The sequence below is a fragment of the Lycorma delicatula genome, chromosome 10 (assembly GCF_047948215.1).
Source record: "Lycorma delicatula isolate Av1 chromosome 10, ASM4794821v1, whole genome shotgun sequence".
Classification (NCBI taxonomy): domain Eukaryota; kingdom Metazoa; phylum Arthropoda; class Insecta; order Hemiptera; family Fulgoridae; genus Lycorma; species Lycorma delicatula.
The window spans coordinates 40932627-40993574 of record NC_134464.1 but is presented as its reverse complement, the minus strand read 5'-3'; the positions used below and the strand labels follow the sequence as shown (position 1 = coordinate 40993574).

The 60948-nt window shown below is 30.7% G+C and overlaps 1 protein-coding gene across 1 annotated transcript; it reads right to left on the bottom strand.

Moving 5' to 3' along the window:
- Nucleotides 1–23811: 23811 nt before the first annotated feature.
- Nucleotides 23812–30240, bottom strand: LOC142330834 (cilia- and flagella-associated protein 144-like). Its single transcript, XM_075376291.1, has 3 exons — nt 30115–30240; nt 26856–26997; nt 23812–23996 (listed from the first exon to the last, which is right to left on the bottom strand). Exons 1-3 carry the CDS (start codon nt 30212–30214, stop codon nt 23870–23872), a joined length of 369 nt encoding a protein of 122 aa, XP_075232406.1. The 5' UTR covers nt 30215–30240; the 3' UTR covers nt 23812–23869.
- Nucleotides 30241–60948: the final 30708 nt, after the last annotated feature.

Below are 60948 nucleotides of genomic sequence, written 5' to 3'. Positions count from 1 at the left end.
ATTTTTCTACAAGCAAGTATAAAAGAAATATGATACATGATAGAATATTCTACAGAAATAAAATTGACGTAAGGTCAGGTAGTGATCAAGATTTTTATTTTCTAAAAAAGAAATATAAACGCTGTTTTGGTCTTAGATGTCGGAAACATGAAATAGAGAGACATAGTGAAAAGGAAGCATAGCAGTGAAAGGGACAGGCAAGGCAAAAGCTCAGAATAAGGGACCTCATCTATCAAACTGTTAATCCACGCAAAGGCAACCGACCTCTGCTTAGCTTATCCATGCTGCCAACGTTCAACGTAGATTCTACCGTATCAATTTTATCGTTAATTTTATCACATCAGTCACATAAATAAGAAAAATCTCTTCTTTTCATTCCACTTAAATAAAGAAAACGTTTTTAATAAATATTGTTATATTAGAAAACAATAAAAAAATAATATTGAAAAAAATTAAAAAAAAATATTATCGAAAGTCAAAGCTATATTTTATAATATTATTCAGAAGGGCTTTTAAATTATAAATAATTCATAAGACACAATCAATAAATATATTTAGTGGAAAATACATCAGTGAAAGAATAGTTTGTATTTTAATTTATAAATTTTCTGATTTAAATATGCCTTGCAACTTATTTCTTTATGTGTTAAAACGTTTTTGGAAAACGATTCCTCATTATCAACTGGGAATATGTTAATCCATCCGTGTACTTTATGGTGATAAAGTACAATAAAAAATAAAGGAACTGTATGGTTCAGTATATTTTACGTATATAATATGTAAATCTGATTAATTCCAATTTATTTTTTTCAATAAATTTTTTCACCATGCTAAGTAGGTCCGTGCTAAGTATATTCACCCGGTTAATTGCTACAGTAATTTATATAATAATTTTCTTGGTTTAATTCACTGAATGACTTCTTATATATCTTTGTGTAAAGTTTAAAATAAGTATGGCTGGAGATGCGGGAGAGAAATAAAAGAACAAACATTGCTGGGGCACGTATTGTTAAAATTACTCGTACAAGAACAAAACTAGTTCAAATACAGAACAAACTTAAACTCGTTAAGGTTTAAAAAAAGAATCTAAATAGCACCCGTATTTATACAGACTTCTTTTTACAGGAATAAAACGCAATGAATATTATTAAATTATGGGTAACAATTACTGTTATTCAAGGGAAATTAGATTGTAAAATCTAAACTTTATTACTTTTAATTACAAAGAAATTAAAAGTAAAATAATAAAATAAATAAATATATATATATATATATATATATATATAAAATAACACATCCTGAGTGATTCATCAACGCTCAGTAAAAACGACTGAAGATAAATTGATGAAAATTTGTATACAAGTTCTTCTTACGGTGTAAGTGCACAATAAGAAGGAATTTTTCAAATTCCGAGTTTAAAGGATTATGGAGTAAAAATGAATATTTCTATTTTTTGAATTTCTCGGCAACAAATCAATATATCAACTTGATTTTTTGTGTAAGTAATCTTCATGTTAATATCTCAAAACCAATTTCTATTTGTTTTTTTTTAATTCGACCTTGAAAAGGGTAAAGAAAGGTGAAATATTTCGAACAGTGATTGCAAATTTTGTCCAGATTATGCTAAACGAGATGTTTACTCAATTTGGACTTTGAAATACTTTTCAGATGAAAATTTAAAAACAATTTTTGGGCTTTTTTGAATTACGATTTTTTAAGGGGTGCGATGGTGCACGGCGTTACGGTTCAACAAACATAGGTACTGCCACTGTTAACGTTTTTGAAATGCGCCTGGTTACATCTGCCATCGTTTCTTTGCATAAAAAAAAAAAATTAACTGTGCTAACTCAAGTAACTATCTATCAGGGCGAAACCGCGACTGGAATCCTAATACACACACACACACACACACACACACACACACACACACACACACACACACACACACACACACACACACACACACACACACACACACACACACACACACACACAAACACACACACACACACACACACACACACACACACACACACACACACACACACATATATATATATATATATATATATATATATATATATATATATATATATATATATATACATGTGTCCCACGAGGTACCCAACATAATCCACTGGTGTATTCCTCTCATCAAAATAATTTTTAAAAAATCATATAAACATAGGATGAAAATGCTTCATTAGTGAGTTAGGGCTAGCGAAAGATTTCGCCTAGAATTCAGCTCTCCCGGTGAAATGAGGTCGAACTGAAATTTTGATATGCTAACTGAGGGGCAAAATTAATGGTTTCCTATGGAAACCATTAATTTTCACCTGAAACATTGAGTAAAACAGATTTTAGATTTGTATCTCCACTAGTTTTTATGATATTCGAAGTAAAACTGAAACATTCGTTCTCTGAAAACCGTTTTTAATTCCTTGTACAAAGCAAAGAAAGTGTTGTGATCGTGAAAAAATTTCGGTTTTCAGATTTCAACGGAAATATCCATTTTGTCCATCCCTGAATCTATTTTGACTAGTTTTGGCGTGACGTCTGTACGTACGTATGTATCTCGCATAACTCAAAAACGATTAGCCGTAGAATGTTGAAATTTTGGATTTAGAACTGTTGTAACATCTGGTTGTGCACCTCCCCTTTTTGATTGCAATCGACTGGATCAAAAGTGTCCAAAAATGCCCAAAATTTAAAACATTTGAATTCTGGACTTTTTCTTAACTGCAATAATAAGCCCTCATTGAGAGCTTTTGAGCCTCATTGAGACGATATATCATAAGTGGTACTTATTTTCATTGGTTCCAAAATTATAGCCCAAATAGAAGTTTAATTAATGAAATATTTGGATCTTACAAGGGGAAGGCACATCTTTTCGAATCTGACTTCATTTCCTTTTTTTTAATTTAAATATATTGATTTATTAATAATTATTAACCTCTGATTATAAAAGAAAAATTACAGTAAACAATAATTCAATAAAAACAATATAAAAAAGATATTAATAAAATAAAATTTTATGTACTTTTTATTAAAAAAAAAAAAAATGTATTTGTAATTTAATAAGCATACAAGGAAGTCATTTTTGTACACATCAGATTTTTTAGGTTTGCAATACAATAACTTTGTTAAATGACTAATAAATGCGTAAAATTTATTGATAACACTAGTAGAGAATTTAATTCTAAAAATATTGATGTAAATAAGTCCAATAAAAATCAAATAAACATTTGAACGGACTGATATAAACATAGAACGAACATGGTTATTATTTAATTATAAAAAATAAAAAAAATAAAAATAATATTTTTTGGACATACGTGATTAAACGAACACTGTTAATATTCGTAATAAATAGTTGACAGCATTCATTCATTTATTTTTATAAAATTATTGTTCTCACTAATCAAATATATTGAACAAACAAACACGACAGTTCAACTCAGCTCGTCATTTATTATTATATAATTACTCAGAAAGCTGTTCGTTATATGGAAAGTTGTTAACCAAAGCTACGCATGCCTATTAAAAATAATACAGATTAATTCCCTATCAAAAGGAACGACAATAAGTTTCTAAATTATTGCAACAGCCATTTTTACTTTATCGGCTGTTAAACATGCATAAACTAGCTGGTCAAAATATTAACCAGATACTCGTATTTTTATTTCTCGATCTGTTTATATTTTGTGGGACATAATTGTTAAATCTGTTTTGTAAAAATGTTCATGTTGATTTTTTAAATCATTGTAGTAGTAGTTTATTATACAATCCTGAAATTTGGTATGGAACTTTTGAATACTAAAGGAAATATATTTTTATTTTTTTAAAATAATCAGGATATATAGTGAGAGGGTTCTGTTCCTTGAAAATTTTTAATCTTATACAAATTTTTATACGTAAGTGGATTTTAGTAAATTAAAGATTATCATTAGAAATCAAAATATTTACTATCAGATAATAGTTCTTATATGCATTGCAATTCAATCCTAATATTTATCGAAAAACTGATTATCCCTTGTATGATGATTTAAAATGATGATGATGAAAAATGATTGTAAATATGATTGATGTAAAATGATTGCATGTGAAAAGATTTTCACATATTTAGTATACAAGCAATCAAAAATTGTCTCAGACAAAAGTTTTAGGTGATGTTTAGAGAAATAACGACCACTTTATACCGATTCGATACTGTGCCTATTAAGGGAGGTATGATCTTTTTTGTCTTCGAAACCCCATTTTTTCCACCCCCTGGGTCAACAGTTGGTGACATCAAAAAATTTACTTAGATAAGTTTTAGCCGCTTATCAAAAGAATACTAGGAACTTTGAACTTTAAAGGAATTCAATATTTTATTTAATAGGAAAGTTAATATTTTGTTTTTTCGAAAGAAAATGACCTTCAACTACCACTCGCATGGTCCGATTTTTACCAATTAACGAAGTCGACCAAGACTTTGGGTCGTTATATTTTATGTATAACTTTGAAAGTGATTGGCGGAAAATTCCGGCAATTATCGTGTTACAAAATAGTGAAATATATTTACACTTTCGAACTGAGGATGATTTTGGGGCCTGAGGGATGTGAAACGTGAAGATATGTCGAAATTTTCTGGACGTCGAAATCATGGTACCAATTTCTGATGAAATTTACCTAAAAATCAAGTTGTAAGTTTATTGAAAGTAATAAAAGTAGTACATTCTTCAAAAACCTTACATTGCATTCCATTCTACATTTTCAATGAATTCAAATGTTATGATAATGGAATCATTTTTTAAAAAGTAAAATGCATTCTGAAACCAATGCACATGAAATCAACGTTTTTAAAAAGCCAAGCAAAATTCTATACAACATTATATAACGTAAAGACAAACCTCCTGACCTCTGTGACCTCTACTTTGTTATGCCCTTCTAATTTTTTAACGTTAATATTCCTTGTGACCAGTTGTTTTAGAATTAGGTTCTCACGTATTCTTAATATATGGAAAAAATGGGAAATCCTTCGTTTTTTTTCATTGAGAATCGGGTCGACTTGTTTGTAGACTGTTTCATTTGTGGCAATTCGCCAGACTTTTGATAACTTTTATTTAAATAAGTTGTGATACTTTCCGTTTCTGTTTTCAGTAATTGGTCCGTTTTATTTTCATTCTTAAACAAAAAGAACTTTAGTTTATACAATATAATTAATAAATTAAATTTTTTTTTCATCAACTTGGGACTAAGTTATTTTAAAATATTTTAATAAATAAACATTATTCTGAAAGTAAGGGATGCATGTATACCATAATAATAAAAAAATTCCCTTAGCGTGTAATAAAAAAGAACATATACTTTGTTTATTTCCTTTTCAATGTACGTATTTTCAACAAGTTCTGCTTTGTAAGCTGATCGTTTTATTTTTTTATTTTGTTTTATATATATATATATATATATATATATAGAAGAAAGGGTAAGTTCTTTTAAAGAAAAATATTTGCTGTTGGCGTGTTTCAATTCAATTTTTATGTAATCTGTTCGGAAATGAAAGAGGGCATAGAACATCTTGTTGGTTTATTTTAACAATAGGTTTTCATCTGTACGTAGCTTTCTACATATTTCAAATTTCTATACGCAATCCTAAATTTTTTTATTTAAGGTGTACTACAAAATTAATAAACAGAATTCTAAAAAAAATCTTAAACTTGAAGTGGGCATATTGTAAATAATATTATAAGCGGAAAGGTAACGTGCTGCATATTAAATGTATGAAATTTTACTGGGGCTCTGAATTTACAAAACAAACAATGTTTTTTTTTTTTTTTTTAAATGAAATATTATACTTCAATATTTTAAAATATGTAATAAACTATAAATAAATTACATTTTTAAAATACTTATTGAAATCTAAAGCTTATAAATTTAAAATCATTCCTTACTGCTTGTATTCATAATTATAAACCAATGATAATTCACCATATCTCGAAAGTTGTGCTTGGGAATGTGGAATGAGCAAGTTATATCGAATAAAAAAGAACTCTCCTGAGCTTTGGAAAATACTTAATACGACTAGAAAATATTGTAGTAGTTTTTGTAGACTTCAAAAAAGAACAATACTCAATATATATACTTTACACATTTTAACATCGTTACAAAATTTGGAATTGACAAAAACGTAAGATCTCGTAAGGTGAGCACACTGCAGGATTTCCTCGACATATTGAAGAAAATGCTAAAAAACGGGCCTGCAAATATCTTCCAAAAAACAGAATTCATAACGAACAGAAAAAATGCACTCGACACAATTTAGATACGGGAAAATCAAGAGAGCTGACAGCTTCAAGCACCTGGGAGAAGTAATACAGCCCAATTGGCTAGACATTGAAGCCTATAAAACCTGAATCACAAAATTTTACAAAGGTTTATGAAATGATTAAGAACATATATAACAAGAAACGAATCTTAAGAATGGCGAAACTGAGACCTTACAACAATAGTAGGATCCAAGGTATTTTATTCAGCCGGATCCATGATCTTAGACTAGGGAGAAATAAAAAAAATGAAAATATACAAAAGAAAATACTAAAAGACATTTGGAAATTACAAAAAAACAGTGAACTTTACCAGAAGGTAGATAGACTATCAGATGCGATTAGGAAGTGCGATTTTCCTTCGCGGATGGTTGATGAGAATAGATGAAAACAGACTAAGCAAGAAAATAACAAAAAGGTAATTAACAGTTGGTTCAAATACGTTAATGAAGATTTAAAAGAAAAAAGAGAAGCACAGGAATAATCATAGACACAGACACGTTCAGACAAAATTACAAAACATGGGAAGGATTCCATAAAAACATAAGAACACTAAGGATTCAGCAAAGGAAAGAAGACTCACGATAAGTGAAAAAAGATACTAAGAAAAAAGGAAAGAGATACTAATAAGTGAAATCATTCTAATAGGTGGTCTCTATAAAGACTGATGTCAAGTCAAAAAAAAAAATAACGGAAAATTTTATTTTTTAGTTAATATTAATTTAATATGAAAAAAATAATGAAATAAATATAAAGAAAATAAATAAAAATAAAGAATAATGAAGAATATAAATATAAAGAATGAGGAAAAAATATTCATATGAAGGATTATAATACACAAAGATGGAATTTATTTAGTAGTAAAATTATAGAAGAAGAATGAAGTAAAGTAGAGATCGAAAGGATACTGAAACAACCAAGGAAATCTTTCATATAGAAAAGAAATCTGCTTGCATCAAAATAAAATATAGGAATTAGAAGAAATATAATCTTCAAAATAAATTATTTGGAGTTTAATATTTTATATAATGAAACATGAAAGATACTAAAACCAGAAATGAAAAGAATAGAAGAAATTGAAATGATAGTATTAGAAAATGTTGAAAATTGTATCGGTTGATAAAATACGAAATGAATAGTTTAAGTTGAGTAGATGAAGAGAGGAAGAACTTTGAGACAATTTTTTTTTGTTTTTTTTTTAATTTTATGTTTAGTCAAGCAACCAGAGACAGGTGCAGCTATTACATCACACACACAGATAACAGAGGATGTGTTAGTTAAGCTGCCACGGCGAACACCGTTGCACCTTTAAAGCTAATTTAATCGATAACCGAAAGAGATATTGAAAAAGAAAACCTTCTTTTTTAGAAAATTTAATTTAAATTACGGATAGGGGCTTCAAAATTTGATTTAACAAACACTTTTACCATAGTAACACTGAACATCGGTGAGGAACATAATCAGTTTTTTACTGCAAGCAATTAAAACACCCCGCTCTTGAACCGGAGAAACAATTAGTAACGGTAATAATTTTATCTTCTTTCCAAGTATAAAAACTACGTTAATATAAAATTAGAGTTTAATCAGTTGAATAGTATTTCGTGAAAGAGTAAAAGATTCACAGAAACCACTGGATTATTACATGTACGGTTATTAGATCAGATTTTTGTAAATTAACTAGCCGGTCAGGGGGCCATAACCATCTAGCTAGAGGGTTCCACCCCCAGACCCCTGCAGTGTTCGTTACTCTCATGTTGTTTGAGAGAAAAATACTGATAAATAGCTTTGAAATATTCAGGCTTTATAGAAACCTGAAAATGAAATTAATTTACAAAAGACAAGTTACAGTAGTAACTTTTATTTCCGGTAGGAGGAGGAAAAAATTTGAGACCAGACGCCTAGTAGCCCGCGTTACTGGTTGTGTGGGATTTCCCGCATAATGCGGGGACCCACTAAAAAAGAACATCCCCTTTTGGGATGGGTTAGGGAGTCCTGGGCATCTCAAAAACAATGACAACCTCGTTGGAGCCCCAACCGCCTCCTTTCCCAAGCTGTCCCCTCCCCATCCATTTTTATTGCGACTATCCTATATGTTGTTTCTCCGCCATCTTTTTTTTAAAGTACGTTGTCTGCCAAGATGGCAAGCGCTCTCCATGATTTCTCGTTGGCCAGCATCTTCTCCAGTAGACTATCTGCATCCAGCTCACCAACGGCTGCAAAACATTGCCCTCTTTCTGCTGTCCACCTTCCGCACTCAAAGAAGATATGTCCTGCTGTGTCTTCACCCTGACAACAGGAACACATAGGTGTTTCTCATCTTCATTTTAAACAGATAACTGTTAAACGCACCGTGGCCCGTCAGGAGCTGAGTTAACCAGAAGTTAATCTCCCCATACTTCCGACTGACCCACTTTCTGATGGGTAGAACGCGTAAGCTCCACCTATCTACTCCTGATAGCTCACATCTCTCTTGCCACCTTGATAAGTAATCTGGCGCAGGTATCCTCTTTGCTGTCTCCATTTGCTCTTTCTACCCTTTCAGCGACCCTGAGTTCTATGGGCGGCACTCCTGCAATAACGAAGGGTGCCTAGGAGGAAACCATCAAGTAGGCAGATGTAACCCTTAGGGCCAAATAAATAATAATAACTAATAGTAGTAACTATAGATAGTAGAATAGTAGTAACTATGGTAACTAAAGTACACAAATCTTTGACGATGAAAAATTCATCACTTATTTCTGTTGCCATGGAGACAGACATGTAATAATAAAGTAAAAGAAATAATTTTTTTCCTTAATGAATATCTTTAATTCACAAATTCACCCCCAAGAGGGCTAGGGCTTTGGTCTATGGATTGGTCTATAGGCCTTAATAACACAAATATATCCTGAACATTTGAAATTAATCGGTCAGTTGGTTCTCGGTAATGAGAAACAAACAGACAACCTTAAGCTTTATGTATGTTACTGTGAAATGTCATATTGTCCGGTGAATGTCGACATTTACCAAATAAGTCGGTGAAAGACAGAAACATCTGTTTATTCGGACCTTCGCCGGTATATGTCGACAAACACAGATAAGCTCTGGTTGGGGTCGAAATGATAATTAGAAATTAAAACAAAAAATCACCCAATACCAACTTCTAAGATAAATTTAGACTTCCTTTTTTTTACTAGGGTTTCTCGTAATATATTTTTTAAGCCAAACATAATCTACGCTCGTTAACCTCGTCTAATTAACGTTAAATAAAAATTATATATGTTATTCTCCAACAATGGAGGCGATTAATCAAATTCACCGCTTTTATAAAAAGATTTAATAGAATTTTCAGCATTTTATAAATTGAAAGGACCAATCAAGATATACAGAATATATTACCTGCACGGATGAACGATAACGATATAAATAAATGGTCAGATGATTTTTCCCTTTGTTCAATATTTTTATTCAACTTTCACTATTAGTGCATGGTAATTGTCAACATATACCTATGAAGGTCCGAATAAGCAGATATTTCTGTCTTTCACCGACGTATTTGGTTATGTGTTGACATTCACCGGAGAATGTAGAAATTTGCCAGATATCGATCTTTCACGGTGACATATATATATAAGATATTTTATATATACTTTAACTATTATACTTTGCTTTCATAATTGGTAGTTATATATCTTGTAAATCTACTTTGGTGTAAAATTGTATTAATTTCCCATGATTCCTCCATGTAAATTCTGCGTAGTTATTTTTTTTTTCGTTGTGTTATAAACTAACTATTCATTATATGATGGTTTAAGTAATGCATTATTATGCAACGATTAGTATAATATATTTATTTCTTTAAAAGATAGACTGTCAAGAACAGTGCTTTAAATGCAGGTGAATGGATGATAAAAAAGAAAAACTTTTAAAGAAAAACATGAAACCAGATCTGATTCCCGGTGTGAAATAAGAAGATAAAATTTAATTAAATAATAAAATAAAACTTTATCTTATTTTTCACATGTTTAATTTGAAACCGTGTACACAAGCATTGTTTTTTTTTTTTTTAAAGTTGCGTTGTTTACGTAAAATTTACTATTTTAATAAATGTTGAAAAAAACTCTACAAAGAACAACGTTATAAGTAGAGGAAATGATACCTCGTTAATTTTAATTTAATATTTATTTATTTTATAATTTTATTGATAAAAGCACGATTGGCTAGTCTAATTAGATTATTTTTACAGTTGAATAATTCAAACTTTATAATAATATAAAAAACATGTTTAGAATTTCCCAGAATGATTTATCGGTAATTATAATATATTTCGTAGTTTTAATAGTAAACTTAGGGATTATTATACTGTGCTTTAATTTTAGTCAAATTAAATAAGTTATATTAGAACAGCTACTATTTGATTTTTAGTTAATCAATCCCATTAAAAACAAGAGTTAATAAAAATTTTACTTAACAACAAACCTCTCTGTTTTTAAATCCAAGCTATTATTCATTAATCCAATATTAACTCTATCTATTATTGATTATAAAAAAAAAATCAATAAATAATAATAATAATTCAATAATAATAAAAAAAATGAACTCTATTATTTAAAACATTACTTAATCTATTTTATAAAACTAACTTTATTATAAAATTTTCTATTAAATATATAATTAAACAGAATAACCAATTATTTTTGCTTTATTGGATTGTTAATTGCTGAATAACCATTGTTATATTTATCTTGTGCATATTTTTCCAAAAAAGGATATACAGGAAAAATTAATTAAAATTTTCATAATTGATTTTTTACTTCCTTCTACAAAGTAAAGGAAGTATTGTGATCGCGAAACATTTCGGTTTTCATATTTCCACGGAAATATCCATTTTTACAATCCCTGAATCCATTTTGACCAGTTTCAGGGTGTCGTCTGTATGTACGTATCACGCACAACTCAAAAACGATTAGCCGTAGGATATTGAAATTTTGGATTTAGCACTGTTGTAACATCTAGTTGTGCATCACCATTTTTGATTGGAATTGAAGTTAAAATTAATATTGCAATTAATGAAATATTTAAATCTTAAAGAGAAAGCACATCGGTTCGATCAGACTTTATCTACTATTGTGTTTTTAAAAAAAATTTTAACTTTTTTTTTTAATTTAAATATATTGATTTAATAACTAATAACCCGTGATTGTAAAAAAAAAACAATTAATAATAATAATTCAATGATAAAAAAAAAATAAATAATAATAATAATAATTAGGGAATTAAATTTTTATGTAGCCTAGTTTTAAAAATGTGTAAATGTAATTTAATACGCATTACGCATGTGTATATGTAATATATTTGATGAAACATCTGATTATTTAATTAATATTAATTAAAATATATAATTTAGAATTGTATTATTTTTGAATTTCTTAGCGACTTATAAAAATTGTATATTTATTTTAAAAAAAAATCATTTTACTTAATTATTTGGCAGAAAAAATAAAATACATTTTTGAATTGTATTCAATTTAAAAAGATAGCTGAATTTTTTTTTAGTGCGTAATTTGTACAAGATTTCTGGTTATTTCTAGAAATAACTATTTATTAGTAATTTCCAGTTTATAAGTTATATATAAATATTTCAGAACTCTTAAATATGCCAGATTTCTGTTGTGTCGTATAAATAAAAGTTAATAATAATTAAAGAATAATTCCGTTTAGTGAACTCCTGTATTTTGGTTACAAATATTAATTTTGACCTTACGAGACTGTAGAATAATCAGTTTTTATCATTAGTTTGTTTGGTGAACAATTTATTTAAAGAGTAATCAAGGGACTTTTACTCTAACCTAATATTTCAGGTAAGATTGTTGAATAAATAATTGTAATATTTGAAGATAATAAAAACTAATATTTTAGCAATTGCGTAAATGTCAACTTTTATTAAATAATTAAAGGATCGTATCTCACTTTTAAATGAAGTGCAGCAAAAATGTGGATATGTAATTTAATAGACGTATAAGAAAGTCATGTAGTGTCCACATCAGATTTTTTAATTTTATAATGTATGGTAAATAGCAATTTTTTTTTCCTTTCAAATTAATAAAATAAGTACGGGAAAAAGTTATAAAAAAATTGAGAAGTATTACATACTGAAAAACCGTTTACAACAATGATTTCTAAAATGTAAATCTAGATTTCAATTTTGATAAATAAAAAATCATAAGCAGTTGACACTAAACGAAAACTTTTTTAATTTTACTGAACCAATCACTCATGTAAAGAGTGATTCGCGAAAAATGTAACAAAGTTTCCGCAAATGTTTTACTGGGGAAAATAAAGAAGAAAGTTCATATAATATATATTTGAAAACGCTTCGTTAGCAATCGTTATAAACGTAAGGATTTCGAAGTTTATTAATAACAACCTGTTAAAATACGGAAAGCCATCAAAAATTGTTTGTCGGGCAGAGTGCTGTATCATTGAGGTGGAAGACATATTCAGGAGTTTATTTAATTATTTGTAAGTTGGTTTTATTGTTTGTATTTGCATTTGTTATTTTTTTTAAAATATTTAATATTTTTTTGTAATATTAAAAATTGTTTCATTTATACGTAATTAAAATCTGCCACATTTTTATGTGTGTGTGCGTGCGCGCGCTGTCGTGTGTATGAATTTATTTTCATTACTTTCATTTGAATCAATTTTTTCTAATTAAATTTTCTACAAATTTTATATTGACAATTTAATAACTGTTTTTTAATATAATTCGAAACTCTTAAATTTGTTTTTAGGCTCTGTAGACCTTATTCATACTACATTACTCAGAATATCAAATACACTACTTTTTTTTTAAACTTTTATGAGCTAATTACCCATATAACAAAATTATTTTACGCCCAACATAAAATAGTGTGTTTGTTGATACCACCTTATTCGAAAACTACTAAAAATACAGTCCTGTGATATTTTTTTAATTTTTAAGGTCCGATTTCATATAAACTCACAAAATTTATTTTTTAATTTGGATCCCAAGAATTAAAATTTAACGTAATTTTACCAAAGGCGCAGTAATCAGGGCAAAATCATTTACCAGCTAATGAAGCGTTTCCAAACTTATGTTAACATGAGCTCTCTTCATTATTTCTACAGTAGAACATATCCTAAAGGTATTCACAAAGTGCTTCGTGAATCACTTTTTATATAGAAGACCAAAGACTACAGCTGTACTTAAGTACGGGCTGTAATGATTCACAATATTAGTTTATATAAATGATGGACACCAATATCTCCCAACTGATTTTACATCAAAATATTTCCTTTGGGATCGGTTGTATCCAATCAATGATATTCAGATTGTATAATATGCTATTTTGAAAATTTATTAATGTAATTTAAAATTTTTTCAAATTTAAATATTATCCTATTTTATGTGTTTTGATAAGTATTTAATTTAGACTATTTTTGAGCGTAATGAACTTTTTTTTTGTTTTTGAAACTTTAACTTTCTGCAGATACGCACAGACGTGCGTGTAGGTATGTGCAAGAGTGCTTATTTGTTTTTTATTAAATTCGTTTGCATCAGTTTTCTGAGAATTAAATTCTTTAAAAATTTTCAAGAACAATTTAAAATTAAGTCTTAAAGAATATTTTATTGATAACAATTTTCTTCGAAACTATTATAGACACAATTCTGAGATCTGTTTTCTTTAATTTATCATAAATAATTTCGGTATAGCTCCGTTTTAGCCTTGGAATAATAATAATCTTGATATAATAATAATAGCTTTATCATGAAAACAATAATTTTCGGAGGTATATTTAGAAGAATTTTTTTGTTTATTTAGGGCCCAAACTAGCATCTAAAATACTGCCATACAATTTTAATCTCCTGTATATATGTGTGTGTTTTTTTTCTCTCCTCCTTTAAAGTCGTTATCAAAGGCAGGTCAATGTGAGAGAATCTCAATTATGAACTTGCAATGGAAACAGTTTTAAAACTCAGTATTTTAGTTTTTATTTTAAATGATTTTATTGATGAATTGCGATTCATATCCAGGGGCAGTTACCGATGTGGACATTATTCAATAACAATTATTATTTTATTCAATGCAGGAAGGTGAAAAAAACAATTTTATTATTATTTCCATTATTTTCTTCTCTTGTTTATCGTTTTTTTTTGTTCTTTATTTATCATATATAGTGTTTAATTTTGTTTGTATTTTTATTAAATAAACTAAAATAGATTCATTTGCTTTAATTCAAGTAAATCATTTTCCGCGATGAATACTGTAATAAAATATTCTACAAAGTTTTGAAATCCAGCAAGCTTAAAGAATGAAAATAAAAAACAAAAATCGCATAAAATAACTGTAAATAGGAAAATCAACATTAATGTAATATTAGTAAAAACAAAATGCTGCTCTAAAATAACGATCGTAACTGTACAACCGATAGTTCCAAATTTACGTGTGCGTAATATTGTATGTTTGCGTGTTTACAGTGTAAACATAAATATTGTTTTATATTGCTAATGAGATGTAAGCCATAATTACGTTATCGTATTCTAAACAGAGAATATTACACAGATTATGACTTCGTATAAACCATTGATCGCTTCTATAAATAAAAAAATAAAAATTTTTGAGCAGAACTACGCAAAAAGAATAACTTCTCGTTATTTTATTTTATACAATATTTTTTGTATAATTCTTTGCACAAGAAATATATAAAACATAAATTTAATGCGAAAACTGAGAGGTATAATATTTTATTTATTTAATATTAAAATATATTTTCTATTTATAAGGAAATTACATTATTATAACCATAGTTTGTGAAATAAAAAAAAAACGAGAAACCCAAACACACAAGCATAAAGTTTAAACTCGCGACCTATGTGACACTGTATAAGTGCATTAGAAAAATACAACACCAAACAGTCAACATAACCTTAAATTAAGGTTACATTGTCTGTTGTCTACCTTTAATTGAGAGCCCTCCGGGCTGGTTTAGTGGTTAACTGGTCATAGCAAATCAGCTGATTTCGAAGTCAAGAGATCTAAGTTTAAAATCCTTGTAAAGGCAGTTACTTTTATACGGATTTGAATAATAAATCGTAGATACAGGTGGTGTTTTTCCTGTTTTTTTTTTTTCGGTAGGAGGAAAAGTTCTGCCAGCCGCCTCCAGGCCTGCTCTGACGGAAAGTGCGGAGCTCTCACCCGCTAAAAAACCTCCCCCTCTAGTTAGGCAGGGAACAGACCTAATCCACATGGTATGTACACAGCCCCTGCGCAACCACCCGAGCGCTTTTGTCACCGAATTAGAATAGCCAGAGCGACGTCCCCAGGGGATCATCGGCGAACGACAACTCCCCGCCACCCACCCACTAGGGCTCGCCGCCCACAGCCGTCCGGCATCGGTCTCTCCGCCTATGCAAAGGTTTGGCAAAGTGATAATTCTGCTTATGGGGGTATATGCGACAATATAGCGATGTGACAGAGGTTAAACCGTTTTTCATTATTTCACTAAATAGAAATAATAGAAATAGAATAAATAAAATAAGGCATAGAAATGTGCGAATATTACAATCTGTGAAGATACATGACACAAATTTTAAATTATGCACTACAAAAGAATTGAAAACAGTATAAATATAAAATAATATCGTAAATTAATATCTCATATTCTGAAAATATTATAATATCGCATGATATTGTAACTTCATACAACATATTTTCATGGACAAGCCTTAAGGGTTGGTTCCTTTGATAAAGCACTCACTATTAAATAAAATTATAAATAATAATAATTTAAAATTATTTTCGAATAAATAAATATTAAACCTAGTATAAAAACCATATTACAATAATAGTATATGATTAAGTTAAACTTAAATCAAGTTTAACAAAAATAAACTTTTGCTTAGATCAATATTACTCAACGTATGATAAGCACAGCTTGTAGGAGGGTGGATTAATAATGGTTTCTTCTTTAAGCGGCATTATCATCGGAAATATTTTTACAACAAAGGGAATACGTACAAATTGTTTTTATTTTAAGAAAAAATAAAATTTCATATAAAATATAGGTTTTGTAATAATCTATAATTAAAATTAAAAAAAGAAATATTTCAATTAAACACCAAAAACTTTTAATTAAAATATAAAATACGGATTTAGAAAAAAATAAAATTAAAATGTAAATATTTTAGACATAAAATTAATAATTAAAAATATAAGCTAACCTAAAAGTTTGTAGAAAATTATTATTGTTAATAAAGAGAAAAGACAGTAAATCGACATCAAAAATTGTCAATTGATAGCAGTATGAATAATTAATTAACAAACCGTTATACTATATTGATGACAAAAAATAAATTTACGAATTTAATCAACTAAAATACTTTCTTTTTTTGTTTTGTTTAACCTCCGGGACCACCGTCATGTATAAATAGAATTTTATAGTTTCTGTTACTCTTTCACGCAAAAACTACTAGACCGATTGAACTGGTATTTTACATACACACAGATTTTATACTTGAAAAAAAATTACGGCTGGTGCCATTACGAAATGTTTCACCGTTTAAACGTGGTGGCCGTTTTAATGACTTGCCATAACAACCGGATTATTTACCTTGCCGATATTCAGCTTTACTATGATCAAATTATTGATTAGGAAATCGATCACTTGTAATATTTCAAATTAAATTTTGTATAAAAAAGGCTTGTTTATATTTTTCTATATATATTTTTTTGGTTATCGAAAAAAGTAGCTTTAGATTAAATTTACTAAGAATTTGGCACCAACGGTGCCAAATTCGAAAGTATAAAATAAAGTTCCACTTCCAAAAATTTTACAAGTATATAAAGTACTTGTTATTCCATCATCAGGGATTTTCCAAAAGATGCTAATTCAAATTTAGATGTAAAATTTTATTTAAATTAAAACTGTTACGTTCATAATAGACGATCGACTATTATGAACGTAACAATTTTAATTTAAATACAATTATACATTTGAATTAATATCTTTTGGGAAATCTCTGATGATGTAGTAACGGCTCAGAAGGTACTCGGATATATACTTTTAAAAATTTTGGTAAGTGGAACTTTATTTTATACAAAAGTAGCTTTAGAAGTACGACGGTTTACAGCGAACAGATGTACATTCCTTTAGACTTGCCCTTAACTTTCAAATGCATCAGTTTCCACTTAAAGTTACATTTTCAATGATAATAAGTAAGTCACAAGGACAGACACTTGCATTGACTGGTCTCCGTTAGAAGAGTCGATGCTTTTCGCATGGGCAATTTTATGGGCTTTACTCTAAAGCCTCCTTTGAGAACAATCTATTTATTTATATATGTATGTATATATATATATATACGCTCCAGAAAGAAAAGCTGTTAATATTGTATACAAGTCGATACTTTAGATTTTGTTGTTCACAAACTGTTACACAAAAAAAAAAGTTAAAAACATAAAATAAAAAAGAACTGTGAAAAGAGTAAATACATACAAAAGAATTGAGAAGTACGGTCACCTCTTTGTAGTCTGGTAACGCTAACAACCGTGAAAAATACATTTTTATCCTTAAAAAGGACGTGTAACCAGCTAAAATTTTGGAGGTGTGGCCGACTATTTTGAAACCCGTATATTTCAGAAAATTTCATGTTTTTTGCCGACTTGACTGTTGCTCTTTAGAAAGAGTTTTTATAAATTAAATATATATTTAATTATTAGTTAGTATTATTCCGGTAAGTTTGAGGATAATGAATAAAGTGGGACCTAGGGGATGAAGAGCCCCGGGTTAAAAGGGAAACGGAAGTGAAGCGAGTCCTGACCGGTTAATATTATATATATATATATATATATATATATATATATTATATGTAAATTTATATAAAACCGGTTATCATAGAATGTAAAACAAAATAAAACAGAAAATAAATAAATTATTAAAAAATAAATTAACTTAAAAATTAAATCTAATTTTAAGTTAATTTATTGCTTAATAAAATTACTTAAGTATTCATAAATTTAACCGTTTTAAAAATTTACAAATTTCATACTTACAAATATTTAATATTTTACAATTTTCATTCTGGCAGCAGAATATAATTATTAAATTATAACCACTTCTACATTTTCTTAATATTTTACCCCTTTTTTTTTTAATCACAATTCATAATTTCTCAGAAATCGAAACAACAGTAAACAGGTAATTTCTATCTAGGCGGAGTTTTCAATTTTTTGTTTACAATTATAAAAATGTTAATTTTTTTATTTTAATATCAGTGACCGAGATAATAAACTGGATTATTAAAAATTATATTTTTAATTAAATTATATAAAATAGAAAACTAAATTCAGATAAATATTATGATCTCCGCTAATGTACTAAACGTTGAGGGGGAAATAAAAATGTAATAAATAAAAAAAGATTAATTAATAACAAAGGAAGAATTAAATTTTTTTTTATAAATAACATCTGAAAAACAAAATTGTAAAAAATATATAACATCGATAGAAGTTAAAAACCCGTTATTAGGAATATTTACAAACATAACTACACCAAATTAGCTTTATTAAAAGATAAATATTTTCTTCCTGTATTTTAAAATTTTTGATTTTTTTTTTTTTAATAAATTAAATGATGAAGTAGCAATCACTACAAAAACACTCATAAATATATTTAAAAAAACCAGGAAAAGAGTTACAAAAGTTACCCGGCTTTATCCTTCACAAACCTTTACTTCAAATAAACCATTGGATTTTTAAATGTCACTGACTTCATTATTTTAACTTAAAATCGATCAAATAAATTATGAATTATAAATAGAAAACGATTTTAGATAAAAAAATCTAATATATAATAATTTTGTTAAGCAGGGCCCGTTGGTATACGAATATAATTAAAGTTAATATATCAAAACCCGCTTACCAACAATTGAACTCGAAGCGTTCAAGCGCTTTCGGAATTAAACTCCATCTTCAGGAACTCTCCTAATTGTCCTATTTGTAATAATAATTAAATGGGCATATGTAAATTATAAAAAATCGCGATATTGTTTAAAACATAACAGTTGGTCGTCATACGTTATAAAATTACACCAACTTAAACGTCCTGTCAATTTAGTGGTCTAAAACTGTTGTAAATAATATAAATATAATTTACATATGAAGTTTTAATTAATATTACAAACAGGACGAATATGAAGGTTTCCGAAGATGGAAATTAATTTCGAAAACGCTTCAATGCTTCGAATTCAGTTGTTGCTAAGCGGTTTTTTGTATATTAACTATAATTTAATTTTAGAATGTACCTAGAGATTCTGACGATATTTCACTATCTGGGAAAGAACTCGATGATTAATTTTGGTCTGATGAGGCATAACTCCACCTTGATGGATACGTGAATGCAAAGAATTCACCCAGTTGGTTTACGGAAATCGACATCAGCTGCACAAGTCTTCTCTACACGGACAGAAAGCGGGTGTTTGGTGTACAATGTCACGTAGGCGAATTTTCATGGCATTCTTTCATAGCACGGTGAACGCTACATATAGATGGTGCAATAATTTGTAAAAACTACATCTGTAGACCGGCTAGACTACATATGATTCAACAGGACAGTGCTTTGGTTCATACAACCAACAACACTATGACTTTTTTGGATCAGTGTTTTCATGGGAAAGTCATTTCGAAGGGGTTGTGGCCCCTTCCATAAATCTCCTGACTTTTTCTTGTGGGGATACCTTAAAGATTCTGCTTACAAAACTCATCCTCACAACATTGCTAAATTTAAAATTAAAACTGAACAATGTGTCGTTGCAATTCCTTAACATAAGTTATAAACAAATGTTTGAATATATAACGTCGTATTCAATTAAGTGAATCGCATATTGTAGGCCACTTTCAACAACTATTGCAACTTTTTGAACGCTCTGTACAACAATGTTAACTTAAAAAGAACTTAAACTTTGAACAGAATGCTGTCGGAGAAGAATTCTTCAATAAACTTTCTTTAAAATCAGTTATAGAGAGATAGAATCCTGCTCTATCTCTCTATAACTGATTGAAATCTGGCAAAAAATGATGTCATATATTTTATCTCATAAGTTTGTGATTTGTTAACATATTTTCAAAACTAAGTTACCATTTTGTTCACAGTAAAATACTTAACATTTTTGCAGAATGTAATATGATAAAACTAAGGAGTACAGAGATAAAAAGAACTAAAAAAATTGATCCCCGGCTTTTTGAAATTGATGAAACAAGTTTACACTGTATTTTTTTATTTACTCAACAACGTTGGTAAACGTGTGTATAAAATAATATTGTGATTCCTCAATCCGATTTTGATATATATATTTTTTATTAATTAATACAATATTGCAAACAGAAGGAAAAAGGAGAATCGACATTTTTACAGAATCTTTTTTTGTTTGTTTTGCCACGTAGAATCTTAATTACTTTCCCCTACAACTTTTTATTTAATTCATTATTATCTTTACTCTAGTATTTCCTTATTTTTATCTTAAAATTATTTCTTTTCCTTAAAGTAAAACCAAATAATTCAATATTCGAAATAAATAAAATAATAAAATCATTAAGTCTAAAAAATATCCAATTTAAGCCCAGAGTAACCCAAAAAAGAATTAAACTTGATTTAACAATACGGAATCGTTTTTCTTTGAAGAAAATGGTATGTGGTTAAAGTATGAGTGCAAAGTATGGATGCAGATTTCAGTTTTTTAACTTTTGACTGTATAAATGCCGTGAAGTTGTATAGCAAAACTTTTCATATTTGTTTACAAGTATTTGTCTGTATAATAATGTGGTAAATAAAGTTGGAGAAATAATAATAACACTTAGTTTAATGTTGAAAATTCTAGAAACAGGATACATTAGTTGTTGCATGCAATATGAAAAAGAAACTAGGCTGTGGTTACACCATACAATGATGTTGGCGCATTAGTGCAAGGCATAACGCAGCGGGCGTACTAGATTTATTGAAGAAGTGGTTTTGTACTTAAATGTTCAGTAAGTGAACACCATTTGAGACTTGAACACCTCTAAACTGTGGCAATAAAAACTTCCGACTCTTGACTACTGTACCGGCAGTTTAAAAGGAGAGAAAAGGGAAGGCGAAAGGAGTAAGGTAAAGCTGTGAAACTGCATAAAGAGGTCGATAGAGTAAAGTAGGTTAGTTCTATAGCTCTAGACTCAGACAGTGTTATACTTCTCGGCAATTGTAACGAGTTAAGTACCAACCCCCGTTTCCAACTTTACTATTCACCTCTCCTTAAAGCTTGAGTACCCTCCCCCGTCATTATTACTACACCCCTTTCCTATAACTGATTGTTACCACTACGCACACTTAATATAGGCCCAGTTTGTCTTCTACAAACAATTGACTTTAGTAACTGAATTTCAAAAGCAATATTCCATTAGCCAACTCCATTCTGAGTCGTCGTTAAATTTCTATTACCAAGCGAAAGAGAACATACATTTGTATTTTATTATGATATACGTACGTACGATACTTTTAATTTTTATAAGTTTCATAATTTTTTTTATAAATTTTTTGTTAGTTTTTCTAGATTTAGTTTGTACTACTAAGTAAAAATCTGCTAAAACATTTTTACAAAAGTATATCATTTATCGTAGGAAGTAAAACCGTCCTGTGAGAGTTATAACCCATATTCTAATACGATATACCTTCTTCTATCTTCTTTCCTGTTTCGCCTCCGGGAATTACCGTAATCAGAGAATCAATGAGGATGATATACTTAAGCGTAAATCAAGTGTAGTCTTGTATGATTTCAGTTCCACAATTCCTGAGATTTGCAGTTAACTGAAACCCAACCACCAAAGAACACCAGTAACCACGATCTAGTATTCAAATCTGTATAAAAGTAACTGTCTTTTCTGAGAGCTTTTGACTTCGAAATCAGCTGATTTGGGAAGACGCATTTACCACTAGACCAACCTGACGGGTTAACACCATATACCTGTGGGAGTTATACGTTACACAGGCAGGCTTCATTTAAAAAAAAGGATCAATCAACTTCATATTTCTTCTAAAAACACTAATTTTTATAACAGATTTTCAAGATCAATTTTATCTACATTAATAATATTTAATATGCTGATGATAATACAATATAAACGATAGACGATATAGAATAAGAACTCCAAAAACCTCTTATTAAATATACCTATATGTTTATCTGTAATGGTTATAAAGATTGTGACAGGAAAAAATCACTCTTCTACCAAAAGAAATCTGATGTAGACACCACGTGACTTTCTTTTACCCCTTTTAAATTAATTTACACATTTTTTAAAATGAAAAGTACATAAAATTTTATTTCGTTAATAATTTCTCATATTTTTCATATTTTTACTTTCTTGAAGGAAGTAAAGGAAGTATTGTGATCCCGAAAAATTTCGGTTTTCAGATTTCAACCGAAATATCCATTTTGACTAGTTTCGGCATGATGTCTTTCTTTCTTTCTTTTTCCTGTTTAGCCTCCGGTAACTACCGTTTTAGATAATAATTCAGAGGATGCACGAGGATGATATGTATGAGTGTGAATGAAGTGTAGTCTTGTACATTCTCAGTTCGACTATACCTGAGATGTGTGGTTAATTGAAACCCAACCACCAAAGAACACCGGTATCCACGATCTAGTATTCAAGTCCGTGTAAAAATAGGTGGCTTTACTAGGCCTTGAACGCTGGAACTCTCGACTTCCAAATCAGCTGATTTGGGAAGACGCGTTCACCACTAGACCAACCCGGTGGGTTTCCGGCATGATGTCTGTATGTATCTTGCATAACTCAAAAAGGATTAGTTGTAGAATGTTGAAATTTTGGATTTAAGATTGGTGTAACATCTAGTTGTCCACCTCCCCTTTTGATTGCAATCGACTCGACCAAAGATTTCCAAAAACAAGTCCAAAATCCAAAATATTTGAATTTTGAACTTTTTCATAATTACGGTAATAAGCCCTTATTGACAGCTTACAATCTCTGATTGTAACAAAAATTATGATAATAATTCAATAACATTAAAAAAAAAAATATATACTAGTTATTAATGAAATAAAATTTTATGTATTTTTAGTTTAAAAAAGAATGTGTATATGCAGTTTAGTATGTACGAGGAACAAGGAAGTCATATGGTGTTCACTTCAGATTTTGTGTGACTAGGTACCGATTAATTCTATAAACATCGCGAATGGTATTGAAATGTACTACTAATTATACAAGTAACGTATATTGTTTTCATGGAAAAACTCTGAAGATGTATTATTTGATATAATTATTAATCTCTTTAATTAGAAATAATAACCATTAAAATACCAAGTTTTCATGTTAACACTGATTTATTAAAAAAAAAGAAAAAAGTTCTTCAATAAGTAATTATTATAAATTTTATATACAGGTTTAATCTAATATTTACATCAGGTAAATCATTTACAACGTTAGTTCAATGATTTTATGCACGTATTTCTTTGCAGAAATTAAAAAAATAATAAAATACCCTTTGATTATATTCCTTATTTATTTCATTTATCTTTTTGTAACACACATTTTAATAATAGTTTCTGTTTGTGTATGAGGATGTATTTTACGACCATGTTGCATTCTTCTATCAGAATAATCCTTATCCATTAGAGGATCTGTGTACCAACCATATCTGAAATAGTAATAAATATCTTAAAATTATAATTAATAAAAGTGAAAAAGAAAAAATTACATAACATACAAAGTGATATGAAATAAACAGCTTCATATATCAATACCGAGCGATAATAGACGGCAGAAACAAATCAGGATCTACATACATAATTACTGCCTTATGGTTGATTTCAAAAAGTTTCCTTAAAATCTTGAAACAATCATATTTAATAATTTTTTTTTAATTTAAATATTATAGGAAGTTGGAAGATACATGATTTTTAACGACAAAATGTACGAAAAGCGAAAGCTCTTTTTCCAGTTTTCAAATTTGATTGCTTATAACATTAAAAAAAAGGCATTTATAAAGAAACTGTTTTCACCATCGTTTTTCTCGTAAAATTTTACATTAAAATCATGTATTAAATGTTCATCTTCCTATTTAAACAAAAAGTACATTCAATATGGCGGATCATAGATACAATTTTTTCCCCCTAATATGTACATTACAATCTGTTCGTAGTGAATGAGAAGTAACCCCCCCCTCGCCCTAATGAAATAAAGATGATACGTATGACATGAAAATGAGGTATAATCTTGTACAGTCTCAGGCTGACCATTACTGAGACGTGTGGTTAATTGAACCCTAATCACAAAAGTTCTTCCCAAATCAACTGATTTGGGGTTTCGAGAGTTCCAGCGTTCAAGTCCTAGTAATGTCAGTTATTTTTACAGGAATTTGAATACTAGATCGTAGATACCGGTGTTCTTTTGTAGTTGAGTTTCAATTAACCACACATCTCAGTAATGATCAACCTGAGACTGTACAAGACAACACTTCATTTACACTCATACATATCATCCTCATTCATCCTCTGAAGTATTACCTGAAAGGTAATTACCGGAGGCTAAACAGGACTGTTTCTACTTCCTAGTATCTGATTGTTTTGAAATATGAAGCCGTTTCCACATTTTAATATCATCTTATACATACGAAATCTTTACAACAATTTTTATTTCAAATATTTTTCATAACTTTCACAGGATATTTTAAAGTTTTGAAAATGTTTTTCACAATATTTTGTACACGTGACAATCAATTTACTCGTTAATAGAGTATATAAAAGTAATATTTTAATTATTTTTTTTTTAAAACGAAGTATTTTTTCGTGATTTATATAGGTAAATATATATATATATATATAAATTAATTATATTTTATAGAACATTACGTATAAATCTATTATACAAAATTTAAATTTTATGAAAAGTATTAGTCAAAATTATAGCATGTGAAGTTTTTTTAATTGAATTCATTTTTTTTTTCAAATGATTTTTACAAATGTTAAATGTGAACATTAGCCTTACAAAAACCAAATAGAATTTATTGTAGAAAATGCATTTTTTTGTTGAGATTAAATGGTACACTATCTCAAAATCAATAAAACAAATTAATTTTGTATGTTTAGTATTTAGAGGAGAGTTATTTTGTAACATGTTTTCGAACATAAGTTATTTTAATTTTTGCTGTATTTAACGAAAAAAGTTTGTTAAAACTATTATTTAAGAAAACAAATTCATGTTTTATACAAAAATCTGTCATCAAACAATTTTTTTTAGATTTGATTTACTAAGCATTTGGCACGGTTCGTGTTAATAGAATTGTATAAGTTAAATTTCCACTTTCCAACAAAGTGTAAATCCTAGTACTTTCAGAGTTGTTACTCCATCGTCAGGGAATTTCTAAAAGATGTTAATTTAAATTCAAATGAATAGTCGTTTTTAAATTAAACTGTTATGTTCATAATAGTCGGTCGTCAATAATAAAATTAATTGCTACATCAATAAGATAGTAATGTCATGCATATAAGATGTTTGCGACTCCTACTTAAAATAGATAATATTGCATAATCTAATAGATAATAGACGCAAACATCTTACAAACATGACGTTACTGTGTTATTGACATACGAATTAATCGTTTTTAAATTAAACTAACATCTTTTAGAAAATCCCTTAAGATGGAAAAACAGCTTCGAAAGTACTAGGATTTACATTTTTTAAATGTTGGTAAGTGAAAATTTAATTTACACAAATAATATTGTTCTTACAAAGAATTAAAAAAAGAACTTTCATAAATTATACGAACGGAGGTAATAAATTTTCGAATGATTTTTTCTTTTATTACTTTGTACAAGGAAGTACTGTAATTGCGAAAAATTTCGGTTTTCAGGTTCTGAAAACATTCTGGTCATCACTGAAACCATTTCGACTACTTTCGTACGTAAATATCTCACATAACTCAAAAACGATTAGCCGTAGAATATTGAAATTTTAGATTTAGGACGGTTGTAACATCTAGTTGTGCACCTTCCCTTTTGATTGCAATCGAATGGACCAAAAGTGTCCAAAAAATGCCCAAAAATCAAAAGAAATTGGATTTTGGACTCTTTCTTAACTGCAGTAATAAACCCTCCATCGCCTCATTGAAAGTGTTTCAACGATATATCATATAAATTATATCATATAAAATGAGTAGTTCTCATTTTCATTAGTTTCAAAGTTATAGCCCAAATAAAATTTTAATTAATGATATATTTGGACCTTACAAGAAGAAGGCACATCGATTCGAATCTGAATTCATTTCCTACTTTTTTTTCACTTTTTTAATTTAAATATATTGATTTGTTAATAATTATTAACCTGTTATTGTAAAAAAATTACAAAATAATTAAATAATAAAAAAAATTGAAAATAAGAGTGTAATAAAAATATAAATACGTATATAAAAGATATATGTAATTTAATAGGCGAACAAGGAAGTCATGTGATGCCCACATCATATTTTTGTTATTATATTTTTAGTATAAAAACTTACTCCTGATTTGTAGTTTCAGGATACGGAAGTTTCTCTTTTGGAGTTTTTTCTTGATATTGAGTTAACATATCAATATAAACTTCTTTAGGTTCTGTAATTCTGGAATCATAATGCGAGTAAAATTTTCCAGTCACGAAGGTTGCTATATACAAACATAAATATTTGTTTTAAATAATTATATATATATTGTTTTTATAGCTTATTTTATCATAAATATTTAATTTTATACACACAAGTAGACTCATTGGAGAAAAGAGATACACATTTGATAACCGGTTAATCATTTCAACACCGTTTTAAGAAAAAAAATTTCAAACAATATGCAACATATCAGATATTTCTTCACTTTTTAAAAAGCAAATTCCTTTTTTAAGATTTAAAGGGAATAAAGTTAAAAAAATGTTTCTCCAAAGGTTATATATCTTCCATTTATAAAAAAAATCTTATATTCTTATAAAAAATGTGATTTTGTACGGACTAACAAACAGTATCAACCAACATTAGGTAAACAATTTACAAAAGCCACGTTAATTAATAAACCATTACAGTGCTTCTACTTTAGATACTTTTTTTATGTTTTACTTTATGAACTAATTCGCTACAGAAAGTTAGAGATAGCTTGTACGTGGAAATATGGAAATGGAATTTTGTAGTGTATGAAAAATGACCGGGACAGAACCTGTTATTCCTGGAACAAAGGCCGAGACACTAACAGTCCGCCATGAAGGACGGAAAAAATTGAAAATATCCACCGAGATCGTTTTAACAGAAAATATTTTAAATGAAAAATATTTCTTAATTTAAAAAAAGAAAAATACTTTACTTAAACAGATTGAAAATGTGCTGAAGCAATAATGTGTAATTTTACAGTACTACTTTGAATGATTATATGACAGAACAGAACTTGACAAAACAGAACATGAAGAAACAGAATACTGAAAAAAACAGAACATATATTTACACTCGTCTAATTTCAATTAATTAAAGAAAATACAGTATTTATTTTTTATCATTGAAGGGAATAATTAGAGAATTACTTACTTATAAAATTTTATAATGAAATTTATTTAGGATTCCTGACACAAAACTAATGTTTAAAGAAAATAACCAACGCAAATAATAACAAATAAAGTATTTTAATTAATTATTTTGTATTTAGTTATTTATTTTTTGCCATAATCGCAGAATAGAGGAAGAAACAAAATGTTTATTATTCATTTTATTGTTTAATGCTACTTAATGTTTAAGTAATGGATAAAACACTATGGTTAAAGTATATATACAAATAGACTGCTTATAAATCCAAAAACATTATAACACTTTTACATACAACCATCAAAAGAATTGTTATAGAATGTAGTCTTTTAACATCACAGGTGCCCAAATTTGACCCGGCTATGCCATTCCCAGCAGAAACAACTGATCCGCCGGGTCTAGGTCCTTTAATTTCCATGCCTCAAATGGGGCTGCCCCGAAGGACCTCCCCACCAGGACTCTGTTTGCACACACGCATCCGCTTTGAATTGTAGCGCTCCCCCACCGGGACTCTGGTCTTAACAAACCCTCCCTACCCAGGAGTCCTCGTTTACTCATCGGAAATGAGACGCCGGAGCATCTCACCCCCTCTTGAACGGGGCTGTCCGACCAACCCTAATCTGATATCCCCACAGTTCCTTCAGTTCCCCACATCTTCAACTTCTTCCGCTGTCTTCCTCTTAATGATATTTTTTATCATCTCACTAACCACCCTCTAATTATTTTCTCCTTGAAGCATTGCCTCTACTATATTATCTGGGTTAACGATACCCACTTTGCGATAAACCTCCTGCCTCTTTTCATCCCATCTCGGACAGTGAAAAGCTGTATGTTCTACTGTATCCTCTTCGGTACAGCAAAGACATACATCAGCCCTCCTCCTCTACCTCTTAAATAAGTAACTATTAAAACAGCCGTGGCCCATCAAAAATTGGGTGAGCTGAAATGACATCTCCTCATGTCTCCTATACCACGGCTTAATGGATGGGATCAACCTCCGCGTGCACTGCCCGACTTCTCTCTCCAATCGATTCTGTCACCTCTCTAACAAATCTTCTTTTGCAGTATTCTTACTCTTCTCCTTCGACCACTAAATTCTTTCTATAGCCAATAACTCAAGAGGTGGTAACGATGCCACAACCAAAACGGCCTCCGTGCACAAGCCCCCACAAGCGGTAAGACCGTCCGATATACACACGCTACCCCAATAGCCAGCCGCCTCTGCAACACGAAGAATATTATAAAATGAAAAACTTATCTTAAATGTAAGTAAAATTACAAAATGTAAATACAATCAGGCACTAAAACACTCGTTAAAATATTTGATTTGTTTTCGAAATAATAATACAATAAAATACAGGTATTAAAATCCTATAGAAAGATTACGGATTAATAATTCCATGAAGGCATTACATGAATTTGTATATTTTAGGAAAGACCTCCGCGTTACAATAAAAAAAACAAACAAAAAATAATCATCAAGAGGTCAGGAATTATTACAAAAAATTCAGTAAGTAGTTCCAGTAAGTAGCAAAAATGTTTAAAACTTTTGTTTTAAACTGATTTATTCGTACTTAAATTGAATAATAGATGTCCGCTCTCAGTGGGTTAGGATTTATCTTTAACTTTTCAAATAACAGAGGTGAATTTTCTGACCATGTTTTAACCAGTCTTCTCATATATATAATATTCAAATTCAAATTTATTCCAATAATAATTTTACAAATAATTATAAAAAATTTCCATTATTTTTACATAAAAAGTTTTTTTTTTTGTTGGTTTTATACATGGTAGTTAAACGCTTTATATGTCATTTCTAACAAAAATTTTGCTAAAAACTACGTATTAACAGCAAACAATTTTTCTTTTAATTCCATTTTGATCCCTTTGTTATCCACTTTCTCGGGAATATATTGTACTGGATAACCATACTGGTTTACTTCAGAGTAAGTCACAGTGGTTTACTTCACAGTCAATAAGTCAATAAATAGAAGAGATGCAATTAAAATAAATTAACCATATAAAAAAAAGAAAATTATATATTGTAATTTTTTCACATCGGGAAACAACTGTTATGGGATTTAACCAGCTAAAAAGAAGCCATACACAAAACACCATGCGTAATTTTTTTTTTTTATATATTACTTGAAATTAAAATTTAAAGGTGAGATTTAAATTTCACCTTTTATTGTGTAAGTAAAAATGGAAAAAATATATATATTACCTTTCAGATTAGGTCGAAAATCCATATAAGGCTTAAGATATTTCCTTTCTCTTTCATACATTTCCGTTAACTGCCTATGTAAAAGTATCGTCGCATGCATTTTTGTTATTTAATTATACTGAAAAAACAAAATTATTTAAAAATAATAAAATTGTACAATTTATTTTTTTATAAAAAAAAAATTAAAAAAAAATTACAAAGCGTAGTATAACAGTTTTATATATAATAAACACACACTATTTTTTATTAATGAAAACTATTTTTTTATTTAGCACAATCACGGTTTTTTTTTATTCAGTTCTCATAGAAACGAAACAAATAAAATACTATTCAGATAATATTAACCAAGCAACTAAATTTTAAAAGCATTCTTTCTTCGCTTTATACTCGTTCTAAAAAAGAAAGTGCTGACAAAGTATTGAATGACTTTCCCGGCTACACCGGTTAAGGTATATATATATATATATATATACCTTGCACAGCTTTTTTATTGCAAAACCTCTAAACTTTAAAACTTCATGGGGGAAATTAAGAAACAATTTTTTTAATATTGAAAAATAAGTTAACCTTTTAAAATAATAATAATTTTTTTATTTTTATTTTGGGTCCGGGGTATATTATGGGTGGCAAAACTATTTAAATTTTATATAATCTTAAAATAACAAAAAGATAAAAATAAATAATAATAAAGATTAAAAGGGTTAGAGCCAAAAAAAAGAAAAAAGAACATACTTTTAGAGGTGGGGAATAATTTTTTTAATCTTCGGGATCACCGTTCAAGTATTGCTTCAGAGTATGATATGGATGACAATTTTTGTACCTGTGAAAAATGCCATGCCTGACTGGGATTCAAACCCGCGACCTCCGGATGAAAAGCCGAGACGCTACCACTCATCACACGGAGGCCGGCAGGGAAAAAATTTAAAAAAATAAGCTTAAAAATTTGCTTGAATAAAGTTTTATCTAAATCTAATACCTAAATCTATTCGCAGACGTGTTTTGATAGCTCTATATGTAATATATAAAATACCAAAAGATTTTTTTTGTTTAATATTAAAACATCCGATATATATATATATATATAATAACTAAACTCTATTCTTTGGTTAGACAAATATAAAAAAACTAAATAAGTTAGAAAATTATCCAAATTAAATTAAAAGAAAATTTTCTAATGCAATTCATTAGGTCAACAACCAAACAAACAAAAACAAGAGCAGAAAAGCTCGACGTTTTCATCCAAGATGTAGGACAACCACAAATGACAAAAAACAACACCAGCAAACACTTATAAACCCCCCCACCACCATTCCAATGATAACATTACGTAAAAACTAAACAAAAAATGCTAATCCTAAATATATATATGTATATTTCAATTTTAAGACAATTTTAAGAGATGGGGTTGATTTTTTAAAAAACGTTTTTTAGATTATTTATATATGCAATATAGGTAACAAATTTACCAAAGTACAGTTTTTTCTAAAGTGCCTCTGAAGAAAATCGAAATTGATTTATTCGCGATATCACCCCACCCCTTGAACGAATTTCGAAAAAAGTTTATTCTGATCACATACTCCATATTATTAGAAATATTTGAGCTAAATTTGAAAAAAATCGGTTCGGTTAATCCGTAGATAAGTCAAAATCAGTGAAATATACATACGTACTTCACGTAAGTACATATACATACATACTTATGTTTTTTTTTTTTTGTCTAGATGAACTAATTAAAACCTAAAACATAAATATTTGCAAAAATCCCCGATACCCCATTTTTTACACAATCACCTTACTTTCCCGTAAATACAGCTATTCTAACTATATTGCAGTGCAATATATTTGCATACTGCATTATGCTGGAATAATTATTCCAGTTATATTGGCTGTGAGAGTAAAAAATTAAATTTGGACAATTTACGTAAAATTTATTCATCCTTCAAATTGTAAAAAAAAGAATGTATTTTTTATGATGAGTTGTTTTATATCATGCAATCGATTCAAAAAAAATTGATATTGCTTAAAAGAAGATTATATCAATTTATATTATGAAAGAAAAACACCAAAAGATTTTTCCCTAACGAAAAATAAATTCTTATTAACAAGAAAATTTCTGATCTAAAATAGATAAGGTAAATTATTTAAAATTAAATTAAAATGAAAAAAAATTACAAAATATTAAAAAACAACTCAAAAAAGTTGTTTTTAATTTTTTCGGTAAAACTATACAATAATGAAAGGTAATGTTGTTAAAAAAATTAATAAAAAGCTAGAGAATTTTTTGCGTAATTCATTTTCTACGATTTTTAATTTATGACTTTTTTAACATAAAATATATCGTCACTAACCCTTGTTGAGTTTCTAAAAACTCGTTGCTTAGCATGCTTAACTGTTACTAATGTCCTTGAACTTTTAAAAACTGCTTAAGAAGGCATATTCAAGTATTAATGATTATAAATGTAATACTAACTGCTGGCCACGTATACAAATATTTAGAACGCATTCTTGTAATGTACGTTATTTACTTATAGATTTTAAGTGCAGTGTTCTAAGAATTTTTCGTCAACCACAAACGTTGTTTAAAGTTCTCTGAATATATACTCGCGAGTACTCTATATTTCTAAATAAAGATAAACTCTCTTATTAAAAGCAAAACTTGCATACTTGGAACGAGAAATACTTGCGCGTTTCTTCATTAATAAAAACCTCAAATTTATACGTTTCAAATTGGAAACTAAGAATTATGTCAAGTATAAAATAAAAAATGTTTATCTTGCAGTATTTTTATTAGCTGCCTTTTACGGTTGTTATATGTATATAAATTATAATTTAAATGTTCGTTTGTTAAAAATCTTAAATCTCCCAAAGTTCTTCATTGATTGCTTTAGAATTTGGACACAACGTTGCATTTGAATACTCGCGTGTTTTTATATACCTACTATTTGTATATCTAAGATGTTACACCCGTGACGTTAGCTTATAAATGTAACAAAATAAAAGCATTTGCTATAGCATTTTTACTGTCAGATTCTGAACATCAAAAACGCGTATAAACCAATTAAAAGAATTTCGGGAAGATAATCCTGAAGATTAGATTGAGGATGAATTAGGCTGTGTTTTTTAGGATTTATTAATTCAATTAAACCATTTTTTTTTTTGTTGAATAAATACCAATTTCGAACACCCATTCACACATTGATTGGTCTGCTTTGTTAAACTTTTTCGAATACGGGTATCACCTAAGATTTTTGTCACAATAATATTTTTTCTGTTTTATATAATTTAAAAATAAATAGCTTACCAAATTCCAGTTTAATTTTCTCGAGCTCTTTCGATTATTCTGCCATCTTCAAGAGGAATATAATTGTGATGAAAAATTTAAAACTACCATAAATGAATTGATATATATAAAACAATTAATCGTCATTTTATTATTTGTCAAATCTTAAATTTTAAGCCTAAGTGACTATGTCCGTATTGTAATAGTTTCTCAATTGTTATAAAATAATCACATCTCAATTCCCCCGCGAGGGGAAAAGATCTCGCCTCGTAGCGTGTCAGGTCGCTACACCCCCACCCCCGTTCCTTACCAGTAACGGCTTTAACGGAGGACATCTTCTTGCCCTCAAACTGTAACACATTCCACAGTGTACAGCCCGGCCACGGGGAGATGCCACCGATGCAGATGCTGTGAGGGACATCTACATCGGTAATTCGTCACAAGAGATAGTATGAGTTCTGCCTTCCAAAGAAGACAGCTGACACCTAACGCTACCACGTTGCCCTCAGGAACTAAGCAAAGAGCCTAAACCGCGGAGAAGAAGACCCCGCGCCTACCATAATCAGCCTAAAATATTCTATGCCCCTAGCACATAGATGCATCAAGTATGCCACGACAGCATATCTTTCAGCAATTCAGTCACCGCAACGGATCTTAAGAATTTAAGCGATTGGAGTACAGCCGCAAGATAAACAATAAACCAAGTCCCAGAGGTCCTAAAGTTTGGTCCGTCGGGAGCTTAGTATAACCTCTAATCTCCCACTACAGTTCCGGTTAGGAGGGCGTCTCTGAATACACCCTGGTCGATCGCAACCAATTTCACCCATCACCCCCATTAGGTGTGCACTCCAATTCGACAAATGGCCATGCTAAAGTTTTTATCAAATAATCCCAGTCATTCTCATAACAATTGAGAAACTATTATTAATATTATTTTGTGTGAACAATATGCTTTTTACTTCTTCGACAAAAGGCGATCGGCGCTCCCAAACCGCGATCGCGAATCAGTTTTATCTAAATTGTAAGTTCCCTATTTCCTTTCCCTTCAAGAAAGAAGAAGAGGGAACGAGCCCAGCAACCACCGACAGCATAGAAGAACGAAGAAACTAGAAACCTGCACTTTCCCCCGTTCAGCCCTTTGGGGACACGGGAATATCAAGGTTACTGGCATGTAATTTCGATTACTGCCGAGTCTCGGAAAGTGCAGGCCAAAGAAGAACGAAGACCCACTACGTGACCCGACGTCACGGGCAGGAGTCCGGAAAAAGAGCCCAGCAGAGATGCATCATGAAGGGCAGCCATTAAAGAAGTGGATGAAGATCTTCTCATTATCCATTCCTTAAAATACCTTTATACTTACAATTAATTAAATTAAATTAAATCAGCAATTGCGACTCCCTCCGGAGAAGGGGGCGCATTGCTCCCTCCAAACAATTAGTGCTCCGTTATGGCGTATTCCTGCTAGCCTATGAAGCGTTAGCACCGAAAGGACGGTCTGAAGGGGAATTAAGTCGGGAGGGCAGGTTTTAAAAGCCTAGCCTCCCGCGGTCGGACCCAGAAATGGGTTCGAGAACGCTGGTACAAACAGATTGGAATGCTAATAAATACGTCCTTAAAATATAAAATATAATAAAACTTAAAACTTAGACCCGTCATTATAAAAAATAAACCCTTAAACAAGCTCGATTACAGAATCATACAGCAGCAAGGGACACTGTCCAGGCTCTGCGATTCGAAGGGAGAATCTGTGAAACTCCCGTCACCTTTGCATTCCAGATACTATTACAATACGGACATAAGTCACTTAGACTTAAAATTTTATCTTTTGACGAATAATAAAATGACGATCAATTGTTTGTTATATATACAATTCAATTATGGTAATTTATAATTTTCATCATAATTATATTCCTATTGAAGATAGAAGAATAGCCGAAAGCGCTGGAGGAAATTAAACTGGAATTTGGTAAGCTCTTTTTTCTTAAATTATATATAATAATTATTATACCAAACGGTACAATGTACGAAAAACTAAATTTTTCTGTTTTATCTTATATTTATATAGCTTCATCAATACTTCGTACATTGTAATTTATAAATTATGGTTCATGTAATCTTCTCTACACACTTTAAATAAATATCAGATGGCATCTTCAACATTGCACAAGTTTAAGTAAAGAATTTATGACAAATTTTTTAAGCCAGTATCGCGTATCTATAATTGAAATCATAATGTATACATTTAACAAAATGATAAGTTTGGTCGATCTTGTGCGTGCATTACTCAAAAACTACTGGATAGAATTTAATAAAACTTTGGAGATTTATGACTTAAAGGCTTGGTCATTATCGCCTAGTAGAATTATCACGATATTTCTATTGGGAATTAAAATATTACAGATATTCACTAAAAAATATAAATTAATCCTTTTACGTCATTATATTTCTGTTAACATGATATAAGAAAAAGATCTCCGAGTTCAGTTTTATATGCTTTTAAATATTTCATTGTATGATTATTATTAAATTATCATTATTAGTTTAAATTAGCACAATTAGCAAACTTTTACGGATTTTGATTGTTTATTTTGGTTGTCACATATGCTTTCAGGAATAACTTTTCTTATTATTTAAAGTCTGCTAAAAGAATGACAGTATCTCGGTCCTCTGAAACAGCTAAAGAGCGTGATTTTTGGTTATCTGCTGACCGAGAATCGAGCTGCAATAAATTTTCGAGTGGCACTTAAATTCATCACCAGTCACATTGATGTCATTGTAGAGCTATTATGGTCATATAAGGATAAAAGTGGCTTTAGCTATAATATACAGATTAAGTACGCCGATCATGAGCATATTGGCATTACGACAGAAGTCTGTTCGTATTGTCATGCACGGAGATGTAAAGGAGAACCAAAACGAATATTTTGTACATCATGAAAGGTTCATTTATCTCAAATTCAAGAACCGCCATAGGTAATTTGAAGTACTGTTGAATGGAGACCAACGTAAATCCAAAGATTTTCTGTACAATTTAAGAGCCTACAATTTTTATAGTTTTTAATACATTATGAAATAATACATATGTAATAAAAATTATGAAACATTAAATACGAATTCGATTATAAAATATGAAACGAAATATAAAAAAAAAAACGAAAAAAGAAGAAATATATGAAATTAAAGAAAACACATACATATCTTAGTAAAATTGAGGAACTTATATTGATGAGCTTAACACCTAAAACCCATACTCCAAGTATTTGGCGCGTGAAGCAGATTAAAATCACGCACTAATATCCATACTAATGACCCGATATTATTTATAACATTAATGCTTAGTTGTAAAAAAGAGACAAATTATACGTACAGAAGTCTGTCGACTACAATAAATATGATTGTATTAATTCAAATTCTAAGTGAAATGGTTTATTTATATTTCTTTTAAACAAAAGTGGATGAGATTATGAATACATCACCGATTAAGAAGTGAGAAGGAGTTAAAGGAGAAAAATCGGTTGGGTTATCTGACAAAGGAACTAATGGGCGTGAGTATATGCGTGCTCCTACCTGTGTTAATAATGTTACAAACTGAACATAAGTTAAAACTGATGTCTTCATGATACGTTTTAGGTGTGTTTTGACAAATTTGACTGACGACTACTCTCATAAACCTCCAAAATGTGGAGTCGTGGTTGGTATGAAATGCCACGTTATCTCTTCTTGGGATAGAGAGGTTAAGGTAGAACTCTTGAATTCTTCATTCTTCTGTAACTCGGCTAGTATAAGTGAAATGGATTATATCCATTTCTGTCACGGAATCAAGATGACGTCTTCCATACTACTTCTAGGAAACAGTCAATTCGATATAATTACAACGGTCACACAAATTTAATTCAAACCGCAATAGCAGAATTTCTTAACCGCATTGAAGAAATTCAGCTCGAGTACAGACAGGTTCTAATCCAAATGTATGGAAAGGTACATCGATGTACATAAGGAAGAATACGGTGAAATAATCATAATAAAGCGTATGAAAACTGCTTGATTTCTTTTGATAAAATTGGATTAATTTTCTCTGTTGAAAACAAGTCTTAAAACCAAAATTTATATATTGCTATACGGATTGGAGGTCTTAAATTTAAACAGTAATTCAAAGGATAGCAATTCAGTCAGGAATTAGGAATAAATTGAATTTATTACAATTTAATATTTTAATAATAGGAATTGTTTTATTGTGAATACATAATAACAATCCTTCGTAATATAGGTATTATTTTATATCTATATATATATATATGTTCCATACAAGGCGGGTGAAATTAACTTCACTGGGAACAATAATCGGTAATATAATTTTGGTTTTCTATGTAAAATTTAAAGCTCTTTTGATCTATCGTGTACGATATTACTTCTATAAATCTCTCTCTTGTTCGGAATAATACTTTACCCAGAACGATGAAGAAAGGAAAAAGACAGAATACATATTGAAAGATTCAGAGAGAAATGTATAAGACAATTATTAACCTTTAGAAACAAATTATTCAAAATTTAATTAATATTTCTGTTCTATTACATATATATATATATATATATATATCATGATTTAAATGTAAATTTACTACTGACATGCACTTTATTAAGGGTCTTACTAAGAATACACACACACACACATATATATCTATATTAATGTATTAATTCATGCACACACTTCCAAAATTTAATGGGTATATTTATTACTGTTTACTACACACGCACGTGCGCACACAAACACACACACACACAAAACACAATTATTAATCGAAATTCGTGAATTGTAGAAGTTATAAAAGCCTATTACAAAATGGGAAGTTTATATATATATATATATATATATATATATATATATATATTTCAGCCGTTATCGATTAACTGCCGGATAAAGGCCTCTTCAGCATGTTTCCAACAAATTCGGTCTTCTGCAATCTTTTCCCAGTTCAGACAAATATATATTTCGTAATATTACAATCTAACGAGCCTTTGGTCTTCTTCGTAGACGTTTATAATCTAGTGGTATACATTCAAGGGCTAATTTAGTCCACTGTCCATAGCTTTTCTTGCTACATGGCCTGCTCATCGCCATTTTAATTCTTTAGCTTTCATGATAATATCATGTACTTTCATATCTTTTCTAATTCATTTACAGGTCTTCCTATCTTGCCTGGTAACTACAAGCATATATGTTTCCATATTTGTTTGTGCTACCTGCAGCTGTTGTAATGATTTAACGGTTAATGTCCAAGTTTCGCTTCCATAGCTAAGGACTGGCAAGATGTATTGATCAAAATCTTCATTTTATTTTGTATATATGTATAATAAACAGAATACATATGCATTTGAATAACAATCCATATTATATATAAAACTCTAGGAAGATTCCGAATATGCTAAAAAGTCCCTATAAACGGAGGTTTTTTTTATTACGTATTTACGGCTAACAAAATATTTCGACCTGGTTAAAAAAAGGTAAAATAGAAGCCATGCTGAGAATATCTTGAAACCCGAATTAAAGAGCAAATTTGGTAATTTATTTTCTTTCTTTTCTTTAGCTGGGAATTTGGAAAAAAACTTTTTCCAGAAGTATATCTTTATTTTTCAGATAATAGCTGAAAATCCCAAAAACATAAAATAAAACACTTTTTTTTAGGTTTGCCGTCAAATTAACAACCAAATTAAATAAAATAAATTAAGAATAAAACAAATTATTGGCATCTTTGTGGCGTAGTAATAAAGTCTCTCTCGTTCATCCGGAGATCTCGAGTTCGAATCCGGTCAGGCACGGCATTTTTCACACCATACAAAATTTCCATTTTCACAATCCCATGTTCAAATATCTTCCTAAGCTTCTATGGATAAATAATTCATCACTAAAAAAAGGAAAATTATCAATAAAATAAATCATCAGAAAATTGAATTCTGAAAGAAAATTATACCAATAAAATTAACAAAGAACAAAAATACTATTTTTCTGCCAAATATTGGTAGGAAAACGAAAAAAAAACTGTATAATTCTAAATAAACAATCCCTTTGGCATGCCGGAAGGCGGAGGTAGATTTCACCGGTGCTAAGTAGGGGATAAAAAAGATTTCCATCTTAAGAAAAAACTTCAAATTTAATCAATACGACAATGGTTGGGTGTGAAAAAAGTTTCACAAGTTTAGCATACGACAAGCCCCATCCTACAATTCCAGCAATATTTTGATCATTCCTTGCCGCAAGGGTTGGTAATATCAAAAGTTGTTTCACACAAAGGTTTTTAGGTTATGTTTAGGACTAACGACCACTTTAAACCGATTCGATACTGTGCCTATTAAGGGAGATATGATATTTTTGTCTTCGTAACCCCATTTTTTCCACCCCCTAAGCCAATTGTTGGTGATATCAAAAATATTTACTTAGATAAATTTTAGGCCCTCACCTAATGAATTTCTTATTTCACCTAATAAGAAAGTTATAGCGAAATTTGTTTTGTCGAAGAAGTCCCCATTTCCACCCCATAGTTCAATTTTGCCCATTAACGAACTTGACCGAGATTTTGGGTTGTTATATTTTATGTATCAATTTGAAAGTGATTAGGGCAAAATTATGCAGTTATCCTTTCCACAAAAAGATATATATATATATATATATATATATATAGATACAAATTTTGAACTGACGATGGTTTTGGGGTCTGAGGGATGTGAAATGCTGATATGTCGAAATTTTCCGGAAGTCGAATCATGGTACCCATTGCAATAGGTAGCTTTCTTATGAAATCTATTTAATTAAAAAATTAATAACTAAATCAAAAATCAATAACTTCTAAAACAAATTATATTAATAAAATAATTTTTATTTCACGAGTTTGTAATAATAGCTAATCATAATTAAGTTATTTATTTCCAAAATTACTTATCTGCCTATTCCAAATAAATAATTTTGGGAGCAATTTTGTAATTTCTAAAAATAAATTAACAATTTAGAATGTAGTTTAAACTTATGTATAGAGAAAACATCAACATGAATTTCAAAGTTAACGGACAAGTTGTAGATTTTGTTAGAAATTTTCTATTTGTCTTTTGAAAATAAATTAAAATTAATATGTGGAAAACAAAAAGAATTTTTTTTTTCTGTTCAATCTTTTTGAATTTACAACTATTTTCTCAAAAACTACTGGAAATAGAGTTGTGTATCTAATTTGACTGTGCTTATAAGGTTGAGAATATATAAAACCACCAAATTTGTTCCGTAATTCTTAATTCTTTGATCTAATCAGAATTTTAATGTGACTTCAATTTTTTATCTTTGCAGCAGAAACCATGAAGAAATATTTCGCATGAATCGTAACTCGAAAACAAACCATTTTTGGAAGTTTGTTCATAGGAACGATTTGTTTATTGTACAAATCAGGTTCCTAGTTATTGCCGTATAATTTTTTTAAAACTCTGTATACTTATAACATAAAAAGAAAAAACTTAATATGATTATTAATTGTACCACTGATCCGTAATGATAAGGTAACTATAAAGTAACTACCAGCCTCATAGCGGTTTCGTCCATGCTATATGGTTACTTGCGTTTCCTTTAGCCTACAAGGGATGTTTAGCCAGTCAGACACTTTCTCATGATGTAAGAAAAAAAGATACATAATATTAAAGCATTTTTAATTTATAAAAACTATCAATTTATTGTAATTTCTTCAGAGCAACAGTTTGGTCAGTACAGGATCCACTAATTTCCCAAATCAGCTGATTTGGAAGTCGAGAGTTCCAGCATTTAAGTCCTAGTAAAGTCAGTTATTTTAACATGGATTTGAATACTAGATCGTGGATACCGGTGTTTTTTGGTGGTTGGGTTTCAATTAACCACATATCTCAGGAATGGTCGAACCGAGAGTGTACAAGACTACACTTCATTTACTCTCATACATATTATCCTCATTCATCCTCTGAAGTATTACCTGAAAGGTAATACTCCTCTCCTTACCGGAGACTAAACAGGAAAACGAAAGTAAGGATCCATTAATTGGTTTTTAGATTTACCGTCACGGTTTCGCTCGTAAAATATATAATAATAATTACAAACATAAATTACCATCAATCATATTACCAAAATTCATAAATGATTCAATAGCGATAGCATTAAAGGGCAAAAATGTAAAAAAAACAATTTATATTCTTTTACCTCTTAAAATATGAAAATTCAAAAAAACCCGAAAATGGTTATTATATATTTAGCTGAAAAGTATTTGCAAGATGTACTCTATTGAATATCTCGTTTACTATAGTCCAAAATGGTGAAAATTTGCAATAATTGTTCAAATTTTTTTTACTCTTCTTCACGCCTTTCAAGGTCGAATTTTGAAAAAATCTAGAAATTCTTTTTAAGATATTTATATGAACATTACTTACACAAAAAATCAAGTTGATACTTGCATTTCTTATCGAGAAATCCCCCCAAAAAAATAGTAAAAAAAAAATCAAAATCCATTTTAAACCTTCTAACTGGGAATTTCAAAACGTTTAGAAATTAGTTTTTAGATATTCACATGAAGATTACACACACCAAAAATCAAGTTAATATCTTTATTTATTACCGAGAAAATAAAAAAAAACTCAGTGTTAGTTCATTTTAATCCTTTAAACTAAGAATTTCGAAAAAAATCTTCTCAGGGTGCACTTACACTGTAAAACAAACATGTATACAAATTTTCATCAATTTACCTTCCCTAGTTATTGTTGGGCGTTTATGAATCAGTCAGTTAGAACAAATTGCTTTGTAGGTACAGATAAAGATATTCTATAAGTTAACAAGATTTGAACCTAAATTCGGCATTTAAACAATTCGCCGGGATGATGATTTGGATTATTGGAGGAGGTGACAGGAGTGATATGCACAGGCGGTTGTTCTGATAATGACATGTCCGCTGGGACCTATCTTCCACGAGGCGATGGATACATCATCTGATCCGGCAGGTCGAGCCCTGGGTCAACCGCAGCTTTGGTGAAGTCACCTACTGGTTGACCAAATATTTATCTGACCACGGCGTGTTTCGGGTGTACTCACACGCCAAGAGGAGAGCTGACGACCACTTTTGTCTTTCTTGCGAAGACATCGATACACCGGAACACGTCGTGTTGGACTGCCGGACGTGGGCTGCTGAACGTCGCTGCTGTGAGTTGGTGACTGAGCCCCTTACAGTTGACACAATCATAGACTGTATGTTATCAGGGGCAAAGAGGTTTCGTGCGGTAACTAACTTGGTGCCAGGGATACAGCACAAAGCCAGGGTAGAATGGAGCGGCGAGGGGTTAAGGGACAGCCCCATGCGAAGCTGTCGATCGTCTGCGCTTGCACGGATGGGCGGCAATGATGAGGCACTGGGACAGTCTCTCATCCCTTCGCGAAAAAGACCCGGTGTGAGAGTGTCCCACGCAAGGTTTTTCTTTCAACTTCTCTACTCCCCTGGGCCGGACCGACTTGATGGTATTACGCCACCCAGGGGAGTTGCCGTTACTCTAATAGGCTCTCCCCATCTAGCGGCTATATACCGGCATGGCAGGTCAGGCCTACCGGTTGGCTCTTTTGAGATTTTTTTCCCTTTTTCAACTTAGTTAAGAAAACCTAACAGTCAACCCAAGGAGTCCTCAACGGCTCATCGAAACCAGCACGCCTCAGCATGCTGGCTCTCACCGCTGAGGCTGTCCACCCAAACTACAATCTAAAAACCCATATTCCTTTCATCTATAATTTTTTGTTTAAGGACTGACCTTATGAACTCTACAACCATTCTCCAATTCTCTACCCTACTGAGCATATGATCTTTTATCTCTCTCGGAGTCTTTCCGTCAATACCAGCATTGTATCTTAGCATTTGCCATTTTTGGCAATTTAGGAAAGTATGCTCCACACAAGGTGCTCTCACTAGAGGCGTTGCCGTCAAGACCCGAGTCCCGGCTTCTGAGGTGGGGTCCAAGAACGACACAGTCGGGCTTAGATACCCCGTCCTAGAGGTTATAGACAGGCAATGAAAATGTCTAACCGGCGGGCTTACGTGTCAGACTTGACTTATGATCGGCGGACGGGGAGGCCCGTTTGAGTAGACAGCTATTTGGGCTATGCTCTGCTTTCTTATGGAACCGACCCGGAGAAGGGTGAAAAAAAAAAAAAATTTCGGCATTCTTATAGAGAAAAATATTATGTTACCTAATATTATAAATCGAAATACTCCGCAAAAATGTGTTAAATCAGTAAATATCTTTTAATTAATTTAAATAAACAACAACCTACAATTCACTTAAAATTTTTATTTTTTAACTATTAAGTCTTAATGACTTAATTTCATCGAGATCTTTATTAAAATTTATGTAAATTAATAATCTAGAACTAATTCAAAATAAATGAAAATACTCAATCTGCAGAAGCAGCCACAATTAGTAATGCATATAAAAGCGTTATACTACATTAAACAGAGTTTATCATTATAAATAACCCCATTAATAGAGAAAACGGAAAATATAAACAAAAACAGGAGAATAAGATGAGTATATATATATATATATATATATATATATATATATATATATATATATATATATATATGAAGCAAACATTAATAATGTAGTAATACATAAGACAAACACCTTAATTTCATTAGAACAATGTGATGAAATTACACAAACAAACCATAACACTTCCACATGTATTATGAAGCAACACTTAAATGTATTATGCAACCTAAAACACCTTATAAACATCCGTAATGAATAACTTTAATATAACTTTAATATCTTTCATGATCCTAATGATGATAATTAAGCAGATAAATCATTTGATAATAAATTTTAAAAATCCGAGGATGGTATTATTTTATTTTCCTGTTAACGAATGACATTTTTCTTCACCACTAATGAAAACTGGTATATACTGTTTCGAACTAGCATTTTAAGGTAGATGTCATAAGAAAGCTACCTATTGTAATGGCTACCATGATTCGACTTCCGGTAAATTTCGACATATCTTCGCATTTCACATCCCCCAAATCCCAAAACCACCGTCAGTTAAAAAGTTCATAAATACATATATGTATTGATAGATAGAATATAACCACCCAAAATTTCGGTTGAGTTCGTTAATGGACAAAATCGGACCATGGGTGTGGAAATGGGGGAGCTAGGCCCAAGGGGTGGAAAAAATGGGGTTTCGAAGACAAAAATTCATACCTCCCTTAATAAGCACAGTATCGAATCGGTTTAAAGTGATCGTTAGTCCTCTAAACATAACCTAAATCTGTACACTGTAATAATTTTTTATATAACCAACCCTTATGACAAGGGATAACCGAAATATTGAAATATTTCTGGAATTGTAAGAAGTTGGAGCTTGTTGTATGCTAAACACGTGCAATTTTTTTTCACATGCAACCACTTTCGTATTGAGTAAATTTGAAGTTTTTCTTAACTTTAAGATAGAAATCATTTTTATCTCCTACTTAGCACCGGTGAAATTTATTCCGCCTCCTGGCGTGCAGAAAGGGATTTTTTTAACCTAACTCAACATTAAACCTAGGTGAAACGCGGAAAAGTAATTTTAGAGATATATATATTTTTATTTATTTCTTTTCACTATTGTTTATAAAAACATGACACACGGAAAAAGCAGAAGTAATTTTAAACTGCCCAATCAAACCACAATGTATTTTATACCCATTTATACTTATTATTTTAACTGTGTTGGTACTGAAATCGTATACAACCAACGTCATTTAACATGTTTTTTCTGATTTTTTTATAAATACTTTTAAATTTAGTTACCAATCAGTAAGTATTTTAATTTTATTAAGCATGGCTCGTTAGTTTTAACATATAAATTATTTATGTAACAGTTTCACTTACCAACAATCTTTAATAGTCATTTATTACTATCTAAAGTAAGATACTACATTATCTTTAGTAGTACTTTATTGTAGAAGAACTCCAGCAAAGGTGAATGGACGAGGCGGTTAATTCCGAGGTTGGACCCATGAATCCGGAGGGAGCACAGTGACATGAATTATCAACTCACGCAGCTACTCTCTGAACATGGGGAGTTTGCGACTTATTTGCACCGCTCTGGAAGGCGAAATAATTCACGGTGCATGTACTGTGAGGAGCTGGATCACTCGGAACACACCATATATAGATGTGGGAAGAGATGTGAAGGAGGTTGGACCTGCAACGGCTCACCCCTGAGACTACTGTGGATTACATACTGCAAGGAAAAACGGAGTGGATCAAGGTCTCGAAAATAGCATTTGCAATACTAAGTGTTAAGGAGGTGGAGTGCAGAGAACTAGGAGACCACGTGGTTGGACCACCCAGAGGGATGTGATCATCAAGAAAAAGCACTGAGACTCAGGTGAAGTTTACCCCTGCCGGGGTTCGGCCCCGGCAGGGGTGATAGTGAGGTGGAGGCTTATTCAGTAAATAGCAGGCATACATACACACTTTAACGTCTTGTGGAACCTGTTAACGAGCCCGACACGCTATGCGTAAATGGTATTCTTCCTCTCACCAGAAACAAAAGTTCATTAGTATTGAATTTGGCCACCAGCGGTGTCACTAGTATTGTTAAAAATGAATACATTTACTGATGGGGAACGTGCTCGCTGTGTGCTTTTGTTTCACGATTTGCAGTCAGCAACTGCAATTCAACGTAATTTTCGTAGTAACCCTCCTAGTAGGCATACAATTTACTCTTGGCAACAAACCTTCGTTGAGATAGAACGGCCCGTTCTACTTCCTGGAGGCAACCGTAAATGGTATAGTTTATCTGCACATGCTTTAAAATTTTCTAATTCCTCAGTTAGGCAATGATGACTAAGATCGACGCTATTGCTATCAGAAATAGTGAGGCATCACCTCACTATCGCCTAGAAGTCCGAGAATTTCCTGATACTCAATTCTCATGTCAGTGTACTGGTCGTGAAGGCCCAATTGCATTCTTTTATTTGGATGCATTAGTATCCACATACCAATATTTCTACAAATGAAAATCTGTTTATAATTATTTAAGTTTTTTTTTCTTCAGTCGTTTGACTGGTTTGATGCAGCTTTCCAAGATTCCTTATCTAGTGCCAGTCGTTTCATTTCCATATATCCCCTAAATTCTATATTCATAATAATTTGTTTTACATATTCCAAACGTTGCCTACGTTGCCTACATGCACAATTTTTCCCATCTACCTGTCTCCAATATCAAAGTGGCTACTCCAGGATGCCTTAAGATGTGACCTATAAATCTGTCTTCTTTTGGCTATATTTTTCCAAATCCTTCTTTCTTCATCAATTTTCCGCAACACCTCTTCATTTGTCACTTTATCCACTCATTTGATTTTTAATATTCTCCTATTGCACCATATTTCAAAAGCTTCTAATCTTTTCTTCTTAGGTACTTTGATCGTCCAAGTTTCACATCCCTATAAAGCTACGCTCCAAACATATACTTTATTTAAGAATACTTATTTAAGTTATACGGTTACAAAAATACACTCAAAACTGTAAACGAGTTTGTTTTTCATAGTTTAGTAAAATAAGAGAAAAATTTAATAAATTAAATTTTATCACATTTTTATTCAAAGATATAATTTCCACATAGCTGGAATTACACTTCAATATATTCTTAAAAAAAAAAAAATACATAAAATCAAAATCTACAGACGTAGTAAGGTGACAATGGACGTATAAATACAGTTATGATAGAGAAACCACAAAAGGTGTGCTGCTGTGCATCGGTAAAAAATGATTCAATAAAAATATACTGTTGACGTTACGTGCTTGAAATTATTATTTACCTCAATCAAAACGTGTCGTAAATTCGCATGATATAACCTACATATTGAGTCACTTTATCGATACTGAAGTTTTCATTTTTCTGATTTTCTTATATTGTGAGGTGCGAGCATTCAGTAAAAATGAAATAAATACCTGAAATATAGTAGAAGAATGTTTTAAAAGTAAACCTGAATGTTGACAAACAGAAAGCGATTCCAATAAAAAAGAAAGTTATTCGATTCCGTAAGTTGTACCGTCGTAACTGCTTATATATACTGTAATAATGTATGATATACGTTCATATATATTTTTAATTCTTTTAAATGCTTTGTGTTCGTGAGTATATGAAATTTAAATTATTACCTGCAATTATACTTGCATTCATGTGTACATACTTAATCTGTACTTTTAATGTGTAAGTTGACATGTAAGGTATAATTATTAATAATACTTATTTATAAAATAAATATATGTTGAACATGCATGTACACATGTGCATATATATATTTTTATTTACTGCCATTAACAAAATAAATGGAAATATAAAATATAATATTCGATGTAATACGAACATTATAGTACAATGTAGAATGATATATTTCATCTTTTACTTAAAAAATAAAATAATAACAATAGAAATAATACATTAAAAACAGTAAGTAAAAATCAGGAAAAACAGTAATAAAAAATACGAAAAAATATTAAGAAAATTCTATCATACTTCATGCTATATAGAAATCCGAAAGTTTGATTGTTTGATACTCAAAATTACTGAAGGGATTTCAAAAAATATATTTTTTTTCTTTATTCTTTTATAGAGAAACATATAGGTTACGAAAGTCCACCAACTGAACTTCAAGCAAAATCCAGAACTGCCGAGACTGAAGATCAAACAAATAAGCGTCGATGGCCTCAAATATTATTATATTAAAAATTATACTTATAAATTAAGAACGGAAAAACTTATTATGAATGGGAAATTCATCTGATTATTCCTGATAAAAGGGAGAAATGAGTAAAACAAATCAACGATGAAGAAGAAACATATGCATGGAAACTGAATAATGTAATAAGATATTCAGCAAGTCGTTATAAATTTAAATGAAAATTCATCATTTTCTGATTCCAATTTAGCTAAACCTTGCATGCAGACTGAGTTAACCTAATTTACATGTAACATATTTAGGATTTACTTAGCATAGTAACCGAAGGAAACCCGTTAAGGGAATAAAGGAAGGATGAGTCATAAGTACGAACAGAGATTCTCCTTTCTGAACGCTCTGCATACATGATTGTGTTGTCATCTACTTCAAACATGAAGTAAACCAACCGTAGTTAATTTATTGCTTACCTCCTCCTCCGTTTACGACAGAATATATATTGTAGAATTCTAGAAAACATGTATTTACGAGTGTAAATATTTGTCTTACGTGACGGCGTACACTGACTGAAGTCTTATGTGAAATTCCATACATCCTGAAACCTCCATAGGGGAAGACGAGCTAGGAATGATAGGGGAAGACGGGCTAGGAATGGGTCGTTTAGGGACCGGGATCCCGGTCCCTAAACGACCCTCTCCATTCCTAGCTCTGAGGGCTTTACCGGTGGTCGTCGTTTGGATCCTCTAAATCTGATAATAGTTTGGCATTTTTTCATGATACCACCGATTCAAATGCCTCGGCAGATAGTTCCATCATTGTTTTTACTCAAATTTACTGCCAACTTTGTATTAGGCTTATTCTAATTTCGGTCATCTACTCTACTTTGTAGTCTTTTCAACTAACTGAGATTAACCGTTTCGCGGAAGCGTGATTCTCTTGCCTACCTCTAACACCGAAGGACACAAAATAGCAAAAAGAGAGTACTACTCAAATATTTTTTTTTCTGCTAGAAACATGTAAATTCTATTGTCATACTCCTTAAACAAAAGTTGTCTGCATCATCAACAATCTCAAACTATTCCGAAATCCACCTTTTAATTTGGCAAACTCAATTAAAAATTTCAGTTATGAAATTCTAACAAGAAGCAAAATTAAGTCTCAATGATCTGATGCGCTTATGGAGCGAGGGAAATGCCTTCATTCCCAAATAGAAAAATAGTCTGGAAGCGGTCGTAGCTTATGCAATACAAACAAAATTACGCTTAGAAAGAAATACTTTTAACGTATTACGTGAAGCTAAAATCCACGTTACATAATATGGGTAAACACTGAACCATTAAAATATAAAGAAAAACTAATAAATTTGTTAAATGGAACTTCAGCTCGATCATAAGTTTTTAAATATTTTTCTAATGCTTAAAAACTATTGGAGTTTTTAAGAATTAAATATTTAAGTATTAACACCTTCGCTTTGTTTGATATACATAAAACAAATCTGTGTGTCTTAAGTAATACATATACTCTTACCACGTAAAGTTTACGTGTTTTTAAACCAGTCCAGGGCATGACACAAAACTGCATCACATTTAAATTGGTAGCTGCAAACATTTAAATGTCCCAGAAAATATCAGAGTATAAAAAGCTTGAAAATGAAAATAAGCAGACAACGAAGCATAGGAAAAATTCTCACCCCAAAACTTCATTAAAAATGTACAAAAGTTCTCAAATAAATAGAATTAAAATGATAATTCATTTTTGACTTTTTATGAATGTTATAAGAACAACATTTTTTAATGGTATTATTTTCTCTTGTTTATTTTTTAATTTTTTAGTATATTAAAATATAATATCTTACTAGGATTCAAACTCTCGATCTTTCAGATATAAACGGAGAATATTTGAATAAGAATTTTTTTTTTTTTAATCCCGTGATAAGTTGAAATTATTAAATTATTTAATTTATTTATCCTTAAAATTACAAGTTTACACCCAATGTTAAAACTTCATAACTTTTTAATTGATGAAAGTTGAATTTTTTAGCGTATTTTTTTCGACTGTCCGAAATTTAAATACAGAACTCTCCAGATGAGAAGCAGAAAACTTATGTATTTAAGACATTAAAGTGTACTCAAAAGATATCTATTTAGACAGCGCTATAGCAGAGCTATATCTCTACAAGGAGTATTGTAATCGATCCAATTTGGGCATATGCGGTTTTCACTGTAAATTTTCCGGATATTAATGTTCATATTTACATGTGTTCGGTGTTGGCTTCTAAATCACCTTATATCTCCAGAACTAATGAACCGATTTTGACCAAACTTAGTCCGATTACATCTACATATGGGGTATTGATGAGATTAAATTTTCCTTTTAAAAGTTCAAGGGAGTGAGGCTGTAGAGCAAGGTCACCCTCAGGGTCACGAGATTTCGTCAAATTAAGGTCGTATTTTTCTTATGCACATTTGTTAACAATTAAAAAATAATATTTGCAAAGTAATACCCCCAACACAAAAATGCGGTTGTAGTCGACTGCTATGTCGTGACGTCACAGGTGAGCAGTAGAATTAAATAAATGAATAATATTAAGTGTAAAACAGTAACTCTGTCTGGCTGGACTCAAACTCAATTGCCCGGTTGACTCGGTAAGCGATGCGTTAAGCCTCGCGGCTACACCAGCTACCAATCGTACTAGCGAAATTTGTTCTATGTAAGATGTGAAATTAAGTTAGTTTAGTTACTGATGAACGTTGCCGTTAGTACCGCCACCCGCGCGAATTAAATATTGTATGCGCGCCGCGCGCTTTAGATAGAATCATTGAATTAAATAAACGCAAAAAATATATTTTATTAAATAAAATGATAAATATTTTTAATTATGTGTATATGTGTGTACGCCATGCATCAGAAACAACCCACAGTTGTAGAACTTTACCGGAAAGTGGCTTTAGCCGCGTGACGGAAAAGTCCACCAACTGTGTTCTCAGCTTTTTATTTGCAGTAAAAAAATTTTTAAGGGAAAGTAGCAACATTTTTGTTATTTGTATCCCATCCGAACTGAAACTACTGGAAATTATTTTATAAACAAACAACAGGTAAAGTTCTATACATAAATATACTTAAAAACAATTTTTTTTTTTTTAATATAATTTTTTTTCTAATTTATGGAACGTTTTATTTTCTACAAAGTAGAGGAAATTAGCAAAAGACAGGGTACATATTGTAGGATAATTTTCTGAAAAAATAAAATATACAAGGTTTTTTGTTCGATATTATAAAATAATAGTTTTTCCGTCAAAATCCTTTTCTTTCAGGACAGATTCTGTAATATTTTTTGTGTCATATAATAAAATTTTGGGAAAACAAAGTAAAAGTAGAATATATCTAATGATTATCTAATTAAACTTCAGAAGAAATAGACACTGTTAGTTAGATATGATACCTTTAGGTACGCTCTCTAAAACCACCGGGTTGGTTTAGTAAGGAACGCTTCTTCGCAAAATCAGCTGATCTCGTTTTAAGTTTCGAGTTTTAAGTTTTCAGCAGATCTCGAGTTTAAAGGTTCATATCCTAGTAAAAGCAGTTACTTTTATACGGATTTGAATACTAGATCGTGGATACCGGTGTTCTTTGGTGGTTAAGTTTCAATTAATTACACATCTTAGGAATGGTTGAATTGAGACTGTACGAGACTACACTTCATTTACACTCATACACAACATCCTCTGAAGTAATACCTGACGGTGATTCCCGGAGGCTAAACAGGAAAAAAAAAGGTAAGCTCTCGAGAAAAAATAAAATAAAGATAAAAAAACGTTAAAAATGTAATAGAATATCACAAAATAATCAGGAAGCTGTGAAAAATATGTAAAATATTTTATAAAAATTTAGATTCTATTTAAACAAAAAATTTAATAGGAATAAATTAAATATTTGCTCTGAAGTTCCTAAATAAGTTATTTAACAAGATACACCGTGAAAAAGTTTAAGTGTTACGAGAGAACTAACCCAGCATGAATTGGTTAATTCAATATTTACTTAAAATTAAAGAGAATTCTATTTTGTTTATTTATTTTTTTCATTAACACTTTACACTATGCCTTTTTCTGTTAAGTAAGATAAATTTGCAAGCGATATTAGCAGTTGTAATTTGAATTCACTTGAAATACATCTGCAACTTTATGCCCTAACTCTCTTTAAATCTCCCTTTTCAATTTCAATTAATTATATTGATATATAGCAATTTAATTTCATCGGTCATCTAATGGAAAACGTATTTATTTTACATTAAAATCTAAAAATTTACTTTTGAAAACAGTGAACTTTGGTTTTTATTTAATTAATTTCGTCTCTGAAAAAAACAAATCCCAATAAATTTAAAATGTAGGCATGTAATTCTGGGTCACTGAAATATCAACTTGTGTTTTTATATAAAAAAAAAAAATCAAACAGGAAATCTACCACCTGCTGGATCGAAAAAAGATATATTAACATTTTTACTTTTATGAAGTACGCTGTTAACATAGTAAAAAATAAATCAAAACACCAGCACCAATCACTAAGGATAATTTCGAAGACAACTGAAAACGTCATTGAATAGGTGTATGTTCTCTTTTTATATTCAATTTGGTTTAATTACTAATGTCTAAATCTCAAACTGAAACCAAAGTTTATAAACATCAGATATATATATATATATATATATATATATATATTTTAATAGTGCGCTAATAAAACTGACAAAATTATTCTCATCATCTCCTATCAGTACAGGAAACAAGTAATAAAATAGTTGTTATCATTACACATGTAAGTAAATGCAAATAATAATAATAAAAATAATAATAAATGTCTGCAGTCAACGGAAAAGTATTTAAAATTATGTAAGCAGTAAAAACGTTTTCATTTCTTCCATTAAAAAACGTTAAGTATGATGATGTATAATAAAAAAATATATAATCTCTGTCTGAATTTGAATTATTTTAATATCTTATCTTCTTCATAAAATAAATAATTTTTTAAATTTTATTTTATTATACCGTTTAGTATAATTTATAAATATATTCTGAAGCATTAAATATTTATTTTTATAGATATTTGTTTCTTGTTAGGAAATACAATTTTTAAAGCAGATGCTAATTACTAGTCGGATAAACTTTCAGTAGTTAAAAAGTAATAAAAAAATTATGATAGCTACAACTATTTAACGTAAATAGTTATTATTACCAGACGACGAGAAACACAGTGTTATACGATATAAATATAAATAGATATAAATGGCAGAAATGCTCCTGGAATAGACGGAATACCTGTAGAATTACTGCGCAGTGCAGGCGAGGAAGCGATTGATAGATTATACAAACTGGTGTGTAATATTTATGAAAAAGGGGAATTTCCGTCAGACTTCAATAAAAGTGTTATAATTATGATACCAAAGAAAGCAGGGGCAGATAAATGTGAAGAATATAGAACAATTAGTTTTTAACTAGTCATGCATAAAAAATCTTAACTAGAATTTTATACAGAAGAATTGAGAGGAGAGTGGAAGAAGTGTTAGGAGAAGAACAATTTGGTTTCAGGAAAAGTATAGGGACAAGGGAAGCAATTTTAGGCCTCACATTAATAGTAGAAGGAAGATGAAAGAAAAACAAACCAACATACTTGGCGTTTATAGACCTAGAAAAGGCATTCGATAACGTAGACTGGAATAAAATGTTCAGCATTTTAAAAAAGTTAGGGTTCAAATACAGAGATAGAAGAACAATTGCTAACATGTACAGGAACCAAACAGCAACAGTAATAATTGAAGAACATAAGAAAGAAGTCGTAATAAGAAAGGGAGTCCGACAAGGATGTTCCCTATCTCCGTTACTTTTTAATTTTTACATGGAACTAGCAGTTAATGATGTTAAAGAACAATTTAGATTCGGGGTAACAGTACAAGGTGAAAAGATACAGATGCTACGATTTGCTGATGATATAGTAATTCTAGCCGAGAATAAAAAGGATTTAGAAGAAACAATGAACGGCATAGATGAAGTCCTACGAAAGAACTATCGCATGAAAATAAACAAGAAGAAAACAAAAATAATGAAATGTAGTAGAAATAACAAAGATGGACCACTGAATGTGAAAATAGGAGGAGAAAAGATTATGGAGGTAGAAGAATTTTTTTATTTGGGAAGTAGAATTACTAAAGATGGACGAAGCAGGAGCGATATAAAATGCCGAATAGCACAAGCGAAACGAGCCTTCAGTAAGAAATATAATTTGTTTACATCAAAAATTAATTTAAATGTCAGGAAAAGATTTTTGAAAGTATATGTTTGGAATGTCGCTTTATATGGAAGTGAAACTTGGACGATCGGAGTATCTGAGAAGAAAAGATTAGAAGCTTTTGAAATGTGGTGCTATAGGAGAATGTTAAAAATCAGATGGGTGGATAAAGTGACAAATGAAGAGGTATTGCGACAAATAGATGAAGAAAGAAGCATTTGGAAAAATATAGTTAAAAGAAGAGAAAGACTTATAGGCCACATACTAAGGCATCCTGGAATAGTCGCTTTAATACTGGAAGGACAGGTAGAAGGAAAAAATTGTGTAGGTAGGCCACGTTTGGAATATGTAAAACAAATTGTTAGGGATGTAGGATGTAGAGGGTATACTGAAATTAAACGACTAGCACTAGATAGGGAATCTTGGAGAGCTGCATCAAACCAGTCAAATGACTGAAGACAAAAAAAAAGTAATATTATAACTGGGATTCGATTAATGACACTGGTCATTGATTGATCGCTCTTATATTGCATTATATTCACTGTTGAAATATAATGCCTACATGATTCCAGGCCAACATAATAACATCCTCTAATAGAAAATAATAATTTTATATCAATAAAAATAATAATAATAAAAAGAACATTAAAAATCAGTAATATAAACCTGGTTTTTTCATGTATGTGTACACGATTATACAAGTTTTCTTGTATGTATACATGACAGATAATTCATTTTAAATGTTTTAAATAACGAAAGGAGGAAGGTTTTTTTATTAAAAAAATAACACATGTAATAAAGGAACTTGTTATGAAAAATGATGCCATATAATATAATGTTGGCTGATCTTTATAAAAGTAAGGGAACAAAAGATAAAACGACAAAAGAAAGAGAAAGACAGAAAAACATAATGATAAAAATAGAAAGAGAGAGAATGTGATTGGAGAAAAGGACTTCTTTGAATAATTAAATTACTTACAACCATTTTCATCTTGTATATCAAAGAAGAAAGGCGTTGTATAGAAAAAATAAGGAAAACTAAGGGGTAAAACCATCATCATGCCGCATCCCTTTTTCTTTCGCATTTTTAAGCGTTGGCAGACATAAATATGGTATAAATATTCATGTACACGTATATGAATATATTTACTAAAGGAAAAGGTGAAGTTAATTTCTTGTTTTATTTATTTAATAACGCAATCAGTTCTCCAAATACCCTTTTCTTTAGAAAATTGTTAATTTTCATTTATCTTCCAGTTCATTAATGAATAAAATTAATAAATATATAATGCGTGCTTAACAAGTTTCCATTCACCAGTGCTCATGCTTTTATATATATATATATATATATATATATATATATATATACATACATATACATATATATATATATACACTAGCCGGCCCATTTAGCCAGAACTTGGACCCTCGGGGCTCAGATCGGCTAGGCGAATTCCAGAGCCTACTCAGCGACTCTTCGGGGTCTAACCCAAAGCCGTATAGCTTACTTCGCTCCCCATTCTCAATTTGCCAGTGGGGCCGGCGCCATGAACACCCGCAGAGCTTTTATATATATATATATATATATATATATATATACAATTTCCTAATAACCGTGATCTAGATCGAGAGTGCATCTGATGCATGCAAAAGTTAGTCATTTCTTCTCAAATGCTCGTCTTCAGTTCATAGATTCACAAACTGTATCCTTTAAATAGCCCCCAAATGAAAAACAATAACAACTAGATAAATCTGGTGATGCGGAGGTCACTAAAAATGTTTTAGTACTACACTTTACTAGGATTCTGGCATTAGAAAATGTTTTCTTGAATCTTTTTCAAGCGTTTCTTGAATGGATTCAGAATGGACATAAGCTTTTACTATAGTAACATTTTACTCCATCGAATGAGACATTTAGAAAAACATAACTAATAACAATAATAATAATCTGCGTGGCAAAGTAGAAGCATCTCAGCCTTTCATTCGAATGTCCTGGGTTCGAATCCCGATAAGGGATGTAATTTTTCATACGCTAAAAACTTCCATTCTCGCAGGGAAAAATGACCTAAGAAACCGATGCCTGTAATCTCAAAAAATAAAATAATAGATAACTAGATTCCATCTTCGAGGCCTCCAGTACCATCCACCACTCTGGAATCAGAGATGGAGGTCGACAAGAAGATAGTAAAAGAATATAACCTGATGTGGATACCACATGACTTCATTGTACGCCTATTAAATTACATATTTTAAAAAGTACATAAAAAATACTAAATGTTAAGTACATAAAATGTTATTTCAATAATAACTTCTCATTTTTTTAATCGTTATTATTGAGGAATTATTATTTATTGTAAATTTTTTTTACAATCAGAAGTAAATAATTATTAATAAATCAATATATTTAAATTAAAAAAAAAAAACGTTAAAAAAAGGAAAAATGGAAGAAAATGTTGCAATCAAAGAAAGGATAAAAAGATTAAGAAATGATAAATATAAAGAAGAAAACGTTAAGACCAACGAAAGAATAAAAAGATTAAGAGAGGATGATGAATATAAAAAAGATAAAATTTTAAAACTAGAGAACATGAACACAAATTAAAATCAGAACAATTATAAAAAACCAGAGAGCGATTAAATGATTTGACAACAAAATGCAAATAAACGAAATGATCAACTCCGACTTAGGGAGAATACTCGTATTGTCCGACAATATCAGAGAAGTAATGATCTAAAAGATAAGAATTTTTTGCAATTTATTAAAGATCGGGTATGTATACCTCAGTGTATATGTTGTTCTTGTGAGGATCTATTTTTCAATCACTCTGTACTTAACTTTAAAGTAGGTAAAATTAAACAGAAATTCGAGAATAATTGAATAAAATGAACAAAAATTAAACTAGAAAATCAAAAATAATACGATTCTAAATTATAATTCTCAATTAAAATTAAATAATCAGATGTTTCAACAAATCTATTACATATACCCATATGTCCATTAAATCACATATAGACTTTTTTAATATGTCCATAAAATTTTATTTCACTAATAACTTCTAAATTTTTTTCATTTTTTTTTTTTTCTTATTATTGAATAATTATTTATTGTAAAACCTTTTTTGCAATCACGGGTTACGAATTATTAATAAATCAATATATTTAATTAAAATAAAAATAAAAAAAAATTAAATGAAATTAGATGAAGTCTGATTCGAAACGATGTGTCTTCCCTTGTAAGATCCAAATATTTCATTAATTAAAATTTTATTTTGCTATAACTCTGGAACTAATAAAAATAAGTACCACCTATGATATATCGTCGAAAAGCTCTCAATGAATGCATATTATTGCAGGTAAGAAAATGTCCAAAATCCAAATTTTTGGGCTTTTTTGGACACCTTTGGTTCAGTCGATTGCAATCGAAAGGGGATATATAGAACTAGATGTTATAACAGTCCTATATCCAAAATTTCAACATCCTATTGCTAATCGTTTTTGAGTTATTCGAGATACATAAGTACGCAGACGTCACGCCGAAATTAGTCAAAGTGGATTCATGGATGGTCAAAATGGATATTTCCGTTGAAATATGAATGCCGAAATTTTTTGCGATCACAATCATATTATTTATATGCGATATGACATTTATTTGAAATGACAGTATGTTTTTAAGCAGCAAGGGCTCTATACAACTTTGTCATCTTGTGTTCTTTTAGGGGTTTTAATATAATGTACTAAATCAATTGATGTATAATAATACATCAATTTCGGGATTATCAGTCCGACAAGAAAAAAAAGGTTTTCTTGTTTCTTGGGGAAAAGAGCTAATTAACATACATAGCAATCGATGTTCGTAACACCCAAAAAAGAAAATAATAATAAAAATCTGGATTATTAATCTATCAGCTACTATTATTATTCTCGCGTTCAACTCCGCACGGTGGAGCGATATGATTCGGGCCCTGGAGCATTATTCGTTCCATGTGCCTCAATACCTTCTGAGAATGGTAGACGCATACCTGAGGAACCGCGGTCTCATTTACGAGACCGCAGCAGGCTGGGGTATGATTAGATCACGTCAGGGGCGGCGCAGGGGTCGATTCTCGGCCCCGACCTTTGGAACGCCGTCTACGATGGCTTGCTGAGGCTGGAGATGGCTGAAGAATCTGCCTTGGTTGGGTACGCTGACGACGTTGCGCTACTTGTCGCAGACCGCGACGTGGAGCGCGCCCAACTTAGGCTCAGTCGGGCCATGCACAGAGTCGGTGCCTGGCTGGACGATCATGGATTGTCTCTAGCTCTCAGCAATACGGAGATCGTAGTTCTCACGAAGAAACGTATCGACACACCCTTCTTTCCCTGCGGGTCGGGGTAGAGGTTGTCGAGACCAAGCCGGCCGCAAAGTACCTCGGTATGATGACCGACCGGAAACTCAGCTTTGCTGAGCAGCTTCGTACAGCCGCCGACAAAGCTGCGAGAGCCGTAACTGCTCTCAGCCGGCTTATGGCGAATGTCGGCGGACCGAAGGCCAGCAGACGGCGATTGCTGATGTCCATGGTACATTCCATCCTGCTATACGGGTCGGAAGTGTGGGCCCAGGCATTAAGAGTTGCGAGAAACCGGAAGCGGCTTGCGCAGGTGCAACGCACCGCAGCCTTGCGAGTCGCTTCCGCGTATCGGACGGTCTCCGAGCCTGCAGTACTTGTGGTCGCCGGCGTCATACCCATTGCTACTTTAGCAAGGGAGCGCCAGGCGATCTACAGGAGGCGACGGACAGGCAAAGACCGGGTGACCATTGCCAACGAGGAACGCACTCGCACATTCCTCGCATGGCAAGAGACCTGGGACCACGAGACCAGAGGACGATGGACCGCAAGGCTTATTCCTCTGGTCAGACCGTGGACGGAGCGACGGCATGGAGAAGTGGAGTACTACATGACCCAATTTTTAACGGGTCACGGGTACTTCCGCGCTTACCTCCATGTCATAGGGAAAGCGCCGTCCCCCGACTGCCTGTATTGTCCCGGTGTACGGAACGACGCTGAGCACACCTTTTTCAAATGTGCTCGGTGGGCGGCAGATCGAGGGACATTAGAGGCGGATCACGGAGCACTGAGTCCCCACAACGTGGTTGCGATGATGCTCCGTGACCTGGGCAGCTGGAAAGCGTAGCCCGATTCGTCGGCAACATACTCAGGGCCAAAAAGGTTGACCTGGACAGTCCTGAAAATTAGGTAGCACCTAACAGGCTAGTATAGGAGGACTCGACCGGAAGTAATGTGTTAAACGGTTCCGGGTCGAGCCCTGGTAGAAAGGGGGGTGGTTTTAGTCGGTAGTCCGCTGATGGTGATTGGATAATACCATCAGCGGGAGCCCCACACTTCGTGCGTAAATGCATTTCCACCTCACTCATCAAAAAAAAAAAAAAAAAAAAAAAAAAAAAAAAAAAAAAAAAAAACTATTATTATTCTATCTGAAAATTATCACTATTAACAAAAGGATTTCTGCAGTATGCTCACACCCATTTAGTTTGTCAGTCGTCTACACACAATATTTAATATTTGTTGAAAAGTTCTAACTTTTATCAATAATAATATCATTACGCAATAAATAACTTTAAGAACGTAATTCCAAATATTTAACAGGATATAAGGAAATATAAAAGCCGTTTTTTTTTAAAATTATTTGATCACTTTGGCTCTTTCTTACTTTTATAAGACTTCTACCTTCTATTTAAAAATCATATTAATAAATATTAAGACAGTTTGTTAAAATAAATTACCTAATATTACATTTTAAAGAATATAAAATTAAAAAAAAAAAGCATCTTATAGCATCATAAATTAGCGTCTAGATATTTAGCTTTTCACATTTTTTTTTTATCGGAAATTACAATAAAAAAAAGAAGTAAAATATTATATAACGTAAAGGGTCAAGAGTTCAGTACTACTTAGAAAAACTGTCAAAATATATTTTCTTTCTCAGATTTCCCTCTAAATTTGTTGCAACTCTCTTAAAAGTTTATAACCGGTAAAAAGTTTCCGATCTACTTTTCTAAGAACTTGAAAAAAAACAAATAAACTCTTTTTAAAACTTACTTCCTCAAAAAAAAAAAGTATGTCACATGATCTTATGTTCGTAACAAAAAGATAAAAACTTAAGTTGAATTTATGGTATCTTTTTATAAGTACAGAAGTTAATAATTATAAATGAACAAACAGTTTTTGTAACGATATAAATAGTAAAAACTTATTTAGTTAATTCATTATTACATTTAATACATTTTTTTAACAACACATACATTTATACTAGTAGATTCTAGTTCATTAAACTTTACTTAAAACCGGAAAAACTGAAATAATGTTAGAAAAAAACTTAAATTATGTCAAAATTCTGGACAAGTCATCGTTCTTTAAAAAAAATAAAGTCAAACATGAGCATTAATACAATAATTCTTTGAACTTAATAGGAATAGATGCGAAGAGATCTTAAACACAACTTACACCTGTATTTCCTGAACCTGATTTAAAAACATATTAAAATACTGTTACTGATGAAATCGGAAAA

What these genes read in the sequence shown, in the direction of transcription:
- LOC142330834 (XM_075376291.1), bottom strand. Translation starts at nt 30,214, where the DNA reads ATGCATGCGACGATACTTTTACATAGGCAGTTAACGGAAATGTATGAA. An exon ending in TTTTCGACCTAATCTGAAAG is followed by an intron (nt 26,998 to 30,114) that starts GTAATATATATA and finishes GTTTGTATATAG; the next exon opens with CAACCTTCGTGACTGGAAAA. An exon ending in CCTGAAACTACAAATCAGGA is followed by an intron (nt 23,997 to 26,855) that starts GTAAGTTTTTAT and finishes TTACTATTTCAG; the next exon opens with ATATGGTTGGTACACAGATC.